This window comes from Pinus tabuliformis, chromosome X (assembly GCF_031772625.1).
Source record: "Pinus tabuliformis cultivar Carrire ecotype Pingquan chromosome X, CPIR1, whole genome shotgun sequence".
NCBI classification, from domain to species: domain Eukaryota; kingdom Viridiplantae; phylum Streptophyta; class Pinopsida; order Pinales; family Pinaceae; genus Pinus; species Pinus tabuliformis.
Window position 1 is genome coordinate 774,565,544 of NC_142308.1, and position 72,089 is coordinate 774,637,632.

The 72,089-nt window shown below is 39.7% G+C and overlaps 1 protein-coding gene and 1 pseudogene across 1 annotated transcript; both read left to right on the top strand.

The window, feature by feature from the left end:
• Positions 1–8,451: 8,451 nt before the first annotated feature.
• Positions 8,452–18,437, top strand: LOC149142173 (CBL-interacting protein kinase 23 pseudogene; annotated as a pseudogene).
• Positions 18,438–18,626: 189 nt separating this feature from the next.
• LOC149142174 (CBL-interacting protein kinase 32-like) lies at positions 18,627–45,828 on the top strand. The gene is made up of 4 exons (XM_089451414.1): positions 18,627–18,760; positions 18,872–18,969; positions 19,628–20,314; positions 45,668–45,828. The coding sequence occupies exons 1-4, from the start codon at positions 18,627–18,629 to the stop codon at positions 45,826–45,828; spliced, it is 1,080 nt and encodes a 359-aa protein (XP_089307540.1).
• The last annotated feature ends 26,261 nt before the right edge of the window (positions 45,829–72,089 follow it).

The window sequence follows — 72,089 nt, forward strand, 5'->3', positions numbered from 1 at the left end:
TTGAAATGATGTATCATGGCATGATGGATCAATTTCTATAATTTGGAAAAGAAATTCTATATTGCATAGCTATTGAAAATGTTTTTGAATAATGAAAATGCAAATCCTTGGACACTCTAATTTCAAGTTATAAATGTTGTTGAACTTGACATGGCATCTGACCATTGATTGAAGCATTGATGTTATTTTTTGAACATCCATCTGTATATATATGATATGCATAGAACCTGAATGAATTCATGAGCGAGTTGCTTCACTCACATAGAGTTTCCACCAAGCATCCTTTGAAATATCTACGTGAGGTGCTCTATTTTTGAGAATGAGATATTTCTCCTATGATATGTGACTACATAGATGTATTTCTAATAAGCACATTTTGATGTTGCTTTAGTATGCGATCTGCCATGATATCTTGGATGAGATGTCCATAGAATGATCGATGTTGACCATGATGTTGCTAGCATGGCTAGATGTGAGGCAAGATTCATAAGCTCCTTAGATATCTATTTGCGCATGATCTGGATATGACATGGGTATATTTTGATGACAAATAATCCCATATATATATAGTTGGGACTAGGATACTCTCATATATTGAGACAATGTAGTTGTTCGAAACAAGATCAGGCTTGTGGTTGGAACCTCTATGAGAGGGAGGATGATTATGGTATCCTTTTGTGATTTATGATTTTTTATGTTCTGACATGATATTTTATTTAATGTTCTGTATGAAAAAGAAAAAACTACCATTAATAAAATATGATACCAGATATGATTATGATGAGAGCAACGCTAATTGGGGACATTGGCCAACTCTTCCCCCCTGTTTGAGCTCCTAGGGTGAGGAATTGAGGGAGAAGGTCTCCTAGAGCTTAGGGAAATTTGTACAATAGGGCATGATCCCTATATGTTACCCATAGGGTTGAGGGTGCTACTCCCCTGTCAGGTCTCTGTATAGTATACCCCAATTGGCATCATACCCACAAGTAGTGCTTGTTGGGAATATTGCTCCTCATCTAGCCAACGCGTTGAGAGTGTACTTTGGGTGTAAAACCCAAGGTTATTATGATGCAAGTGTTCTACCACATGAATATTCAGGGTCATTGATGGGAAGATAAGTAGGCAATAGAATGGGTTGAGATAAACCGATCTGATTCTGGGTTGAGGGTGAGCTCCCTGATGAGATTCTAGGGTTGATATATGCTCCCTTGTGTGATTGGATATCCTATTGCTAAAAATGGGGTCGTAGTGGTAGCTCCCCTATGAGATTCCAGGTTGAGTAGTAGCTCCACGACGTAGTTCCAGGTTGATTTGTGCTCCCTGAAGATATGCTCTCTAATGATGATGTGGTTCGTAGATCTAACTCCCCGCCGATATTTCCAGGTAGTCGTCCGCTGACAGAGAATCCAGGTAGAAACCTACGAATAGAGGGTGGTATATTGATCTCTCCTTCGGTAACAAATTCTTCTTCTTATATATTCGAGAATTTTCAACACATGAGCAGGAATAATCAAGACATAATAAAGAATAAGTAAGAAGTAGATCGAGAGGTACATTGACGATTCGAGATGATGAGATACTTGAAGTTGGACAAGGCATGATGACTACACAACATATATGATCCATGATGATACGTGATGACAGTTGAAGATACCAGAATAGCATATCGATCGATGGACATACATTGTCAAGTGGAATTCTCCCTAGTTGAGAGGGAGTGTTAATTTTTACAACTACGGTAAAAATCCACCTTAGACAACTCAAATGACCAATATGATGATTTCATTATAGTACTCTTTTCAAGAGGACTAAAATTGACCTAAATATCACCCATTTGGGCAAGAGGAATTTGAGTTTTTAATTATTTTATTCATACATGTATTATGGAATGGGTCGACTCTAACCACATGGGTATCTACTTAGGTCGGCCTTAACCCCAAGTGGACCCTCATGAAATCCTATAAATAGAAGATACCTCAAGATCATTTCGACACATTCGATCAAGTTATCTTCCCTTCTATTTTGTCTTGGTTCACATAGGTTTGACGAAAGGATTTTACACAAGGGTTTGAAATCACGGGTGTGAAGTTCGCTCTGAGTTAGGGATTTCTAGATGTTGGCACATAACAGGGAATTTTAGTCCCTAGATGTTGGCATGTAGTGGTCATGACAACATCCAAAGAGACTTGGACATTGGCACAAAGGCTTATGGGAGAGTTTGGGGCTTCAAAGGAAGATTTGGAGGTGTCAGTCCTTGGATGCTCACACAGAGTGGTCCTGAGAGCATCCAGGTTGTCCAAGACACATGCATAGTAACTACATGGGAGCATCCAAGGGTTTAGGGTCAGATCTAGTAAGTTTATCTTTGTACACATGCACAAAATGTTCTGGGAGCATTCGGGCTACCATAGACACTTGCATATCTCGTCATCCCTGCATCCGAGACTCAAAGATGAGATTTTTGTATTCCAAATTTTCTGCTCAGTGACAACAGTATTCAATAGAGTTAGGCACAATGATAGTAGTATACAATAATTGGCTTCAATCCGTGATAGAACATTACAACCATTAATATGAGGGTTTTAATTTCAAGCATGATTAGTTCTGTTTCATGGATATCATAGTTGGTTTTTTATGTAGATAAGGTTATAGATCATTTTACTCTCTTTTGCTGTATCATTTGATGATGATCTAAGAAGAAGAAGATTTTCAAAGGTTTTCCTCATAGTGGGTTTTTCCCTAGTCTCGGCCTAATTCTGGTGTCTCTATGTGTGTGCATGCTTTTATTCTACTATTCCTTTATGTTCTGCTGCATTGATGATGATGATGATGTTCTTTCTATATAATTTCATATGTTGATGAATAATGGTGTAGATATGAATAATGTAATGATGATATGGGGTGAACTTAATGTATTAATGATGAAATTCAATTATCAAAGAAAAGAACAATAGATCCCTATGAAAAATCGAAATGAATATCTCTAATTCTTTTTCAAATTTCAATGTATTAGATGCATGGAATGGTTACACCCTTGATCTCAAATGTTGGAGTGGATATATTGCATCCTCAACCTCTAAATTTAATCAATATATTTATGCCAAGACCTTTGAATTGGATGTTATAGGAAGTATAATGATTATTAATTCAATATATTTCACCTCAAAAACATAAACTTGTGATCTTAAATGATGTGCTATTATATCGTCCTCAAGGTAAAATCATAGATAATGTGGTTTTAGTTGTATGCAAATTATGAAAATTGTGAAAAAAAATTAGACAATAAACATTCCTTGCCTCTAAAAGTTTTTCTTAATTTATGCCATAATACATACTTGATTTGGATTGTCTCATCCTATAATCTACAATTGTGTAGTTGTACACATCTCAAAAAAACCAATATGGAAAGACAACATCAAAATTATATTTTCTCCTAGATCAATGAAAAATGGGGAAGAAATCTTGGTTGAATTGTTGGAGTCTCCTTGATGGATAATGATGAATAATGATATTGTCATCACAATTGAACATCATCTCCAATTTGGGAAGAAATATGGGAAATAATTTTAACAAAAGTGCAATCCTTTATGTTGTAAACATATGTATGATCTGATAACACCTTCAACAGAATCCAATATAAATATTGTCATTAAAAATAGTAATCCTTAAAGAAACCTTTTGGTTTTACAATTTTGGTGTGTTACAAACTCCATCATAACTTTAATCTATTATAATATAACTTTCTATTGACAGTGTTGGACCCACTAACATTCAGGGGATCTCCACGATATGAAGTACCAACTAGAGCTCACACTGTTTGGAGTAGGAGTCCCAACAATGGGTGGTAATGTTATGCCTTGATTGTGACAACACGAAAAGAGAAGTATGATAACTTTGCGTGAGAACAAGTGTGTGACCCTACAGAGAGTAAAGTGTGATGCATGAAGGTTCCAACACATGAAAGGAAATGGAAGTGTTCCCCTTGGAAGCCTGTAATAATACATAGCTTGAAAGGAGCACACGAGAAAAATGACATCACAATCTAAGATGTAGAATTGTCCACAAGTTAAAGTGATGAGTTAATACAACAACACGCATTCAACAAGATTCATACAAATGCAAACAAAATATTTCATGAGAATAAGCGTAAGTTAAATAACATACATTGCAAATACAACAAGAATAGTCCTACTATATTCACAACATATGCACGAAAGCATGCTGACTCTGATTTTATTATTATGAGTGAAAGTTCCATTCATACATACACCATTAAAGACCTCTATCCCCAATAGTGGAATATTAAAATAAATAACACTTTCTCCTCCAAAGAAGTATACTCACTTTACACTACAAAGAAGACAAGGCTCTTCACAATACTCCCAAGCTATTTCTAAGCCTAAGTCTAGCCAAAAGCTTGGCTCCCCAAAATCCTATTACATGAGTTATGAGGTTCTATTTATAACAAGAGACGGTGACTCTTCAACTCCCCTTTGCGACCTTTGGACTTCCCTCATGACTCTTCAACTTCTTTACAAAATGACAAATTACATTACATGATGAATCTTCATATTCCAATATTGGCACTTGGAATTTCACTTACAACATAGTTGCAAAGAATAATACATTTTACTCTTGTACCCATATAAGAAAAAATAGGGTAGAGATAACTTAATAGCCTAACAAGACACAACACTATGATGCTTGAGTTTTGGAGAAGTCTAGCTCAACAACCTCCACTTATTGTTTCTTGGTCACATATTGGTGTTAAGCTTGATATTGTGTGATATTGTCCCCAAACTGCATAATGGTGTCTGGCTAGAAGCATACTCTTTCCTCCATGGAATCTAGGTACACTATCTTGGAACCTATGTCCAGTTCATTTTGAAGCATGAGAAGCATTGTTCTGACTTGGACAGGACCACTGATGAAATTCTACATGTTCTGTCTGTTCAACTCCAAGTGTTCCTTGTTGGCATTCTTTCTCAGTAGCTCCAAGTACTCTTCAATCTCCTGCTAGTCTTGGTTCTTGGATTTGGCTTTGGTGAGTGAAACGATTGATGGGATATGGTTTGTTCTCACCAAGACATCCAAACTACTGAACAACCATACATATGGGGCCTGAATGCTGCTTATGAATGAGGCGAGCTTCTTGTTGTTCTGAATCAACATCCGAACTTTTTCTTTCTCCAGATCTGCTTGTGGCTTCATTTTCTTCACTAAGTTAAGTGGTGCCCCTTTGTATCGCATTGTCCACTCTTTCACATAGGCAATGGTAGCTTGTATGTTCTTGAGAGATTTAACAAACTCTTTTCTCTATAGTTGTAGGTCATGCAAACAAACAACTTCTTTATATACGGTGACAAACCCCTCATAGAGCTTCCACATGGTTTCTACATGGGTTGATACTTCAACAAGTATCACTGCTCTCATCGCCTCCAAGTAAACCTATGTGGAAACTACATTCTATGATGTTGTGCAAATTTGTTCTACCTCTTGCCTAGCAGCCTGCAAGTTCTGTGACAATTTCTCATTCTTGGTCGTCAAATACTGAATGTTTGATCATGTTCCTCCTACATAGGCCAATTTGGCTTCGAAAATGGAAATTGGATGCTTCCTAGTGTTCGACACTATCGCCATTTCTCATTAGGGAAATTTTTAGGTCTAAAATGAGCCTCCTAAGGAAATTATAAAATAATAGTGGAAATAATAAAATAAGATTAGATTACATGATCAAATTTTAAAGGGAAAAAAGAAAAAAGCTATTTTTTCAACTCGTATTTTCAACAAATCACCTTATGGGTTTACTCAAATTTCAAGTGGAAACACTTGTTGGATGAAAAAATTGATTCCTTATCAAAGGAGTACCCATGTTGCATACTTTCGATGGACCCTACTACACAAAAATGAGAAATACATTAAAAATGTGATTGCAATCATGTTGTTTCATGTATTTCTCATTTTTCGTGTAACAGGGCCCATCGAAAGTATGCAAGATGGGTACTCCTTGGATGAGGAAATATGTTTTTCATCCACCAAGTAATCCCACTTTAAATTTGAGTAAAACATGAGGGAGATAAGTTTAAAATACGAGTTGAAAAAGTAGTTTTATTATTTTATTATTTTTTAGTATTTTTACTTTTTTACTCCAAAAATGGTGAATCATCCCCCATGGTTGACATCATCATCTTGAATCCTATTGGTTCTTGTAAAGTTTATTATGGTTGTACATTTTTCTTAGGAGGCCCATTTTAGACCTCAAAATTCCCCTAATGTTAATGAATGCAGGTTGTTATCACTGAAAATGCAGTTGTCAAAAATTTTTAGCTTGGCTTAAAGTCAGGGTATTTTCGCAGCGCCAGAATTCTTTTTAGCAGTTTCGCAGCACTACCTGTTTGAGTGGTTTCGTAGCGTGCTACGAAACTGGGGATTTGTTTGAGTTTTCAGTGAAGGTCCAAATCCTAGCATGCTTATTGTACAGAGTTCTACTTCCCTCCAGGAATGTTGATGAGAGCAGTGGCAGAATGTTTAAGGAGACACCTTATGATGATGCAGCTATTGTAGGATTGCCATCAAATACATTAAGGGAGTTATCTCTGGATTCTGGCTCATGGGTGATTGTGAAAGATGTACATACTAATGTGGGAGAATTGCAGGAGATTTTGTGTTGAATCCTCTAGACAAAGAATCTATTAAATTTTATAAGTCATAGAGTGTTTGATATTTGGGATTGTCTTTTCACAATCTATAACTTCTTTCACAAAGCAGGGTGCCACAATGGATTGAAAGATTTGAAAAATATTTATGATAAAGTTCATGTTCCCGTTTGTTGGGTATTGGTGTTCAAAGTTGGATTAGGTAATAAAGGGGCTGCGCTTGCAAATAGCATTTCCAATTGGCTAAATGTGAGCGCCTTCAAAAATTTCGCATTCATACTCCAAGGTATGCACTTGTGAACAGAGATTACCCCTATTAAGAGTTGAACTACTTTGTGGAACTTTTAAATTACTTCTCCACCATTATCAAAGCGCGTGCTCAGCAAGTTTGTGGCAGTGTTACAGAGAGGCAGCGTTGTGTTTATTACTGCAGGGGATCACATTTTTTTAGACTGGGATACACAGCGCCTCCTTCTTGATATTACTCTCTGAAACAAAAATGTTTTGGAGCTATCGTAATTACCTGGCTTATGCGAAATGCGTTGTAGCCGTTTCTTCAAGGCACATGGGTTTTAAGATGACCGATATAAATGCAAGTGTCATGAATATTATAAAGCATGTTGGTTCAGCATTAATGCGCATATTAAAGATATGAGAGTGCTCTTATGAAATACAATGATTAATGCCATGTGTCAAATGGTCTTTATAAAGGTTTGATTGCCACAAGATCGCCATTGACACCGGGATTGAGATGTGGCACTTCTGATGGCCACCTGCATTAGCAAAATCACCAGAATCACGACAGATGCTACTTATAAGGATGATGTGCTGAGCGATGTTTTTTGTTTAGCTCACCGCGGTTTAGATAATGGCGTTATTCCAAATAAGACACAGAGGTGCGCCTGCCACTGAAAAGATATTTCCATGGATGCTCATCCCTCGGCTATCGAGCAGCATAAGAATTGGATCCGTTTCTGGTGAAACGAATGGGGGGGTGTCTACCATAGGGACTTGAAGCCAGAAAATTTGCTTCTGGATACATATGGAAATCTTAAAGTATCAGATTTTGGCCTAAGTGCACTGTCTCAACAAGTCAGGGATGACGGTTTGCTTCAGGGAGGCAGAGCTAATTAATTATTTTAGATCCCAAGAATGAAGTAATATTCCTGTAGTTGAAGTCGAAGTGCATTTTTAGGGAGTTGAGGTTGAATTGTTGTGCCAATTTTGGAGAGACCGTGTAGGGTCTTCCTAGAAATCATTCGCTCAGCCAAGTTCTGGAATATTTGTCCATATTGCTGCCTTTCAAAGCAAGGTTTCGATCAGCTAATTACACCCTAGAGGAGGACAAATGATTTACTTGCATTTCAAGAATTTGTGCCAAGTCTATCTTCAAAATTTGGAGCTGAACTTGTGGTCGAATTTACTACAACTAGTGGGCCAAAAATCTGTCTTAGGGACTGATATTTTCATGTTGATCTCAGATCTGAAGGTGCCACGAATTTGTCATTTCTGGGTTGAAATTTGCTAGATTAAATACTGTAGTACCTTTGTGTTGATTTCCTGAGTATACCCAAGTGTTGGGAGGTGAAAAACAATTATTAAATCTCTGTTGAACACTGCATGTAATTGCTGATATTATTACTCTGAATGATGACCTCCATATGCAGTCATTTGCTCACTATAGTGGCTGGAAAAAGGGTAGATATACGATGGGGCAACTGCAGACTTGTGGTCATGTGGTGTCATCCTATTTGTTTTAATAGCAGGTTACTTGCCTTTTGATGATCCAAACCTCATGACATTGTATAAAAAGATATATAAAGCAGATTTTACGTGCCCTTCATGGTTTTCTTCTGGTGCAAAGAAATTAAGTACAAGGATTTTGGACCCAAACCCTAAGACACGAATTACAGTACCTGAGATTTTAGACAATGAATGGTTCAAGAAAGGTTATAAGCCACCCAAGTTTAATGAAGATGAAGATGTAAATCTGGATGATGTTGATGCTGTTTTCAATGATTCAGAAGAACATCTTGTTATAGAAAAAAAAAGGAAACAACTCCAGAGGTGATGAATGCATTGAACTTATCTCTATGTCCCAGGGTCTCAATCTTGGCAATCTCTTTGAAATGGACATGGGTATGGTTAAGCGAGAAACGAGGTTTGCATCTAAACGCCCTGCAAATGAGATAGTATCAAAAATTGAGGAAGCTGCAAAGCCTCTTGGATTCAATGTGCAAAAGAGAAATTACAAGATGAAGATGCAAGGTTCAAAGACTGGAAGAAAGGGTCATTTGAATGTAGCTACAGAGGTATTTGAAGTAGCTCCTTCTCTTTTTATGGTTGAAGTCCGCAAGGCTGGAGGTGATACCTTGGAATTTCACAAGTTTTACAAGAACCTTTCGGCAGGCCTAAAAGTATCTCCAGAAAGCAGAGGAATCCGGGCATGCTGTTTGAGTTTGTTTTTAGGAAAAGCTATTGACATTGAAGCCTGGCAGCTAAACAGGATTATTTGCAAATTGTTGTTCATTTGTTGAAATGAGGAAGATCATTAATAAATGTAGCACAGTGTTAGCAGAAAACCAGTGAGGGGGACTGTGTTTTTAAATCACACAGCAGTTTCGTAGCGCGCTACGAAACTGCTGTAGGTGATAATTTAAAGTGCAGAGCAGCTAGTCTAACACGGTGAGCGGGAGTTGAGGAAGAGGAACAGCTGTCTATCAAAGACCACCTCCAGCACATCATAAATCTGGCATTACTCCATACTTGGGGTCATTAAAGGATTTGGGAGCAGGCTGCTATATTTTAGGAGAATGTTGGGAGACAAAGGGCCGACAAACAGGAACAGCTCCCTATATTTCAGGGTGATGGAAAACATATTATGTTAAGGACCAACAAACAACTGCAGACACCTTTCCAGCTCATAAAGTTTCCAGCTCATTTGAAAGGTGTGGTGATATGCGGTGTTTGGGAAGAATTAAAGAACAACAGACTTGTTTTTAAAGTGATGAAGAGTGATGGGAGACAAAAGCCGTGCAAACAGGGCATTTCCCTTAGTTAATTAATGAAGCCATCTACATGACTGGAATCCAAGGCCAGCTCATTCAGTACGTTCTCCTTCAACCATCTCAACTTAACTAAAGGAGGACAGCTGTCACAGCATTCAAGAAAGCATCAAGCATACGAGGAGAAAGGAATTAATGTTTTAGTTTGATTAGGATTGTGTGCAATTACATTTCAGCACTTTGTAATAAATACATTAAATAGCATATAGGAATAGTTAATAGCCACCTTCGAGGCTCCCCTCATGCTGGAGGAGGAAGCTTGAGGTGTTTTAGTTTTGCTTGCCTATATATGGGCCAAGGTTAGATGTAGAAAGGGTTGGATACTTAATAGAAAAAGTGTGTTGTTTTGGGCCACTGTAAGATCTTTTTTTACAGTAATAGTAAAACAGAGTTATTCTCTTCTCAAGATTCTCGAAGGATTGTCATGGTCAAATGAAGTGATGATGTGTTATACCTTATGTTATTTTATGGTTTTGTTGTATGCAATCACTCAGAATTCATACTTATATGCTCTGACTTCCTGTGTATACAGCAAGCTATGTGTGGTGGAATATGTTTGACTTGTAATGCTAAGAGCCTTGATTTCTATGAGATCACTGTGTTTTTCTTGTCTACCTGATATTATAGACTCCATAGCCCAATGAGATATCTTTTGGTGTGTTTCCAACCAGTTATGTTTTCATAAGTAAATAAAGAGTTAGCCATCTAGTGTGTGAAGGATTTTATCAAGAGTTTTGAGAGAGCCCTCTCTGATCAAAGAGGCTAATCTTTGGTCTAAAGATAGGTTGAAATAGTTACATGAGACCATGCTTAGTTGCAGCCCCCTAGTACTGGTTTTGTGATAACATTTTGGTGCGTCTGCCGGGAGCTTAAGATTGGATTTCTGAAGGTAGCAGGAGTTCAAATGATTTTCAAGGCTGCAAAACTACCTTGGCGACTCCATTGTTGAAGAATTCAAGGTTTATACATTCATGGTGATTCCACTGGAGCTATGAAAGACCCAGAAGCTGCCATTATTTGTTCAAAGTATGCATGCATAGATTTCTCAGGACTACATGGTTTCCCAAACCATTTTCCCAAGGATGTTTATTTTCTAAAGAATGGTCCAAAATTTAACGGAGAAGATTTGAGTTTAACCTTGGATCATATCTCAGATTTTTGTCATTTTGCTGAGGTTCTTAGAGTTAAATATGAAGATGTTTGCATAAGGTTATTTTATGATTCTTTCCAAGGGAAATGCAAACAGTGGGTTGAATGCTTGCCTGCCAAGTCCATTAAGTCATTGCCAGACTTTTGGCTTTTGTTCTTGAAGGAATGGATAGATAGGTCAGAGGTGGAAGTAAAGTCTCCTTCAGTTGAAGGTTTTAAACAGTGGAATGATGATCATAATAAAGAAGAAACAAATGAATCTTTTTCTTTGTCCCTGTCCTCATATCTGGAATCTTTTGACTGCAAGTCAGAGGATAAGATGAAATTTTTTGATGAATTTTCCAAAGACATTGAGAAAGAAATTGAAGGTTTAGAAGGACAAATTCAGGCATATAATTTTCATGATCATGATCATTATTCTCAGAAATATTTTATGTCTGAGCGCAAGGAGACTATGCTGGTTCCCCTCTCTTTTACGTTTGAGGAACTGAACACTGTGGTTGAAGATCCGTTTGCACAGCTGGAAAGTGTCGTGGAAGGACAAGCTGATCATGTGTTCTGGGATCCTGTAGCTGATTACATGGAAGAGTTTTACTCTCCGGTGTTTCAGTTTACCTATGAAGATCAGAGACAGTTTCAGTGGCAGCGGTCATTACATTATCACATTGGCTCTGAAATCCGATACAGTCAAAGACACTTTCAGTGGCAGCTGTCATCTCATTATCACACTGGCGCTGAACTTCGGGACAGGCAAAGAAGTCAAATGTCAGATAAAGCTAATGATTGGCTGCATTGGAAGTTTCATATTGATTGAGCTGAAGAAGTTGAAATGGTTAGGGTAAGTAGGTAGGTAAATTGCAAATAAGCTCAAAGTTGGCTGAGCATTTATTTTTCAGTAGCAGTAGTTTCTTTCTCCTACAGTCAGGCTTGTCAAGCAAATTTTTGTTTGTCACAAATGGGTAAGGCACTGGAGCTGCGTGTTCTTAGCGCACCACAAGGGCACACTATCCCTAGTGGAGCCACTGTTATCACTGAAAATGCAGTTGTCAAAAATTTTTAGCTTGGCTTAAAGTCAGGGTATTTTCGCAGCGCCAGAATTCTTTTTAGTAGTTTCGCAGCGCTACCTGTTTGAGTGGTTTCGTAGCGTGCTACGAAACTGGGGATTTGTTTGAGTTTTCAGTGAAGGTCCAAATCCTAGCATGCTTATTGTACAGAGTTCTACTTCCCTCCAGGAATGTTGATGAGAGCAGTGGCAGAATGTTTAAGGAGACACCTTATGATGATGCAGCTATTGTAGGATTGCCATCAAATACATTAAGGGAGTTATCTCTGGATTCTGGCTCATGGGTGATTGTGAAAGATGTACATACTAATGTGGGAGAATTGCAGGAGATTTTGTGTTGAATCCTCTAGACAAAGAATCTATTAAATTTTATAAGTCATAGAGTGTTTGATATTTGGGATTGTCTTTTCACAATCTATAACTTCTTTCACAAAGCAGGGTGCCACAATGGATTGAAAGATTTGAAAAATATTTATGATAAAGTTCATGTTCCCGTTTGTTGGGTATTGGTGTTCAAAGTTGGATTAGGTAATAAAGGGGCTGCGCTTGCAAATAGCATTTCCAATTGGCTAAATGTGAGCGCCTTCAAAAATTTCGCATTCATACTCCAAGGTATGCACTTGTGAACAGAGATTACCCCTATTAAGAGTTGAACTACTTTGTGGAACTTTTAAATTACTTCTCCACCATTATCAAAGCGCGTGCTCAGCAAGTTTGTGGCAGTGTTACAGAGAGGCAGCGTTGTGTTTATTACTGCAGGGGATCACATTTTTTTAGACTGAGATACACAGCGCCTCCTTCTTGATATTACTCTCTGAAACAAAAATGTTTTGGAGCTATCGTAATTACCTGGCTTATGCGAAATGCGTTGTAGCCGTTTCTTCAAGGCACATGGGTTTTAAGATGACCGATATAAATGCAAGTGTCATGAATATTATAAAGCATGTTGGTTCAGCATTAATGCGCATATTAAAAATATGAGAGTGCTCTTATGAAATACAGTGATTAATGCCATGTGTCAAATGGTCTTTATAAAGGTTTGATTGCCACAAGATCGCCATTGACACCGGGATTGAGATGTGGCACTTCTGATGGCCACCTGCATTAGCAAAATCACCAGAATCACGACAGATGCTACTTATAAGGATGATGTGCCGAGCGATGTTTTTTGTTTAGCTCACCGCGGTTTAGATAATGGCGTTATTCCAAATAAGACACAGAGGTGCGCCTGCCACTGAAAAGATATTTCCATGGATGCTCATCCCTCGGCTATCGAGCAGCATAAGAATTGGATCCGTTTCTGGTGAAACGAATGGGGGGGTGTCTACCATAGGGACTTGAAGCCAGAAAATTTGCTTCTGGATACATATGGAAATCTTAAAGTATCAGATTTTGGCCTAAGTGCACTGTCTCAACAAGTCAGGGATGACGGTTTGCTTCAGGGAGGCAGAGCTAATTAATTATTTTAGATCCCAAGAATGAAGTAATATTCCTGTAGTTGAAGTCGAAGTGCATTTTTAGGGAGTTGAGGTTGAATTGTTGTGCCAATTTTGGAGAGACCGTGTAGGGTCTTCCTAGAAATCATTCGCTCAGCCAAGTTCTAGAATATTTGTCCATATTGCTGCCTTTCAAAGCAAGGTTTCGATCAGCTAATTACACCCTAGAGGAGGACAAATGATTACTTGCATTTCAAGAATTTGTGCCAAGTCTATCTTCAAAATTTGGAGCTGAACTTGTGGTCGAATTTACTACAACTAGTGGGCCAAAAATCTGTCTTAGGGACTGATATTTTCATGTTGATCTCAGATCTGAAGGTGCCACGAATTTGTCATTTCTGGGTTGAAATTTGCTAGATTAAATACTGTAGTACCTTTGTGTTGATTTCCTGAGTATACCCAAGTGTTGGGAGGTGAAAAACAATTATTAAATCTCTGTTGAACACTGCATGTAATTGCTGATATTATTACTCTGAATGATGACCTCCATATGCAGTCATTTGCTCACTATAGTGGCTGGAAAAAGGGTAGATATACGATGGGGCAACTGCAGACTTGTGGTCATGTGGTGTCATCCTATTTGTTTTAATAGCAAGTTACTTGCCTTTTGATGATCCAAACCTCATGACATTGTATAAAAAGATATATAAAGCAGATTTTACGTGCCCTTCATGGTTTTCTTCTGGTGCAAAGAAATTAAGTACAAGGATTTTGGACCCAAACCCTAAGACACGAATTACAGTACCTGAGATTTTAGACAATGAATGGTTCAAGAAAGGTTATAAGCCACCCAAGTTTAATGAAGATGAAGATGTAAATCTGGATGATGTTGATGCTGTTTTCAATGATTCAGAAGAACATCTTGTTACAGAAAAAAAAGGAAACAACTCCAGAGGTGATGAATGCATTGAACTTATCTCTATGTCCCAGGGTCTCAATCTTGGCAATCTCTTTGAAATGGACATGGGTATGGTTAAGCGAGAAACGAGGTTTGCATCTAAACGCCCTGCAAATGAGATAGTATCAAAAATTGAGGAAGCTGCAAAGCCTCTTGGATTCAATGTGCAAAAGAGAAATTACAAGATGAAGATGCAAGGTTCAAAGACTGGAAGAAAGGGTCATTTGAATGTAGCTACAGAGGTATTTGAAGTAGCTCCTTCTCTTTTTATGGTTGAAGTCCGCAAGGCTGGAGGTGATACCTTGGAATTTCACAAGTTTTACAAGAACCTTTCGGCAGGCCTAAAAGTATCTCCAGAAAGCAGAGGAATCCGGGCATGCTGTTTGAGTTTGTTTTTAGGAAAAGCTATTGACATTGAAGCCTGGCAGCTAAACAGGATTATTTGCAAATTGTTGTTCATTTGTTGGAATGAGGAAGATCATTAATAAATGTAGCACAGTGTTAGCAGAAAACCAGTGAGGGGGACTGTGTTTTTAAATCACACAGCAGTTTCGTAGCGCGCTACGAAACTGCTGTAGGTGATAATTTAAAGTGCAGAGCAGCTAGTCTAACACGGTGAGCGGGAGTTGAGGAAGAGGAACAGCTGTCTATCAAAGACCACCTCCAGCACATCATAAATCTGGCATTACTCCATACTTGGGGTCATTAAAGGATTTGGGAGCAGGCTGCTATATTTTAGGAGAATGTTGGGAGACAAAGGGCCGACAAACAGGAACAGCTCCCTATATTTCAGGGTGATGGAAAACATATTATGTTAAGGACCAACAAACAACTGCAGACACCTTTCCAGCTCATAAAGTTTCCAGCTCATTTGAAAGGTGTGGTGATATGCGGTGTTTGGGAAGAATTAAAGAACAACAGACTTGTTTTTAAAGTGATGAAGAGTGATGGGAGACAAAAGCCGTGCAAACAGGGCATTTCCCTTAGTTAATTAATGAAGCCATCTACATGACTGGAATCCAAGGCCAGCTCATTCAGTACGTTCTCCTTCAACCATCTCAACTTAACTAAAGGAGGACAGCTGTCACAGCATTCAAGAAAGCATCAAGCATACGAGGAGAAAGGAATTAATGTTTTAGTTTGATTAGGATTGTGTGCAATTACATTTCAGCACTTTGTAATAAATACATTAAATAGCATATAGGAATAGTTAATAGCCACCTTCGAGGCTCCCCTCATGCTGGAGGAGGAAGCTCGAGGTGTTTTAGTTTTGCTTGCCTATATATGGGCCAAGGTTAGATGTAGAAAGGGTTGGATACTTAATAGAAAAAGTGTGTTGTTTTGGGCCACTGTAAGATCTTTTTTTACAGTAATAGTAAAACAGAGTTATTCTCTTCTCAAGATTCTCGAAGGATTGTCATGGTCAAATGAAGTGATGATGTGTTATACCTTATGTTATTTTATGGTTTTGTTGTATGCAATCACTCAGAATTCATACTTATATGCTCTGACTTCCTGTGTATACAGCAAGCTATGTGTGGTGGAATATGTTTGACTTGTAATGCTAAGAGCCTTGATTTCTATGAGATCACTGTGTTTTTCTTGTCTACCTGATATTATAGACTCCATAGCCCAATGAGATATCTTTTGGTGTGTTTCCAACCAGTTATGTTTTCATAAGTAAATAAAGGGTTAGCCATCTAGTGTGTGAAGGATTTTATCAAGAGTTTTGAGAGAGCCCTCTCTGATCAAAGAGGCTAATCTTTGGTCTAAAGATAGGTTGAAATAGTTACATGAGACCATGCTTAGTTGCAGCCCCCTAGTACTGGTTTTGTGATAACATTTTGGTGCGTCTGCCGGGAGCTTAAGATTGGATTTCTGAAGGTAGCAGGAGTTCAAATGATTTTCAAGGCTGCAAAACTACCTTGGCGACTCCATTGTTGAAGAATTCAAGGTTTATACATTCATGGTGATTCCACTGGAGCTATGAAAGACCCAGAAGCTGCCATTATTTGTTCAAAGTATGCATGCATAGATTTCTCAGGACTACATGGTTTCCCAAACCATTTTCCCAAGGATGTTTATTTTCTAAAGAATGGTCCAAAATTTAACGGAGAAGATTTGAGTTTAACCTTGGATCATATCTCAGATTTTAGTCATTTTGCTGAGGTTCTTAGAGTTAAATATGAAGATGTTTGCATAAGGTTATTTTATGATTCTTTCCAAGGGAAATGCAAACAGTGGGTTGAATGCTTGCCTGCCAAGTCCATTAAGTCATTGCCAGACTTTTGGCTTTTGTTCTTGAAGGAATGGATAGATAGGTCAGAGGTGGAAGTAAAGTCTCCTTCAGTTGAAGGTTTTAAACAGTGGAATGATGATCATAATAAAGAAGAAACAAATGAATCTTTTTCTTTATCCCTGTCCTCATATCTGGAATCTTTTGACTGCAAGTCAGAGGATAAGATGAAATTTTTTGATGAATTTTCCAAAGACATTGAGAAAGAAATTGAAGGTTTAGAAGGACAAATTCAGGCATATAATTTTCATGATCATGATCATTATTCTCAGAAATATTTTATGGCTGAGCGCAAGGAGACTATGCTGGTTCCCCTCTCTTTTACGTTTGAGGAACTGAACACTGTGGTTGAAGATCAGTTTGCACAGCTGGAAAGTGTCGTGGAAGGACAAGCTGATCATGTGTTCTGGGATCCTGTAGCTGATTACATGGAAGAGTTTTACTCTCCGGTGTTTCAGTTTACCTATGAAGATCAGAGACAGTTTCAGTGGCAGCGGTCATTACATTATCACATTGGCTCTGAAATCTGATACAGTCAAAGACACTTTCAGTGGCAGCTGTCATCTCATTATCACACTGGCGCTGAACTTCGGGACAGGCAAAGAAGTCAAATGTCAGATAAAGCTAATGATTGGCTGCATTGGAAGTTTCATATTGATTGAGCTGAAGAAGTTGAAATGGTTAGGGTAAGTAGGTAGGTAAATTGCAAATAAGCTCAAAGTTGGCTGAGCATTTATTTTTCAGTAGCAGTAGTTTCTTTCTCCTACAGTCAGGCTTGTCAAGCAAATTTTTGTTTGTCACAAATGGGTAAGGCACTGGAGCTGCGTGTTCTTAGCGCACCACAAGGGCACACTATCCCTAGTGGAGCCACTGTTATCACTGAAAATGCAGTTGTCAAAAATTTTTAGCTTGGCTTAAAGTCAGGGTATTTTCGCAGCGCCAGAATTCTTTTTAGCAGTTTCGCAGCGCTACCTGTTTGAGTGGTTTCGTAGCGTGCTACGAAACTGGGGATTTGTTTGAGTTTTCAGTGAAGGTCCAAATCCTAGCATGCTTATTGTACAGAGTTCTACTTCCCTCCAGGAATGTTGATGAGAGCAGTGGCAGAATGTTTAAGGAGACACCTTATGATGATGCAGCTATTGTAGGATTGCCATCAAATACATTAAGGGAGTTATCTCTGGATTCTGGCTCATGGGTGATTGTGAAAGATGTACATACTAATGTGGGAGAATTGCAGGAGATTTTGTGTTGAATCCTCTAGACAAAGAATCTATTAAATTTTATAAGTCATAGAGTGTTTGATATTTGGGATTGTCTTTTCACAATCTATAACTTCTTTCACAAAGCAGGGTGCCACAATGGATTGAAAGATTTGAAAAATATTTATGATAAAGTTCATGTTCCCGTTTGTTGGGTATTGGTGTTCAAAGTTGGATTAGGTAATAAAGGGGCTGCGCTTGCAAATAGCATTTCCAATTGGCTAAATGTGAGCGCCTTCAAAAATTTCGCATTCATACTCCAAGGTATGCACTTGTGAACAGAGATTACCCCTATTAAGAGTTGAACTACTTTGTGGAACTTTTAAATTACTTCTCCACCATTATCAAAGCGCGTGCTCAGCAAGTTTGTGGCAGTGTTACAGAGAGGCAGCGTTGTGTTTATTACTGCAGGGGATCACATTTTTTTAGACTGGGATACACAGCGCCTCCTTCTTGATATTACTCTCTGAAACAAAAATGTTTTGGAGCTATCGTAATTACCTGGCTTATGCGAAATGCGTTGCAGCCGTTTCTTCAAGGCACATGGGTTTTTAAGATGACCGATATAAATGCAAGTGTCATGAATATTATAAAGCATGTTGGTTCATCATTAATGCGCATATTAAAGATATGAAAGTGCTCTTATGAAATACAGTGATTAATGCCATGTGTCAAATGGTCTTTATAAAGGTTTGATTGCCACAAGATCGCCATTGACACCGGGATTGAGATGTGGCACTTCTGATGGCCACCTGCATTAGCAAAATCACCAGAATCACAACGACAGATGCTACTTATAAGGATGATGTGCTGAGCGATGTTTTTCGTTTAGCTCACCGCGGTTTAGATAATGGCGTTATTCCAAATAAGACACAGAGGTGCGCCTGCCACTGAAAAGATATTTCCATGGATGCTCATCCCTCGGCTATCGAGCAGCATAAGAATTGGATCCGTTTCTGGTGAAACGAATGGGGGGGTGTCTACCATAGGGACTTGAAGCCAGAAAATTTGCTTCTGGATACATATGGAAATCTTAAAGTATCAGATTTTGGCCTAAGTGCACTGTCTCAACAAGTCAGGGATGACGGTTTGCTTCAGGGAGGCAGAGCTAATTAATTATTTTAGATCCCAAGAATGAAGTAATATTCCTGTAGTTGAAGTCGAAGTGCATTTTTAGGGAGTTGAGGTTGAATTGTTGTGCCAATTTTGGAGAGACCGTGTAGGGTCTTCCTAGAAATCATTCGCTCAGCCAAGTTCTGGAATATTTGTCCATATTGCTGCCTTTCAAAGCAAGGTTTCGATCAGCTAATTACACCCTAGAGGAGGACAAATGATTTACTTGCATTTCAAGAATTTGTGCCAAGTCTATCTTCAAAATTTGGAGCTGAACTTGTGGTCGAATTTACTACAACTAGTGGGCCAAAAATCTGTCTTAGGGACTGATATTTTCATGTTGATCTCAGATCTGAAGGTGCCACGAATTTGTCATTTCTGGGTTGAAATTTGCTAGATTAAATACTGTAGTACCTTTGTGTTGATTTCCTGAGTATACCCAAGTGTTGGGAGGTGAAAAACAATTATTAAATCTCTGTTGAACACTGCATGTAATTGCTGATATTATTACTCTGAATGATGACCTCCATATGCAGTCATTTGCTCACTATAGTGGCTGGAAAAAGGGTAGATATACGATGGGGCAACTGCAGACTTGTGGTCATGTGGTGTCATCCTATTTGTTTTAATAGCAGGTTACTTGCCTTTTGATGATCCAAACCTCATGACATTGTATAAAAAGATATATAAAGCAGATTTTACGTGCCCTTCATGGTTTTCTTCTGGTGCAAAGAAATTAAGTACAAGGATTTTGGACCCAAACCCTAAGACACGAATTACAGTACCTGAGATTTTAGACAATGAATGGTTCAAGAAAGGTTATAAGCCACCCAAGTTTAATGAAGATGAAGATGTAAATCTGGATGATGTTGATGCTGTTTTCAATGATTCAGAAGAACATCTTGTTACAGAAAAAAAAGGAAACAACTCCAGAGGTGATGAATGCATTGAACTTATCTCTATGTCCCAGGGTCTCAATCTTGGCAATCTCTTTGAAATGGACATGGGTATGGTTAAGCGAGAAACGAGGTTTGCATCTAAACGCCCTGCAAATGAGATAGTATCAAAAATTGAGGAAGCTGCAAAGCCTCTTGGATTCAATGTGCAAAAGAGAAATTACAAGATGAAGATGCAAGGTTCAAAGACTGGAAGAAAGGGTCATTTGAATGTAGCTACAGAGGTATTTGAAGTAGCTCCTTCTCTTTTTATGGTTGAAGTCCGCAAGGCTGGAGGTGATACCTTGGAATTTCACAAGTTTTACAAGAACCTTTCGGCAGGCCTAAAAGTATCTCCAGAAAGCAGAGGAATCCGGGCATGCTGTTTGAGTTTGTTTTTAGGAAAAGCTATTGACATTGAAGCCTGGCAGCTAAACAGGATTATTTGCAAATTGTTGTTCATTTGTTGGAATGAGGAAGATCATTAATAAATGTAGCACAGTGTTAGCAGAAAACCAGTGAGGGGGACTGTGTTTTTAAATCACACAGCAGTTTCGTAGCGCGCTACGAAACTGCTGTAGGTGATAATTTAAAGTGCAGAGCAGCTAGTCTAACACGGTGAGCGGGAGTTGAGGAAGAGGAACAGCTGTCTATCAAAGACCACCTCCAGCACATCATAAATCTGGCATTACTCCATACTTGGGGTCATTAAAGGATTTGGGAGCAGGCTGCTATATTTTAGGAGAATGTTGGGAGACAAAGGGCCGACAAACAGGAACAGCTCCCTATATTTCAGGGTGATGGAAAACATATTATGTTAAGGACCAACAAACAACTACAGACACCTTTCCAGCTCATAAAGTTTCCAGCTCATTTGAAAGGTGTGGTGATATGCGGTGTTTGGGAAGAATTAAAGAACAACAGACTTGTTTTTAAAGTGATGAAGAGTGATGGGAGACAAAAGCCGTGCAAACAGGGCATTTCCCTTAGTTAATTAATGAAGCCATCTACATGACTGGAATCCAAGGCCAGCTCATTCAGTACGTTCTCCTTCAACCATCTCAACTTAACTAAAGGAGGACAGCTGTCACAGCATTCAAGAAAGCATCAAGCATACGAGGAGAAAGGAATTAATGTTTTAGTTTGATTAGGATTGTGTGCAATTACATTTCAGCACTTTGTAATAAATACATTAAATAGCATATAGGAATAGTTAATAGCCACCTTCGAGGCTCCCCTCATGCTGGAGGAGGAAGCTCGAGGTGTTTTAGTTTTGCTTGCCTATATATGGGCCAAGGTTAGATGTAGAAAGGGTTGGATACTTAATAGAAAAAGTGTGTTGTTTTGGGCCACTGTAAGATCTTTTTTTACAGTAATAGTAAAACAGAGTTATTCTCTTCTCAAGATTCTCGAAGGATTGTCATGGTCAAATGAAGTGATGATGTGTTATACCTTATGTTATTTTATGGTTTTGTTGTATGCAATCACTCAGAATTCATACTTATATGCTCTGACTTCCTGTGTATACAGCAAGCTATGTGTGGTGGAATATGTTTGACTTGTAATGCTAAGAGCCTTGATTTCTATGAGATCACTGTGTTTTTCTTGTCTACCTGATATTATAGACTCCATAGCCCAATGAGATATCTTTTGGTGTGTTTCCAACCAGTTATGTTTTCATAAGTAAATAAAGAGTTAGCCATCTAGTGTGTGAAGGATTTTATCAAGAGTTTTGAGAGAGCCCTCTCTGATCAAAGAGGCTAATCTTTGGTCTAAAGATAGGTTGAAATAGTTACATGAGACCATGCTTAGTTGCAGCCCCCTAGTACTGGTTTTGTGATAACACAGGTGATGCGTGATCATCCAGAAAGTTCTTTCTCTATTCTTATACAATACTCCTTTAGAACTCATAAAATGATAGATTGTACACATCCATTACTAGATAATCATCAAGGGGAACAACACCCCCTTGCTCGCTCAGAGCTGGCTCTGCTACTGGAGGTGGTGGATACTGTGGGATGACATGTGGTGTGCTCAACATCAAATAAACATCTTCATTTTATATCTCCTATTCCATCTCCATTTCTTTCACTTCAATCAATTACTGAATCTGCTGAACAAGCTCCCGACCCTGCATTTGTTCACCTTCCTCCTCAGCTGTTGGTTAGTCTTGTTCTTGCTCTTCAACTTGTGTCAACGCTTTTTCCACTGTGATTTCACCTGGCCTCTGTTCTTATTCCTCCTTCTGCTTATCTTCTCGTTCTCTCCTCCAGCTTCAATTCCGCTTCCTGCAACCTCTACTTTTCTCTCTTCCTCCACTCTACTTTCTACATCCTTTGCTTCCTCTTCACTTCTGTTGCCAAAGATTCTTTCATGAGAATAGGATCTGCTTTCATCTTGCCTATGAACTCCCTGCTAAGTTGACTAACTCATGAAGTATGGATGCATTATAATAGTGCCTCCATGGATCCTCCTCTAGCTGATGAAATTCGACATTGCTCCACGAAAAGTAAACTCTCGCATAGTGGTCCTTATAAATACTGCAGGGATCATATGGATTAAAGTCCCAAGTGCTGAATTAAAACCTCACTACCTCCTTTTCCTCAGAATCCATGACTTTAAAGTTCTTTATCTCATATAATCCAATCTGAAAAGGAAGAGTGGGCCATGGTGCATTCTTCTTCATGTGCAACGCTACTAACAACCCTCTGGCGAGATGACACGGTAGTTATTTAATGACAAGTTCGTCAATGGCATACCTTGGTAAAACATGCAGAGGCTTCTCTCCACCAAATGCTCTAATGAAGGTGCCACCTGGTGATGCATACCAATCTGCGATGTCTATTATCACCTCCATTGCTTCTTGTGACATGCAAGGTGGATCTTGTTCAAAGATAAGCTTGTAAAACATGATGATGAAGTGGTCAAGTAGTCGTGTCATTACTCCTCAATAAATGCATTCTGAAAGCAACTTGCAATAGATGTGCATGACAATTTCTCATGGTGTCCATGTCCAGTTCATGCCAGGGAACTGTTGTTGTGCACATATTGCATCCAGTAAGTATGCAGACATATAAAACCTTGCTCACTCACCCTCGGGAGGATTCTGAGCCTGTGTTACATGGGCCTTCAACTACCGAGCCAATAGATATGACCAATTGAACAACTTCACATCATTCATCACTTGGTCCAATAATATTTCCCACCCTTCAAGAAAGGTTTATGTGTTATCTTGACCATGGATCCTGCAAGAAAAGATAACAAAGAGCTGGTAAGCCTTCCCAACGATCTTTGTCTAATACACATGGGTGGGTGTTTGTCGAAACTTCATAGGCTCCTTCACCCAACATTTGACAATGTCTCTCATGTTCACATAGTTGTGGGTGGCATAAGAGAGTGAATCCATGTGATCTATTAGCTCGGGAAAGTGATACATTTGCTAAAAGTCTTATTCTCGGAAGGTTGCAAGCTTCTACACACTAGCACTACTCAATGTCATGGTCTTCTCATCAATGTGTGAGACAATCCAACTGATGACATCTGCACATGGGAAATAAGGATACATGCATGCAACCTTGTATAGCCCTAACTACTGGATGCTGATATAAACCTATTTATCCTCTAAGTTTACCTCAAATTCCTTTGCAAAAGCATCTTTAATCTCCTTCCATGTAATTTATCATCCCTTTTCTATAAACATATGAGTATCTACATATGTTGGAAAATAAACTGATGTTTGCTCAGCTGCATCCCCAGTACTACTCTTAGTGGTTTCCTTTGAGGTAGCTCTCTTAGGTGCCATGGTAACAGTGCCTACTAGAGAGGTGCTAAATACATGTTATACCTATGGGGAAGAAAGGACACTCATGGCAAACAAATGCCAGTCTTAAGAAAATCCACTATAAGGAAAGTTCAAGTAGCAAACTGGACATAATATGCAAAGGATTGAGCAATTTTCACTAGCAAGAGGGACTGGCTACTTGTGGGAACTGTTCACTGCGTAGTCCCAGTAGCCAAGGTCAAAACTTAGGGCTTGAAACTGCACAATGAGCAGTTTAGCCTAGGAAGAGGCCTAGGAGAGACTGCGCATTTCACATTCTCAGTGGCTAATATGACAGGCTGGCTCCTGGAACTATGTAGTGCACAGTTGTAGATAGCTTGGATTGAGCACTATCTAATTCCATATGCCAAGCTTGTGGCTTGAGCCTTAGGATTAGGTAGTGCTAGCCGGACAAAGTGAAAAACGATCAAAGGGAAGTGTGGATATGCCAAGGGAAGTGTGGAAAATAAGAATGTCTGAGAGATAGTGTGAAGCTCAGTGCAAATCTAACTAAGTGAAATTAAATGCATGTGAATTAAGTGCAGCAATTAATCAAACAAAAGGAAAATAAAGTATGTGAGAAGAGTCTCTACAATGATGACCATTGGTGTGAAATCAATCTAAAACTTAAAACAACACTTCTACAAGTTAAAATTTCAACAACCATGAAGAGAAACAAGTGAAGCAACATTCACACAAACTTAATGACAAAAAGTGAAAGAAAGAGCAGCAAAAGACAACAAAAGAAAAACTCACTTGGAAAAGCGATGATGATCACACCGAAGGTTCCTTCATATCCTCGGGAATGCTAGAGCTCCAAGATCGAGTGTGAAAATGAGCTATAGAAGCATTGATTAAATAGTTTTGGGTGAATTAGGGTTTATGATGCACATGTGTAAAATTAAGGAAAAAGCAACACTTGGTGAAAGTTTTTAAAAATAGTGCAAGTGCCTCCTTCGAGATACTGAAATAAATCCATATTTTTAGGGATGATTTTTTACTTTTTTGTTTTTGGGGGGAAACTTGTCATACACACTGTCAGGAAAGACTACACAGTTCTGGGGAACTAGGCAACTTTCCAACTCGGTGCACTACGCATTTTATGAGATTAGTGATGGTTGAGTAGTTTAAGCCTCAATGCTGGGCTGCCTCCCATGGCTATGAAATTTCTGAGCTCAAGGCTGAATGCCAGTCAGGATTGCGCAATTCCTATCATCAAGGCTTCTTGCCCTCAAGGATTGTAGAGTTTATGGAGGCAAGCCCAGAACTGCTGTGAGACCAAGTTGGGAGATCAGCTTGTGACTTAGAAGAAGCAGCTAAGTGAGAAAATTGAATCAAAAATTAAAAGATAAGTCTTAGTCGAAGCATGAATACCTAGATCAGTGCAAGATGAGCTCCTATAGATAAGAAGGGAGCCTCTAAAATCAAAGCATAGGCGAAATTTTGGACGGTGGTTGTAGCCGCTACAACACTGGGGACGCACTGGTAGAAATCCAGCTCTCTATATGGATCTGTTAACGGTGTTGGACCCACCAACATGTCAAGGGGATCTCCCCGGTAAGAATTCCCAATTAGACCTCAAACCGTTTGGTGTAGGAATGCCAGCAGTGGGTCGTAAGGTAATGCCTTGCCCACGATGTCGCACAGAGGCAAGTAGAATAACTCTTTTAGCAACAAGGGTGTGACTAATGTAGTGAGTCAAGGAAGGTGTATGAGAGGTTCCAACACTTCGAAGGGGGAAGGAGGTGAAGGTGAGTTCCAGGTTGAAAGGGATCAGTCCCAACTCACTTAAGAACACACAACATAAAGGACATGCACAACTTTCGATAGAGAAGTCCACTTGGATGCAACAATCACATCATACAAGGTAAGATAACATGTACAACACTCACAGATCAGTCTGAGATGAGTGCGATGGTTTTTATGGCAAGGTTCAAGTGAAAGATCCGTCTGATGTCCGGAAGAGCAGTCGCCACGAACAGTGACAACATAAACAACATATTCAACGCATTAACAACAAGATTCATATAATTGCATGTGAATCAGTTCATACACAATTACGTAATTTAAACAACATATATCATTAAAGCAACCAGAGTAGTCCAACTACAATAAAAACATATGCATGAAAATGTGTTGGCTCTTATTTTATAAAGAAGTGTAAGTGACAATCATACAATACATCCATGTAAACCTGCTAGCCCCAATAGTGGAATGTTACAACCACCTCTGCTTGCTCCTCCAAAGAGATGTACTAGCTTCGTGCAGTGGAGAAGCTAAGGTGCATTACAATACTGTCCAAGCCTTCTTGAGGATAGTCTTAGTAGAAGCTTGGCTAACCAAAAGCCTATGCAATGAGTTATGAGGGACTACTTATAGCAAAGGTTGGGGTGACCCTTGACATTCCCCTTTTTGACCATTCAACTATCCTCATGACTCTTCACCTACTCTATGACTGTTACATCCACTATTGACACTTGACCTACACTTGGCATGAATCAACATTATAATACACATGTACTCATGTGAGACAACATGGCTTGAGCAAGCCTTGCAAAACATCACTGACACTCGGTCCACTATGGTGAGACCAACTCTTTGACATGCTTGTGATGGTGAAGGTGGTGAGGTGATGCCAAGCTTGGTCATCCGTGATGGTGTGCATTCACCTCATGGTGACATCTTACTGAAGCGAACTCTTGCCTCCATTGCAACCAGTGCATTGGTTCGTCCCCTTCATCCAACTCATCTACTAACATGTGCATGATCTTCTCAGGTACGGCTAAGCCAACAACACACTGATGCATAGTGTCTATGTCGATCTTCAAGGGTGTGTTGTTGGTCATGCACATCAACTTGCCGAAGTACATGTTCAGCTCCAGTTGGACTTACTTCTTGTCTTTGCCTTGGTGAGTGTGCTGAATGGGTAGGGTTGCATGCGTGCGCACAATGACATGCATGCTGCTGAATCCCTTGCATGTGATCAACAATACTGCTCACCATGTCTACTCCATGTTAGCTGCTAGGATGGATCTTTAACTTGTACAGGTGCAATTTCATCCGTGAGCACATGTTGCGCCCACTGTTGCTCTTAATTCTGCTGCAACTCATTCGTTAGTTTTTGTAGCTTCATGTTCTTCCTTGAGTTGCTGCTTTGGCACATGCAACTCCTTCTTCATTCTACTCTCTGTATCCGCCTGACCTTCATGTCGCTCTGTCACCTCATAACCTAAGTCTCCAAAGTTGCCTTCATTATCAGCGGATCTGCTTGACCTTACAACTTTGTTCCGCCTCTGTGTTGTCAACAACCTTCCTATTGCATTCGATATGTTGCCTTCATCTATTGTTCATGATGCTTCTTACTGTGATGTTATTGCTTGATGTCCTTGTTTACGAACAACTTGATGTCTTCGTGAGTAGGCAATCTCATAGACACTTGATTGATTGCATCCCCAAGCATGCTCTGAATGGTGTCTTTGTCTCTGCTCTCCTAGAAATCATTGTACCTATACTGCTGAGAGGAAGATGAACACCTGCTATACCTGGAGACATGGCAACACTCATAGCAAGCAATTTGTCAGTCAAAAACCAAAATGAACATGAGAACTGTCTTGCAACACACCTGGATAAATGATCATGAAGGTTGCGCAATTGGTTGGAAGGTCGGGAAACTGATTGCCAAGACTACTCAAGGCACAATCTGGCTACCAGGAGACTGAATGCCTGTTGGAACTACACAATGCATAGTCCAGTCTAGCTGCTGACTATTAGGATTGCGTAATGCACAATTCCAACTGGGAAGGACTACTGGCCTAGGGACAAATTTACACAATTTCTTGGGCCAAGCAGCCACTGTCCTCCAGAAATGCACAAAACAGCCTTGGAGGCCAGTGCTAGGTGGGAATGCACAAATATGGATAGGAAGGTGAGCCTTCCTTCCCCAAATTACGCAATGTAGCCTTGGTAGAGGCAAAGTCCAGGCCAAGATTGGCGCAAATCGCCGATGGGCAACTGAAAGCAACTAAGAAAGTAAATGCATGGCGACATTAAGTGATAGCAGAAGTGATTGATAGTGCATGAAAAACATGAATGAAAGATTCAACAAATAGATCAACATGCATGTGGGTGAGGCAGTTCGTCGGTTGGGCGAACATCCATGAAAAATAGTTTCATGCATGCGAAAAAAATGAGATAGCAACGACAACTAAAATAGAGCTAGGATGAGCTATTATATATGTAAATGACAACAGGTGTTCAAAGAAATCAAGCAAACAGTACTCCCACAAGTGAAAACACAAAAAGTGATAGAAATGCAACACAAGGCATGGGAAGTGGGCTTACCCCAAAAAAGTCGAGTTGAAACATGGTGAATGCTCCTAGATGTGATGTGGGATGTCATAGTTGCAAGGTTGATGTGAGGAATGAGCTCTACAACATCCGGTTGATGAGTTTTGATAACATCAAGGTTGTGACGCGCATGCCACGAATCTAGGGGAAGCGACACTTGGTGGGAGGTTTCAGAATTTCTCCTTGCATCTAATCTCCAACTCCAAACATAGATCCTTTAAACAATGGATGCCTTTGCATGTTGCCTTGGGAGAAGTAGCCCATGCACGCAGGTCTTTTTTGCTTAGTCCTGGAGGGAAACAGTCAACTCAGTTGCACATGCAAGAGACTGCTCGACTACTGGAGATAAATGTGCATTTCTGGCTAGGAGATGGGCTAGTGGCCTAGGATATTTGCGCAATTTTTGGACGGAGCAGCTGACTGTTGCCTAGATTTGTGCAAATTCTAGGTTGAATAGCCTACTTTTGGAAAAATTTGCACAAATCCTGCTGGGAGGGTTGGCTGGCAATACTACGCAATCCTGGAGCCCAGTAGCTTGTCAGAGAGGATTCCACAATTCCTGGAGGAAAGGTTGGTTTCCCTACAAAAATGTGTAATTTTCAAGGGGAAGTTGCTCAGCCTGTAGCTGGACCAAGTTTGGGTGAGCTACTTGTGAGGGGAATGGATCAACTATGATCGACAGGCTGCCATTGCATGAGGAAAACACTTGAAACTCAAGTGCTTGACGAAGCAAGACAAAATTATGTGTAAGGTTTGTAGGGAGTATCTAAAATAGGCTAAGGAAAAATTTTGGAGAGTGGTTGTAACTATTGCAACACTTGGTGATACACTAGTAGAACTCCATATCTCTCAATGGACCTTGTTTGTGAAAAGAAAGTCTAACACCTCTGGACATATTGCTCAGTTTTCAGCTCATCTTGGTTTCACACTAACTTGATTGTAAGATGTAGCATCTACCAAACCCTTGGTCAATTGACACACATTCCAAGCCAATGCAACATAGTTGTTTCGATTGGGATTGAGGGGTATCTAGGTGCACTAGCAGTATAGTCATCAAAGTCTTAGTTTCATCTCTAGTGTTGCTCCACTGCCAGCAAGCCTAGACAGTACCCTGGTGGAGTCACATAGGAACACAAGCATGGCTCCGCTGCCAGTGAGCCTGTTCAGTACCCTGGAAGAGTTACTTGCATCACCTCCTCATGTAGGAATCCTTTCTCTTCTTTTTCCTTATTCATTTTTAATTTTGAATTTTTGACTATTCATTTTTGACTATGCATAGCACTTATTCATTTCAGAGGTGGAAGAGGGATCCAGAATTATTGAGAGCAGAAGAGGTTGTTCCAAAAGAGAAGTAGTTTATTTTATCTCTAACGTGCTTGTTAAGGTTTTCCCCCTCACCTTACTCTACTTGACTGAGCTGACAAGGGTTAACCCAAAAAAAATCGACAAGAGAAGGTTACACTAGTTAGTGCGCAAGTGTCATGTTTACACCAAGGTTCACTTCGAACAGTACGTATTTTCCTTCGACGTATCATGGACTAAAAGTAACAAGCTCATCATATAGAGGCAAGATGACAGATAAAAAAGTAGTGATAGTTGTATAAGCCCTCTTTTACTTCACCTAGCTCACTTCAAGAGTCATACATGGTTCATGCAAAGCTAACCTATGAACAAAACAAGTGAACAAACAAAATTCTAACCTATGGACGAAAGCAAGAGAAGAAGTGTAGAAATTTTGAATAGTTTAACACATATTCACAGAGATTATCCTGATCATACAATTATAAGCGGAACATGTATAATACATAATCTCCTCTACGTTGATCATCAATTTACAGAAGCATAAACATTCACAGGCACACATAGAAGCATCAATCAAACTCATTAACACAGTATGTATCCCGGGGAAAGCATCTCGCTTAAAACCCCACACTATCTGTATATTATATTGATTGAATCATGTAACATTACAAAGTACAATGCTTATCACAAGCAATCCAGTACCATCTCCACCTGTTACACACAATACAGCTCAGATCTGATCTCCAAATCTATTCCACTGCTTGCTTGCCTCTCCAGCTCAATACCTGCTCAAGAACTGATGAGAATGGCTTACCAAACTCGTATTTGACCTGCAAATAATCACTCGCACTCTGTTGGACATGAGCACAGGCTACAATTCTTGATATTGGCCAATTCATTGGCATACTCAATCCCTCTGATAGTGCAAATCATCATGCACAGCTATAGTCACAACTGATAGCAATCTGATCCTCTAACACATGTCCCTGCTGAACTGAACATGCACTGACATGCAACTTAGTTAATTGATGTATTCTACAGTTGCATTATGAGTTAATAACTTGTGAATTAACTAATAACTAATTCACCCAACTCATCTCTAGTCTATTGATCAGTTAGACTAAATACAACTATTTTAACAAAGTTAAACTGAACACAACTCCATCAACTGCACCTCCAGTCCACTAAACTCAACTCACTTGAGTTCTAACTGAAGTCCTACATGCAAATATCAGTCATCCCATAGGTAACCACGTATTTCCCTCTGGGATATGCATGTACCACATCCGTAGCTCATCCTGAAGTGCTCCAAGAGAATAAGATCAAGTTTATAGTCCAAATATTATTATGAGACAATAATATTTGACTTTTCTATATTTGACAGCCAGTCTAAAAATAGACTTTGATCACTCACACTGTGGTCACCCACACTGTAATCACTCATACTGTGATCACCCACACTGTGATCATCCACACTGTGATCACTCATACTGTGGTCACCCACACTGTGGTCACCCACACTGTGATCAAAAATAGAACTTGCGCCATAATTTTCCTGCGGGCCCACTTAGTGAAGGCGACTCTTTTCACTAAGCTCCATCATCTTGTTGCATTCTCAACAATCATTTCTTGTTGCACACTTTTCAACACTCCCTCTCAACAAGAAAGGCTTCCTCTCAAACCCGATCCTGAAACTCTGGAATGTTCTCCATGCAACACATCTGGCTGGTCCACTTGCTCTGTCATCAAAGTCTCTGACTGCTATTGCCTCTATCGACTGAAGACTCTGCATCTTTGTGCTCTTCAATATCTGACTACTCTAGCCTCTGTCACTTTGATCTCTGACTGCATCCGTGCTGCTGCTGGTTCTATCTCCCAGCATTGCATCCGCACTGCACCTCCCAACTGACCTCCCTGTTGGGCTAGAAACATCCTCTGATGCTGAAGCTCTACCTGTTGCTGACAAGTGCTCCCTCTCTGACATCTGCGATACTGCAACATCTCCATGCATCTCGCACCATTGCACACCTCTCTTTGCCACCTAGCACTGTGCAAAACACTTGTGCCTCTCGTATTGCTCCAGCCTGCTAGCTATGCGCTGTCCTGGGATTCCCTGCACTGTCGCTCTCTCTACCACTCCATCCGCATTTGTCTCTACCCAATCAATCAGTTCCTGCTACTACACATTGGGGCTCCTGTAGCAAGGTCTCATCCAAGAGGTTGGGTACCTCAAGGATCTTGCCCCTCCTCCTTGGGACGATCAATCCACATCACCCCACCTCCTACCTAGAGGTATGGCTGCATGAGATCCCTCAGCCCACCTGGCTCGAAGTTTACCCCTACTGGAGGTCTCTAGATGAGTAGATGTCTCTACTCGATCTCCTCTCAGCTTCCCCTATTGTGGCTCCTCCACAACCTCCTGAAGCTGCTTCACCAATCGTGGCTCCTCCACAATCGTCTGAGACTTCTTCTGGCTCTGCATGTTGAGAGGTAATATACGCTCCCTCTCAACCACCAAGTCTCCATCAGTTGCCTCGTTGCTCAAGGCTTTGCATGCATCTTGAACCTCAATAGCATACAGGTTCTTGACCCGTGAACCAATCTGCTTCACCTGTCTAGTGATGATGTTTCTAAGGAAAACCTTTCCCTTACTGAAGACTACATCATAGCCTCTGTCTTCCAGCATCGCGATCGACACCAAGTTTCTCTTCAGTCCTGGTACATACTTGACATCGGTCAAGGTAAGGCGAGCTCCATGCTCCCTCTGAAAAATAACCATGCCTACACTTGAGACACTATACTTCTCATCATTACCCATCCCTATGAGTATCTGGAGATCTTTCTCCTCCAAAGTACTGAACAAAATTTTGTCACTAGTCATGTGGAAAGAAGCTCCACTGTCAAGAAACCAACCATTTCCCATCATGGATGAAACCAAGCATTGAAAGAGTGTGAAATCCAACTCAAACTGTGAAGCAAGTGCCTCACCTTCAAATCCTTCCCCGAATCCCTTCTTAGACTTCTTCTTTGGGCAATTAGTAGCATAATGACCCAACTCATGACAACAAAAGCATCTCACCTTCGCCTTGTCAACCTTCTTCCCATCATTGGAAGAATTGGATTCGGAAAGAGAAACCTTCCCCTTCCCCTTCTTCGCCTTACTCGCTAAGGCACAGTTCTCCTCATACTGCATGGATGAAGAACCGTCTCTGGTGCTCCGCCTGATCTCCTCTTGCACAAGATCCGACCAAGTCTCTCCCATCCTGGCAGTTTCTCCCTTCCATTCACTGAGTCCTGGTAGCTATGCCAACTCTTAGGAAGGTCAAGGAGTGCTAGACTCACCATCCTCATCCGACAGTCACCCCCACACTTCCCAGCTCATCCCGGCATTGGGTGAACTTCGTGAGATACTGGGGCATACTGTCTCCATTCCCACACTGAATGTTTCTGAGTTTATCTCTTTCTTTGGAATTAAATTCGAATTCCACCAGCTCAAAACTCAAGCACTTCCGACCTAAAATTCGTGAGAACAAAGTATTTATTGTACAGAGATTGATTGTTTGGGCATTCACCGGATATATCACCTTCCAAAAGACGGATGAATCCAGAGGCTACCTGGTCCGATTACAGACTCTGCCTGAAGAAATAAAATGTAAGCACTTTCTGAATAATATATCCGATGATCAATCCTCGCTTGATATCCTGTAAAAATCTCTTCTACAAATCAAGCAGCTCTGATACCATGTAGAAATTTTGAATAATTTAACACATATTCACAGAGATTATCCCGATCATACAATTATAAGCGGAACATGTATAATACATAATCTCCTCTACATTGATCACCAATTTACAGAAGCATAAACATTCACAGGCACACATAGAAGCATCAATCAAACTCATTAACACAGTATGTATCCCGGGGAAAGCATCTCGCTAAGAACCCCACACTATCTGTATATTATATTGATTGAATCATGTAACATTACAAAGTAAAATGCTTATCACAAGCAATCAAGTACCAGCTCCACCTGTTACACACAATACAACTCAGATCTGATCTCCAAATCTATTCCACTGCTTGCCTGCCTCTCCAGCTCAATACCTGCTCAAGAACTGATGAGAATGGCTTACCAAACTCGTATTTGACCTACAAATAATCACTCACACTCTGTTGGACGTGAGCACAGGCTACAATTCTTGATATTTGCCAATTCATTGGCATAATCAATCCCTCTGATTGTGCAAATCATCATGCACAGCTATAGCCACAACTGATAGTAATCTGATCCTCTAACACCTGTCCCTACTGAACTGAACATGCACTGACATGAAACTTAGTTAACTGATGTATTCTATAGTTGCATTATGAGTTAATAACTTGTGAATTAATTAATAACTAATTCACCCAACTCATCTCTAGTCTATTGATCAGTTAGACTAAATACAACTAGTTTAACAAAGTTAAACTAAACACAACTCCATCAACTGCACCTCCAGTCCACTAAACTCAACTCACTTGAGTTCTAATTGAAGTCCTGCATGCAAATATTAGTCATCCCATAGGTAACCACGTATTTCCCTCTGGGATCTACATGTACCACATCCGTAGCTCATCCTGAAGTGCTCCAAGAGAATAAGATCAAGTTTATAGTCCAAATATTATTATGAGACAATAATATTTGACTTTTCTATTTTTGACAGCCAATCTAAAAATAGACTTTGATCACTCACACTGTGATCACTCACACTGTGGTCACCCACACTGTGATCACTCATACTGTGATCACCCACACTGTGATCATCCACACTGTGATCACTCATACTGTGGCCACCCACACTGTGGTCACCCACACTGTGATCAAAAATAGAACTTGCGCCATAATTTGCCTGCGGGCCCACTTAGTGAAGGCGACTCTTTTCACTAAGCTCCATCATCTTGTTGCATTCTCAACAAGCATTTCTTGTTGCACACTTTTCAACAAGAAGAAAAAATGAAATCAAAGCAAGTAAACAAACAAGTAAGCAAACAAACAAGCAAATAAAGCACGTAAGCAAACAAGCATGCAAGCAAGAAACTGAAAGAAATCACTACTCCTACTCCTACACTAATGGTACATGGGCCTGATCAAGTGAAATGATACTTCCAATGTAGCCACTGGCCCATTGGTAGACCCATGTTGGTCAAGGCTTGATCCGTGAGCAACCTAGTTGGGCGAACCATCAAGCAAGAAATATATAACAATGAAGACAACCACACTTCATGATTTAAAGTGACCATGGGACATAAGTGAGTGCATGTGAATGACGGGCAGTCTGTAGACTTATCATTGTGCTATGTGACACTACGTGCAACTTTGAAGAATAAGCACACTATTAACTATGACATGCAAGAAAATGAAAGAAACAAATATAACTTGCGTCACGCACAAGTGCTTGCAATGTAAGACTCCTCCAATGCATGAGCAATGGGATCGTGTAGTTCAAGTGGAGGAAGTAAAATATGAGTGTTAGATTGATATTGAGTGCATACAATGAGTGATGAGGAGCCTTGAGTGTTTGAACAATTTCCTTATCAAAAGTGAAACCAACCTCAAGACAGTGAGGGCATGACATAACCATTAGCTTGGGCTAAAGTGCCTCGACGGTCTGTGGGGTTTCAACTTCGTTGACAGATGGATCTTCGTAGACCAGTGGCTCAAAAGTATTAACAATGACTGAACCAACATCATGATCAGATGATGAGGTGAAGAGATCATGACAACCAAGATCATAAAATTCAGGATGTTGGTCGGCATCCTCAAGGTTTGATGAATCACACAGAGGGGTAGATGAGGAGGAAGGATGTTCACCCTCTGCATTTCTGGAAAAAATAGATGAAATATCAAATGGATTTCCAATGAGTGATTGGTCCTCTCCTTTGTTGTATGATGGGCTAACATACGGTGTGTCCTGCCAAATATCAACAATGGGTGCATTAGTGGATGAAGACACACATGTGAAATCATGGATGGAAGGTTCACCAACGATGTTAGGAAAGAACGAAGGGGGCTCAGACGGAAGGGAGTTATCCTTCACCGAGTGTTGATGCTCAAGCTACCACTCATACTCTTCATGAATGATAGTGCATGTTGGTTGTGCAACACCAACTCTGTCAGTGGGTTGTTCCTCGTTCACAACAAGTGAAGGGTCTGAAATGGATGAACACAAGACATCATTATCCAAAGGAACACTGTGTGCGAAGATGGTGGTCATAGAAAAGAATGCATATGAGGACTCAAAGAACTCACAACCAAATTTGCACAAAAATTGAGTGAAGTGATGTTGGGAGGGTGTGAAGGATGAACATGTGTGTGAGCATGATCCTCAACATCACTAGGCAGTGGTGGAGTTGTTGAATAAGAGGAAGGCAGACAATCAGTTGAGTCAGTGCCCGCTTCCACATGAGATTGCACAGTTCCATCAACAAAGAATGTTGTGCGAGGCTTGATATCAAACTTTCTCTTGGGATGAGTAGATTTCTTAAGGTAGTACTTGAACCTGTCCCAAAGATAAGAAAATTTCATCTAGCTCCTCAGAGCTTGAAACTACAAGTCATAGAAGCGCTGCCAAAAATCAATAACGGATTCATGTGGAACCCTCCGTTGCTATAACAGTTTCCGGTTAATATGGTCTGGATCAAATTGAGAGAATTTGTGTTCAATAAGATCACAGAAGTGCTCAAATGAGTGCACAGTTTTAGCTGGTAGGCTGAGCACCCAACAAAATGGAGATTCGCGAAGTGTATATGCAAGCAGCAAACCAGCCTGTTCGTCAGAAAACTCATCTTCTTCATAAATCATGGAAAGAAAGTTACACAAGTTCTTAGGCAAGGCCACTTCGCCTTCACCATCATACGTGTGAGTGGACAAGAGATCAAAAATATTCCTCGAGATGGAGATATATTCATGATTCGAAAAAAACCTCGGGGGAAGAAGAATGCAAGACTCCATGGAAGATATGCAAAGGTTTAAAATTGGATGAGAGGACACAGCTTGTCATTAGGCCCTCCTTCTAGTGCCAGAAATGTTGACGGTGCTCAACCCACCAACATGTCAAGGGGATCTCCCCAGTAAGAAGTCCCAATTAGACCTCAGACTGTTTGGTATAGGAGTTCCAGCAATGGGTCGTAAGGTAATGCCTTGACCGCGATGTTGCACATAGGCAAGTAGAATAACTTTGTCAGCAGAAAGGGTGTAACTGATGCAATGAGTCAAGGAAGGTGTATGAGAGGTTCCAACACTTTGAATGGGGGAGGAGGTGAAGGTGAGTTCCAGGTTGAAAGGGATTAGTCCCAACTGAGCTAGGAACACACAACCCAAAGGATATGTACAGCTTCTAGTGAAGTAGTCCACTCAGATGCAGAAGTCACATCATACAAGGTAAGATAACACGTACAACACTCACTAATTAGTACGAGACGAGTGTGACGGTTGTTATAGAAAGGTTCAAGTGAAAGGTCTGCCTGATGTCTGGCAGAGAAGTCGACACGGATGGTGACAGCATTAACAACATATTCAACACATTAACAATAAGATTCATATAATTGCATGTGAATTAGTTCATACACAAGTACATAAGTTAAACAACATATTATCATTAAAGCAAACGAAGTGGTCCAACTACAATAACAACATATGCATGAAAATGTGTTGGCTCTTATTATATAAAGAAGTGTAAGTCACAATCATACAATACATCCATGTAAACTTGCTAGCCCCAACAATGGAATGTTATAGGCACATCCTCCTACTCCTCCAAAGAGATGTACTAGCTCCGTGCAGTGGAGAATCCAAGGCACATTACAATACTATCCAAGCCTTCTTCAAGATAGTCTTAGTAGAAGCTTGGTTGACCAAAAGCCTATACAATGAATTATGAGGAATTATTTATAGCAAAGGGTGGGGTTACCCTTGACATTCCCCTTTGTGACCAATCAACTACCCTCGTGACTCTTCACCTACTCTATGACTATTACCTCTACTATTGACACTTGACCTACACTTGACATGACTCAACATTACAATGCACATGTACTCATGTGAGACAACATGACTTAAGCAAGCCTTGAAAAACATCACTGACACTCAGTCTGTTGTGGTGAGACCAACCCTTTGAAATGATTTTGATGGTGAAGGTGGTGATTTTATGCCAAGCTTGGTCATCCATGATGGTGTGCATGCACCTCATGGTGACATCTTGCTGAAGTGAACTCTTGCCTCCATTGCTACCAGTGCATTGGATCACCCCTTTCATCCAACTCATCTACTAACATGCACGTGGTCTTCTTGGGTATGGCTGAACCAGCAACACACTGATGCATAGTGTCTATGTCGATATTCAAGGGTGTGCTGGTGGTCATGCACATCAACTTGTCCAAGTACATGTTCAAGTCTAGTTGGACTTGCTTCTTGTCTTCGCCTTGGTGAGTTTGTTGAATGGGTTGGGTTGTATATGCTTGCACACAATGACATGCATGTTGCTGAATCCCTTGCATGTGATCAACAAAATTTCTTATCATGTCTACTCCGTGTTACCTTCTGGGATGTATCTTTAACTTGTACGGGCGCAGTTTCATCTATGAGTGCACGTTGCGCCCACTGTTGTTCTTGATCCTACTGTAACTCATTCCTTGGTGAGTTTGTTGAATGGGTTGGGTTGTATGCTTGCACACAATGACATGCATGTTGCTGAATCCCTTGCATGTGATCAAAAAAATTTCTTATCATGTCTGCTCCGTGTTACCTTTTGGGATGTATCTTTAACTTGTACGGGCACAATTTCATCCATGAGTGCAAGTTGCGCCCACTGTTGTTCTTGATCCTACTGTAACTCATTCGTTTGTCTGTGTAGCTTCATGTTCTTCCTTGAGTTGTTGCTTCGGCACATGCAACTCCTTCTTCATTTCATTCTCTGTATCCACATGACCTTCATTTCGTGTTGTCACCACATAACCTGAGTCTCCAAAGTTACCTTCATTATCAGTTGATCTGCTTGATCTTGCAACTTGTTCTGCCTCTGTGTTGTCAACAACCTTCCTCTTGCATTCACTATGTTCCCTGCATTCAATATGTTGCCTTTAGATGTTGTTCATGATGTTGTTTGTTGTGATGCTTCTACTTGATGTCCTTGCCTATGAACAACTTGATGTCTTTGTGAGTAGGCAAGCTCATAGACACTTAATCGACTGGATCCCCAAGCGTGCTCTTAACGGTGTCTTCATCTCTGCTCTCCTGGAAACCATTGTACCTATACTACTGAGAGACAAACGAAAACCTGCGATACCTGGAGACATGGCAACACTCATAGTAAGCAATCTGTTAGTGGAAAACCAAAATGAACATGAGAAATGACTTACAACATACCTGGGTAAATGATCATGAAGGTTGCGCAATTTCGGCCGGGAGGTTGGGAGACTGACTGCCAAGACTGCCCAATGCACAATCTGGGATGATGGGAGACTAGCTGACTACTGGAACTATACAATGCATAGTCCAGTCTGGTTATTAACTATTGGGATTGCGTAATGCGCAATTCCAGCTAGGAAGGATTGTTGGCCTAGGGATAAATTTGCGCAACTTCCTTGGCCAAGCAGCCACTGTCCACCAAAAATGTGCAAGACTGCCCTGGAGGCCAATGCTAGATAGGAATGTGAAAATCTGGAGAGGAAGGTGAGCCTTCCTTCCCCAGATTGCACAATACAACCTTGGTGGAGGCAGAGTCCAAGTCAAGGTTGGCCCGACTCGCTGATAGGCAACTGAAAGCAACTAAGACAGTAAATTCATGGTGAGATTAAGTGATAGCAGAAGTGATTGATAGTGCATGCAAAACATGAATGCAAGATTCAATAAATAGATCAACATGCATGTGGGTGAGGCAGTTCACCGATTGGGTGAACGTCCGTGCAAAACAGTTTCATGCATGCGACAGCAGTGAGATAGCAACAAAAATTGAAACAGAGCTAGGATGAGCTAGTATATATGTAAATGACATCAAGTGTTCAAAAATATCAAGCAAACAATACTCCCACAAGAGACAACACAAAAAGTGACAGAAATGTAACACAAGGTGTGGGAAGTGGGCTTACCCTAAAACAGCTGAGCTGAAACATGTCGAAAGATCCTAGATGTGATGTGGGATGTCAGAGCTTCAAGTTTGATGTGAGGAATGAGCTCTGCAGCATTTGGTTGATGAATTTTGATAACATTGAGGTTGTGACGTGCATGCCACAAATCTAGGGGAAGTGACACTTGGTGGGAGGTTTCGAAATTTCTCCTTGCATGTAACCTCCAAATGCTAAACATAGATCCTTGAAACAAGGGATGCCTTTGCATGTTGCCTTGGGAGAAGCAGTTCATGCATACAAGTCTTTTTTGCTCAGTCCCGGAGGGAACCAATCAACTCAGTTGCACATGCAAGAGACTTCTTGACTACTGGAGAGAAATGCACATTTCTGGCTGGGAGTTGGGCTGGCTTCCTAGGAGATTTACACAATTTCTGGGTAGAGCAGCTGATTGCTGCTCAGATTTCCACAAATTCTGGGTTGAACAACCTGTTGCTGGGAAAATTTGTGCAAATCTTACTGGGAGGGTTGTCTAGTAGGATTTCATAATCTTAGAGCTGAGCGGACTGCCAGAGAGGATTACGCAATTCTTGGAGGGAAGGTTGGTTTCCCTCCAAAAATGTGCAATTTTCAAAGTGAAGCTACTCAGCCTATAGCTGGACCAAGTCTGGGTGAGCAGTCTATGAGGCAAATGGATCAACTGTGATCAACAGGCTACCTTCGTGCAAGGAAAACACTTGAAGCTTGAGCGCTTGACAAAGAAAGACAAAGTGTTGTGTAAGGTTGGTAGGGAGGCTCCAAAATAGGCTAAGGACAAATTTTGGAGGGTGGTTGTAGCTGCTACAACAGGATCTTGTCTTATGAAAAATAGGTCTAACACTTATAGAAGTATTGTTCAGTTCTTTGATTATCACGACTTCTTCACTTATCTTGAGTTAAATATATATTCCCTACCACTCTCTTTATCAACAAAACACATACCAATCCAAGTCAGACTGAGTTGTTTTGATTGGGGATGGGGAGTATATAGATGCATAAGTAAAATAGATTGTCAGAGTCTTAGTTTTCATCTCTGGTGTTGCTCCGTTGCCAGCAGGCCTGGAGAGTACCCCGACAAAGTCACTTCAGGAACACAAGAATTTCCCTGCTACTAGCAAGCCTCGACAATACCCTGCCAGTGTTACTTGCTTCATCTCTCTGCGTGGGAATCCTTTCTCTTATTTCACCCTTTATTTAATTTTTCATTTTTTCATTTTTTATTTGTTCAAAGAACTATGCATATGCACTTATTTATTTCATAGGGAGGTAGAGGGAACCCAACTTATTGAGAGAAGAAGAGGTTTTCCCTTCAGAGAAGGATATTTATATATACCTCTAACATATTTTTTAAGGTTTCCCCCTCTCCTTACTTTACCCGACTTAGTTGACAAGGATTAACAAAAAATAGAAGACCCATTAGAGTAGGCGGTACTAGTTAAAAGTGTAAGCGTCGTTATTTCACTATGACTCTCTCTGAAAGGAATGTATTTTTCCATAGGAGTATCATAGACTAAAATAAATGCAAGATAAATAGATAACCAAACATTGATAACAATAAAACTTCCTCTTGGATTTCACTGAGTTTTTCTCAAAACCCAAACACATTCTCATGTAGAAACTAACCTATAACCGAAAAGGAAGAAAATGAAAGGAAAGAAGCAGAGTGGAACCAAAACAAAGTAAATAAAATCAAGGAAACAACAAATAAAAGAAAAACTACTCCTACTCCTAGCCTAAATAGAGCATAGGCCAAACTTATGTAAATTTATACTTCTAATACAGCCACTGGCACATTGGCTAGCTTATGTAGGTGAGGGAGTGCATGTCAAGAAAGATATACAAGAATACCAACAAATAAAAAATCTAAGGCAATACAAAAAAAAATGTTCAAAGTTCGAATAAACCCACATAAAAGTAAAACTGAAAAGCGCATGAAAGGAACTTTGTGGATGAACCATGGTGTTTAAACACACTGTGAATCAAAGACATGTAGGCACAAATGTTCAAACTTGAAAAACAAACAAACATGAAGAAAGAAGAAAAATTTTGTTTTGCAGTAGTCCTTGCTACGTACGACTCCTCCAATGTCTAAGCGATGGGATCGTGCGATATAGATGAAGGATGTGAAAATTTTAAAATAGATTTATTTTCAATGTCTACAATAGAGTGATGAGGAGCCTAGAAAGATTCAACACATTTCTTATCGGAAGAGGAACCGACCTCAAGACCGCGAGAACTTGACATAACCATTAGCTTGGGCTGATGTGCCTTAACAACTTGGGGAGGTTCCAATTCATCAGAAGATGGATCATCGAAGAATGATAGCTTAGAAAGATCAATAGTGGATGAATCAAAATCGTGATTAAGTGAATCAATGAAAAGAAAATGACAACCACGATCAGAAAGTTAAAGATCTCAAATAGTGGCATCCTCATGATCTAACGAATCATAAATAGGGGATAATGGAGAACGAGAAATTTCACCCTCCATGTTCCCAAAAAGATAAGATGAGAGATTGGGAGGATCCAATAGAAAATATTTTTCCTCTCTATACTCAAATGAAAAAATGGCATTCCACATGTTCTGTGAATGTTGGAAAGTAGTAACATCAACAAGAACTAAACTTTCATAAGATTGAACAGGAATCAAAGAATCATGGAAAATGTGAGCATAATGTGGAAGAGGTGTTGATAGAAGGAGGTCATCCTTTAGCGTAGATTCTTGTTCAGACTCGCACACATATTCATCACAAATGATATCGCAAGTTGGATATTCAACACCAACTCCATCTAGAAATTTATCCTCGTGTACATCACAAGAGAAATTAGAAAGCAGTGAACACAACACATCACAATCAAAAGGATCAGATAGACCAAAGGATGGAAGACGAGGAGGTATCATTTCATCACAAACATCACAGTCACAATCCAAATCTGCACTGAAATTATAAGTATGTGAGGTAGGAGAAGATGGTGGTAGATGAAGAGATGAATTCTGAACTTCTCCCACCTCGACCCAAGGAACTAGAGTTGTTTGATGAGAAGGGGACGGAGGGTCACTTGGAAGAGAAACCTTGTCTGTCTCAGATTTAGAAGCTCTAATACCGAGGTATGTTGGGAGAGGTTCAAATGATTCTAACTCATGTGGATTTCTCAGAGATGTGAAAAAGATATAGAAATTTTTCTACCAAGAAATACCAATCAACTTCATCTTCAGGAAATTCAAAGCAGTAATGGATGAAATGATTGTGAAAATCCTGAATGGATTCATTAGTTTCTTTTAGCAAATTTTAAAAAAAATTATTAGGAGCTTTACGATCATAGAAATCAAAAGCACGACACGACTCTATGAAAACTTGTTCAAAAGAGTGAATGGAGTCATTAGGAAATGTGTTACACTAGTCTCGTACGTGCCCTTTGAATATGAGAATGAACAACCTACAACCAACATCGTCACAGTGGATGTTGTGCTTTGTGTAGAAATCAAGAAACTGTGTGGTGTGATGAAATAAGGTTGTTTCACCCTCACCATTGAACTTCAGATTGGACAAGTCATCAATAATTCTCACCAACACTTTTAGATTTGTGTGTCTAGAAAAACATGTTGGGGCTATGATTGTGGAAGAAGTCATTAAATATGTGAAAAAATTCAAACAGACTTCAAAGGCTCATCTTGTCATCTAGTCCTCCTTCTAGCGCCACAAATGTTGATGGTGTTGGACCTGCCAACATTTAGGGGATCTCCCTAATATGATGTCCCAACTAGACCTCACACCATTTGGAGTAGGATCCCAATAATGGGTGGTAATGTTATGACTTGATAGTGAAAATGCACAGAGGGAAGTATGATAACTTGGGTGAGAGAAAGTGTGTGACCCCACAGAGAGTCAAGTGTGATGCATGAAGGTTCCAACACACGAAGGGAAAAGGAAGTGTGCCCCTTGGAAGCCTGTAATAGTACACAACTTGAAAGGAACACACGAGCATAATGACATCACAAGCTAAGATGTGGAACAGTCCACAAGTTAAATTGATGATGTAATACAACAACACACATTCACAAGATTCATACATGCAAACGAAATAGTTCATAATCATAAGTGTAAGTTAAATAACATACATTGCAAATACACCAAGAATAACCCTACTATATTCACAACATATGCATGAAAGAACATTGCCTTTGGTTTTAATATTATAAGTGAAAGTTCCATTCATACATACACCATTGACAACAACTAGCCCCAATAGTGGAACATTTATAGTCAAGAACACCTGCTCCTCCAAAGAAGTATACTTACTCTACACTATGAAGAAGCCAAGGCTCTTCACAATACTCCCAAGCTCTTTCTATTCCTAAGCGTAACCAAAATCTTGTCTCCCCAAAAGTATGTTACATGATTTATGAGGTTCTATTTATAACAAGAGGGTGACTCTTGAACTCCCCTTTGTGACCTTTGGACTACCCTCATGACTCTTTAACTTCTTTACAAAATGACAGATTACATTACATGATGATTGTTCAAATTCTAATATTGGCACTTGGAATTTCACTTACAACATAATTACAAATAATATTACACTTTACACTTGTACCCATATAAGAAAAAATAGGGTAGAGACAACTTGACAGCCTAACAAGACACAACACTATGATGCTTGAGTTTTGGAGAAGTCTAGCTCAGCAACCTCCACTTGCTGCTTCTCGGTTTCAAACTGCATAATGGTGTCTGGATGGAAACAAAATATGGCCTCCATGGCATCCGCGTACACTGTCTTGGAACTTATTTCCATTTCATTCTGAAGCATGAGCGACATTGTTCTGACTTGGATAGGACCACCGATGAAATTCTGCATGTTTTATCTGTTCAGCTCCAAGTCTTCTATGGTGGCATTCTGCCTTAGCTTCTCTAAGTACTCTTCGATCTACTCCTAGACTTGGTCCTTGGATTTGGCATTGGTGAGTGAACTGACTGATGGGATGTAGTGCGTTCTCACCAAGACATCCAAACTACAAAACAACCGTACATATGAGGTTTGAATGTTGTTGATGAATGAGGCAAGCTACTTGTTGTTCTGAATCAACATCTGAACCATCACTTTCTCCAGCTCTACCTATGGCTTCATTTTTTTCACTAAATCAAGCAGTGCCCCTTTGTATCTCATTGTCCACTCTTGCACACAGGAAATGGCAGCTTGTATGTTCTTGAGAGATTTAACAAACTCTTTGCTCTACTGTTGTAGGTCATGCAAATAGACAACTGCTTTATGTACGGTGACAAACCCATCATATAGCTTCCGTATGGTTTCTCCAAGTGTTTATGCTTCAAAATGTATCACTACTGTCATCTCCTCCAAGAAAAACTGTGTGGAAACTACATTTTACATTGTTGCGCGGAGTTGTCCTACCTGTTGCCTAGCATCCTGTAAGTTCTGTGCCAATTGCTCATTCTCGATCGTCAAATACTGAATGTTTAATATTTTTTCTCCTGCATAGGCCAAGTTGGCTTCAATAGTGGCATTTGGATGCTTCCTGGTGTTTTACACTATCACTCTTTCTCTAATGAATGCAGGTGATGTGTGATCATCTGGAAAGTTCTTACTCTGTGCTTGTACAATCCTCCTTTGGAACTCATCAAATGATAGATTGTACACATCCATTACCGAATCATCATCAAGGGAAACAACACCCCCTTGCTTGCTTGGGGATAGCTCTGATGTTGCAGGTGGTGGAGGCTGTGGGATCACCTTTGGTGTTCTCTGCGTCAGATAAACATCTTCATTCTGTGACTCGTGTTCCATCTCCATGTCTGCCACTTCAATCAATTACTCAATCTGTTAAGCAAGCTCCTGATCCTACATTTATTCACCTTCCTCCTCAACTGTTGGTTGGTCTTCTCCCTACTCTTCAACATGTATCGGTGTCATTTCCTCTATCATTACACCTTGCCCCTATTCTTCTTCCTACTTCTGCTACTCTTCTCATTCTCTCCTCCATTTTCAGTTCTGCTTCCTACAACCTCTGTTTTTCTCTCTTCCTCCACTTTTCTCTCTACATCCTTTTCTTCCTCTTCGTTTTTGCTACCAAAGTTGCTTTCATGAGAATATTATCTTCTTCCATCTTGCAGCTTTTTCTCCCTCTCGACTATCAACAATCTTCCTCTTTCCCTTATCCTACATGGGATTGATTCCTTTTGCTATTGTTTCTTCCAGAGTTGCTATCGTCTGTGGAGCAGCTTGTGAATTCCCTGCTAAGCTGATCAACTCATGGATTCTGGAGGCATTGTAACAGTGTCTCCATGGATCCTCCTCTGGCCAATGAAATTCCCCACTGATCCATAGAAATAAACTCTCGCGCAATGGTCCTTACAAATATTGCGGGGATCATATAGATTAAATTATCAAGTGCCGAATTCAAAACTCACTATCTCCTTTGCCTCGACATCCGTGACCTTCAAGTTCTTTATCTCATATAATCCAATCTGCAAAGGAAGAGTGGGTCATGGTGCTTTCTTCTTCCTATGCAATGCTTCTAACAACCTTGTGGTGAGATGCTACAATAATTCTTGCATAACAAGTTTGTTAGTGGCATACCTTGGTAAAACATGCGGAGGCTTCTCTCTGCCAAATACTCTAATGAAGGTGCCACCTGGTGAGGCATACCAATCTGCAATGTCTGATATCACCTCCATTACTTATCGTGACATGCAAGGTGGATCTTCTTTAAAGACAGGCTTGTACAACAAGATGATGAAGTGGTCAGTTAGTCATGCCATTACTCCTCGATAACTACATTCTGAAAGCAACTTGCAATAGATGTGCACAACAATTTCTCATGGTGTCCATGTCCAGTTCATGCCAAGGAACTGCTTTTGTGAACATATTGCATCTAGTAAGTATAAAAACATATAGAACCTTGCTCTCTCACCCTCAAGAGGATTCTGAGCATGTGCTACATTGGCCTTCAATGGTCGAGCCAACCAATCTGACTAGTTGAACGACTTCCCATCATTCACCACTTGGTCCAGTAAGACTATCCACCCTTCAGGAAAGGTTTTTGTGCTCTCTTGACCATGGATCCTGCAAGCAAAGATAACCAAGAGCTGGTAAGCCTTTCCAAGGGACTTTGTCTTGTACACATGGGTGGGTGTCTATCAAAACTTCGATGGATCCTTCACCCAACCTTTGAAAATTTCTCTCGTGTTCACATAGTTATGGGTTGCATAGAAGAGTGTATCCATGCGCTATACTCGCTAGGAAAGTGATACATTTGCTGGAAATATTCTACCCGCTGGTGCTTCTCAATGTCATGGTCTTCTCATCAATGTGTGAGATAATCCCGCTACTGACATCCGCACATGGGAAAGTTGGATACTTGCATGCAACCTTGTATAGCCCTAACTTCCAGATGTTTAGATAAACCTCTCAATCCTTTAAGTCTACCTCAAATTCCATTGCAAAAGCATATTTAATCTGCTGCCATGTCAGTGATGATCCCTTTTCTATAAACAATTGAGTATCTACATACACTGTCAAATCAACTGATGTTTGCTCAACTTCTTCCCCATTATTGCTCTCAGTGGTTTCCTTTGAAGTAGCTCGCTTAGGTGCCATGGTAACAGTGACTGTTGAAGAGGTGTTCAGCAAATGCTATACTTGTGGGGTAGAAAGGAAACTCATGGAAAGAAAATGTTAGTCTTAAGAAAATGCACTTACAAGGAAATTTCAAGCAGAAAACTAGGTATCATATGGGGAGGAATACACAATTTTCACTAGCAACAAAGACTGACTTACTGTGGGAACTGTGCACTACGCAGTCCCAATAGCCAAGGTCGAAGATTGGGGCTTGAAACAACGTAATGCACAGGTCATCTTGGGTAGAGACCTGGGAGAGACTATGCATTCCACATTCTCAGTGGACAAGATGAGAGGTTGGATCCTGGAGCTACGTAGTGCATAGTTATATCCATATTGGACTATGCACTGCGTAATTCCATAGGAAAAACTTATGGCTTGAGGCTTAGGATTACGTAGTGCCAGATGGACAAATGGAAAACCAGCCAAAGGGAAGTGTGGATCTGCCCAATGGAAGCGTGGAAAATGAGTAGATGTGAAAGAAAATGTGAATATGAGTGCAAATATGACTAAGTGAAATTAAATGCATGTGAATCAAGTGCAACAATTAATCAAATGGAAGGAAAACGAAGTATGTGGCAAGAGTCGCCGCAACAACAACCATTGGTGTAAAAACAAGAAATCTAATGCGACACTTGGGAAAGGAAATCTATAACTTAAAACAAAACTTCTATAAGTTAAAACACAAACCATGAAGAGAAACAAGTGAAATAACATTCACACAAGCCAAATGACAAAAAGCAACAGAAAAAGCGGCAAAAGACGACAAAAGAAAAACTCATCCGGAAAAACAACGACAATCGCACCGAAGGTTCCTTGATCTCCTTGGGAATTCTAGATCTCCAAGATCGAGTGTGAAAATGAGCTCTAGAAGTATCAATTAAATATTTTTGGGTGAATTAGGGTTTATGACACACATACCTAAAATTAAGGAAAAAGAAACACTTGGCGGAAGTTTCTAAAAATAATGCAAGTGCCTCCTTTGGGATACTAAAATAGATCCCTATTTTTTAGGGATTCTTTTTTTCTTTTTTTTGCTTTCTTTGGGAAACTTTCCATGCACACCGCTTGGAAATACTACGCAATTTTGGGGAACTGGACAACTTTCTGGCTCAGTGCACTGCACAGTTTCTGAGTTTAGTGAGGGTTCCCCAGTTTTTGGGCTACCTCCCATGACTGTATAGTTTCTAAGCTCAAAGCTTACTTCTATTCAAGACTGCGCAATTCCTATCACAAAGGCTTCTTTCCCTCAAGGATTGTGTAGTTTCTCGAGGAAAGCCCAAAAATGCAATGAGACCAAGTTGGGAGATCAACTCATGACTTAGAAGAATGAGCTAAGTGAGCAAACAAAAGAAAAAATGAAAAGATAAGTCTCAGTCAAAGGATGAATACCTGGATCAGTGTAAGATTAGCTCCTGTGGATAAGAAGGGAGGCTCCAAAATTGAAGCATAAATAAAATTTTGGAGGGTGGTTGTAGCCTCTGCAACACTTTCCAAGTGGATAATCTTTAAATATGGCAACTTTTTCCTCATCCAAGGGACACCTTTCACATAGTAGCAACATTAATTATAGCCCTACTCAAAATAAAATTGACAACAATCTACTCCACTTATAACCTTTTGCTAAGATTTGATACCAAAAATGATGTAGCCTTGAGCTACATACATAAAAAAAGGATGTATCCTAGAGCTACATACACATAAACACACCATTATAAAGAAAATAAAGGGACATCAAGAAATTTATTTCAAAGTACCCCCCCCAGAAGGGGAATAATATTAATTAATCATTCCCAACCATTTTCCTGGTACAATTGGTCTATTTATATAAGAATAGGTAATTATTAATATTAGACCTTCTACTGAAACAATATGCATAGTCATCTCCATAACTCTCCACAAAATCTCCTAAAACATCTCCCTAAATCTTTCTATGGATATCTCAAGAGACCTTCATCCCAAATATCTCTCATTTCTCTCTATCTCTCATTCCTAAGAAAACTTCTAGAACCAGTCTACAATATTACATTTTCACCATATTATTCATTAAACTTTACAAGGAGGGATGTTCCCTCTTTCATGAGAAATCTTCATTAAGCCAATCCTTTCTCTCTTCTAGGTTCCATAACTTCATCATTATTGATCTTCACATTTGGTATTCTTCATTCTCAACCTTCTCCATATTCCATATTGTACCTGCAAACATAAACATAAGTTGAATTTCCATATAAAAAAGTCATCGTCCACTATAAAACATGGGTTTCTAATCATTGTATCTGTTGATTCTCTAAGAAACTCTTTCTGGTACATGTTTCATCAACCATTCTATCCTTTAAACTCTACATACCTTTACCTATTGGCCCCTTGGATGAACACCACCAACATTATCATCCTCAGTCTCCTGGGTTTTTAGCTTACTGATAACCTTCTTGTTAATGCTCTTGCATCATGATTCAAAAGTTTTTGGAAAGATACAATGTAGAATAATATACTTGGAAAATGATCATAACTATTTAAGATCATTATTTTTCATATATGTTAAGCCCTTGTTGACAGTGTTGGACCTGCCAACATGTCAAGGGGATCTCCCTTGTAAGAAGTCCCAATTAGACCTCAAATTGTTTGGTGTAGGAGTCCCAACAGTGGGTCATAAGGTAATGCCTTGACTGCGGTGTCGCACAAAGGCAAGTAGAATAACTCTGTTAGCAGTAAGGGTGTGACTGATGTAATGATTCAAGGAAGGCGTATGAGAGGTTCCACCACTTTGAAAGGGGAAGGAGGTGAAGGTGAGTTCCAGGTTGAAAGGGATCAGTCCCAACTCGGCTAGGAACACACAACACTAAGGACATGTACAGCTTCCGGTGGAGAAGTCCACTCGGATGCGACAGTCACATCATACAAGGTAAGATAACATGTACAACACTCATGGATGAGTTCGAGATGAGTGTGATGGTTGTTATAGCAAGGTTCAAGTGAAAGGTTTATTTGATGTCCGGTAGAATAGTCGACACGGACGGTGACAACATTAACAACATATACAACACATTAGCAACAAGATTCATATAATTGCATGTGAATCAGTTCATACAAAAGTATGTAAGTTAAACAACACATATCATTAAAGCAACAGGAACAGTCCAATTACAATAACAATATATGCATCACGATGTGTTGGCTCTTAGTATATAAAGAAGTGTAAGTCACAATCATACAATACATCCATGTAAACCTGCTAGCCCCAACAGTGGAACATTACAGCCACATCTGCCTGCTCCTCCAAAGAGATGTACTAGCTCCATGCAGTGGAGAAGCCAAGGCGTGTTACAATACTTTCCAAGCCTTCTTCAAAATAGTCTTAGTAGAAGCTTGGCTGACCAAAAGCCCTTACAATGAGTTATGAGAGACTATTTATAGAAAATGGTGGGGTGACCCTTGACATTCCCCTTTGTGATAGTTCAACTACCCTCATGACTCTTCACCTACTCTATGACTATTACATCTAGCAATTGACACTTGACATGACTCAACATTACAATGCACATGTACTCATGTGAGACAACATGGCTTGAGCAAGCCTTGTAAGACATCACTGACACTCGATCCATCGTGATGAGACCAACTCTTTGACATGCTTGTGATGGTGAAGGTGGTGAGCTGATGCCAAGCTTGCTTGTCCGTGATGGTGTGTATGCACCTCATGGTGACATCTTACTGAAGTCAACTCTTTCCTCTGTTGCAACCAATGCATTGGTTCAGCCCTTCATCCAACTTGTCTGCTAACATGTGCATGGTCTTCTTGCGTGTGGCTAAACCAGAAACACATTGATGCATGGTGTCCATCCTAATCTTCAAGTGTGTACTGGTGTTCAAGCCTATAAACCTTCCAAAGTACATGTTCAGCTCCAGTTGGACTTGCTTCTTGTCTTTGCCTTGGTAAGTGTGTTGAATGGGTTGGATTGCATGTGCACACTCAACGACATACATGCTTCTGAATCCATTGCACGTGATCAACAACATTGCTCACCATATCTGCTCTGTGTCAGTTGTTGGGATGGATCCTTAACTTGTACAAGTGCAGTTTCATCCATGAGTGCATGTTGCACCCAATTCTGTTCTTGTTCCTGCTGCAACTTGTTCATCTATCTGTGCAGCTTCATGTTCTTCCTGATTTGTTGCTTCAGCACATGCAACTCCTTCTTTGTTCCATCTTCTGCCTTCGCATGATCTTCATGTCATGCCGTCACTTCATAGTCGGAGTCTCCAAAGTTGCTTTCATCATCAATGGACCTGCTTGAGCTTGCAACCTTGTTCTACCACCATGTTGTTAACAACCCTCCTCTTGCATTCGTTGCATTTGGTATGATTTCTTCAGCTGTTTTTCATGATGTTGCTCACTATGATGTTGCTACTATCATATCTTGATGTCCTTGTCTATGAAAAAATCGATGTCTTCGTGGGTAGTCAAGTCCATGGACACTTGATCGATTTCATCCCCCGGCATTCTCTGAATGGTGTCTTTGTCTCTGGTCTCCTAGAAAGCATAGCACATGTAGTGCAGAGAGGCGGATGAGCACCTGTGATACCCGGAGACATGGAAACACTCATGGCAAGAAATATGTCAATTAAAAACCAAAATGAACATGAGAACTGACTTGTGACATACTTGGATGAATGATCATTAGGGTTGTGAAATTTCGACATGGAGACCGACTGCCAAGACTGCACAAGGCATAGTCCGGGTTGCTGGTAGACTGACTGACTACTAGAACTGTACAACGCACAATCCAGTCTAGCTGCTAACTGCTGGGATTGTGCAATACGCAATTCCAGCTGGGAAGGACTGCTTGCCCAGGGACAGATTTGCGCAATTTTTTGGGCCGAGCAGCCACTATCCTCTAGAAATGCACAAAACAGTCTTGGAGGGTAGTGCTAGGCAGGAATGCACAAATCTGGAGAGGAAGGTGAGCCCTCCTTTCCCAGATTGCACAATGCAGCCATGGTGAAGGGAGAGCCCGGACCAAGGTTGGCCTGACTCGCCGACGGGAAAATAAAACAAAGTAAGTCAGTGAGTGCATGGCAACACTAAGTGATAGCAGAAGTGATTGACAATGCATGCGAAACATGAATGAAATATTCAACAAATGAATCAACATGCATGTGGGTGAGGTAGTTCGCTGGTTGGGCGAACGTCTGTGCAAAACAGTTTCATGCATGCGATAGCAGTGAGGTAGCAATGAAAACTGAAATAGATCTAAAACAAGCTAGTATACATGTAAATGACAGCAAGCACACAAATAAATCAAGAAAATATTACTCATACAAGCAAAAACCCAAAAAGTGACAGAAATGCAACAGAAGGCATGGGAAGCAGGCTTACCCCAAAACATCTTAGTTGAATGTGCCGACTGCTCCTAGATGTGATGTGGGATGTCAAAGCTGCAAGGTTGATGTGAGGAATGAGCTCTGCAACATCTGGTTGATGATTTTTGATAACATCGAGGTTGTGATGTGCATGCCACGAATCTAGGGGAAGCAACACTTCATGGGAGGTTTTGGAATTGCTCCTTGCATGTAATATCCAACTGCTAAACATAGATCCCTGAAACGAGGGATGTCTTTGCATGTTGCCTTGGGAGAAGCATCCCATGCATGCAAGTCTGTTTTGCTCTATCCTGGAGAGAACTGGTTAACTCAGTTGCACATGCAAGAGACTGCTCGACTGCTAGAGAAAAATGTGCATTTCTCGTTGGGAGATGAGCTAGCTTCCCAGGAGATTTGCGCAATTTCTGGGTAGAGTAGCTGACTGCTGCCTAGATTTATGCAAATCTTGGGCTGAAAAGCCTGCTGCTGGGAAAAATTGCGCAAATCCTACTGGGAGGGTTGGCTGGCAAGACTGCGCAATCCTGGAGCCCAGCAGGCTACCAAAGAGGATTGCGCAATTTTTAGAGGGAAGGTTGGTTTCCCTCTATAAATGCGCAATTTTCAAGGGGAAGTCGCTCAGCCTGTAGCTGGACCAAGTCCGGGTGAGCAACCTATGAAGGGAAAATATCAAACTATGATCAACAGGCTACCTTTGAGCAAGAAAGACACTGAAGCTTGAGGGCTTGACGAAGCAAGGAAAGCTGTTGTGAAGGTTGGTAGGGAGGCTCCAAAAAATGCTAAGGCAAAATTTTGGAGGATGGTTGTAGCCGCTAAAACACTTGGTGACGCACTAGTCGAACTCGAGCTCTCTGAATGGACCTTGTTTGTGAAAATAAAGTTTAACATGTTTGGAAGTATTGTTCATCTCTCAGATCGTCTTGGCTTTGCACTAGTTTGATTGTAAGATGTAGCATCTCCTAGACTCTTGGTCGATTGACACACATTCCAAGCGAAGGCAACATAGTTGTTTCAATTGGGGTTGAGGGGTATATAGGTGCATAAGCAGTAGAATCATCAAAGCCTTAATTTCATCTTTGGTGTTGCTCCACTGCCAGCAGGCCTGGACATTACCCTGGTGGAGTCACATAGGAACACAAGCATGGCTCTGCTACCAGCGAACCTGGTCAGTACCCCGGCGGAGTTACTTGCATCACCTCCCTGCATAGGAAGCTTTTCTCTTCTTTCACCTTATTCATTTTGAATTTTGAATTTTTTTACTTCTCATTTTTTTTCATTTTTCACTGTGCATAGCACTTATTCATTTCAGAGGTTGAAGAGGAATCCTGACTTATTGAGAGAAAAAGAGGTTGTTCGAGTAGAGAAGTAGTTTATTGTATCTCTGACGTGCCTGTTAAGGTTTTCCCCCTCACCTCACTATACTTGATTGAGCTAACAAGGGTTAACCCAAAAACAATTGACTAGAGAAGGTGACACTAGTTAGCACGCAAGCGTTGTGTCTTCACCAAGGTTCATTTTGAACAGTACGTATTTTCCTTTGACATATCATGGACTAAGTAACAAGCTCGTCATATAGAGGTAAAATGACAGATAACCAAGTAGTGATAACATTACAAGCCCTCTTACACTTTACCCAACTCGTTTCATGAGTCACACATGGTTTCATGCAAACTAACCTATTAACGAAACAAGCAAACGAACTAACAATCAACAAAGTAAAGCAAGAGCAGAAGCAAAAATGAAAGTGAAGCAAGTATGAAAACAAACAAGCAAACAAAGCATGTAAGCAAACAAGCATGCAAGAAAACAACTGAAGCAAACACTACTCCTACTCCTACACTAATCAGTGCATGGGCCTGATCACGTGAAGTGATACTTCCAATGCAGCCACTGGCACATTGGTAGACCCATGTTGGTGAAGGCTTTATCCGCGAGCAACCCAGTTGTCTGGACCAGTAACCAAGAAATATATAACAATGAAGACAAACATACTTTGTGTTTCAAATTGTCTATGGGACATAAGTGATTGCATGTGCATGGCGAGCAATCTGTGGAATTATCGTGGTGTTGTATGACACTATGTGCAACTTTAAAACATGAGCACACTCTTGACTAAGACATGCAAGTAAATGAAAGAAAAAAATATAAATTGCGTCACGCATGAGTGCTCGCAATGTAAGACTCCTCCAATGCATGAGTAATGGGATCATGCAGTTCGAGTGGAGGAAGTGTGATTTGTGTGTGAGATGGATCTTCAATGCATATAGATGAGTGATGAGGAACCTTGGGTGATTGAACAATTTACTGATTGGGAGTGAAACCAAACTTAGGATAGCGAGGGCCTGACATAACCATCAGCTCGGGCTGGAGTGCCTCGATGGTCTGTGGGGTTTCAACTTCATTGACATATGGATCTTCGTAGACCAGTGGCTTAGACTAATTAACAATGAGTGAATCAACATCGTGATCAAATGATGAGATGAAGAGATCACGACAACCAAGATCAGAAAATTCAGGATGTTGGTTGGCATCCTCATGATTTGATGAATCGCATAGAGGGGTGGATGATAAGGAAGGATGTTCACCCTTTGCGTTTCTGGAAATAGAAGATGAAGGATCAAGTGGATTTTCAGTGAATGATTGGTCCTCTCCGTTGTTCGATGATGGGCTAACATACAGTGTGTCCTGGGAAAGATCAACAATGGGTGCACTCATAGATGAAGACACACATGAAAAATCATGGATGGCAGGTTCACCAACAGTGTTAGGAAAAAACTAAGGGGGATTAGATGGAAGTGAGTCATCCTTCACCGAGAGTTAATTCTCAAGCTCCCACTCATACTCTTCATGAATGGTAGTGCATGTTGGTTTTGCAACACCAACTCCGTCAGTGGGTTGTTCCTCATTCACAACAAGTGAAGAGTCCAGACTGGATGAAGACAAGACAATATCATTCGGAGGAACACTCGGGTGTGAAGACGGAGGTCATAGAAAAGAAATCCTATGAGAACTCAAAGGACTCACAACCAAATCTACGCGAAAATTGAGTGGAGTGATGTTGGGAGAGTGTGAAGTTTGAACAAGTGTACAAGAATGATCCTCATCATCACTGGGCAATGGTGGAGCTGCTGAATGAGAGGTAGGCAGATAGTTAGTTGAGACAGTGCCCACTCCCACATGAGATTGCATGGCTCCATCAATGAAGAAGGTTGAGCGAGGCTTGATATCAAACTTTCTCTTGGGACAGGCAGATTTCTTAAGACAATACTCGAACTGGTCCCAATGATAAGAAAACTTCATCTAGCTCCTCGGAGCTTGAAATTGCAAGTCACGGAAGCACTGCCAAAAATCAATAATAGACTCATGCGAAGCCCTCCATTGTTGTAACAATTTCCAGTCAAGATGGTCTGGATCAAAATGACCAAACATGACTTCAGCAAGATCATAGAAGTTCTCACATAAGTGCACAGTGTCAGGCGGTAGGCTGAGCACCCAACGAAATGGAGATTCACAAAGTGTGTATGAAAGTAGCAAACCAGTCTGTTCATCAGTAAACTCATCTTCCTCATAAATCATGGAAAGAAAGTTATGTAAGTGCTTAGGCAAGGTCACTTCACCTTCATCATCATACATGTGAGTGGAAAAGAGATGAAAAAGATTCCTCGCAATGGATACATCTTCACTATTCAAAAAACACCTCGAGGGAAGATGAATGCAAGATTCCATGGAAGATATACAAAGGTTCAAAACTAGATGAGAGGATACAACTTGTCATCAGGCCCTCCTTCTAGCGCCAGAAATGTTGACGGTGTTGGACCTGCCAACATGAGGTAAGAAGTCCCAATTAGACCTCAAATCGTTTGGTGTAGGAGTCCCAGTAGTGGATTGTAAGGTAATTCCTTGACCGCGGTGTCGCACAGAGGCAAGTAGAATAACTCTGTCAGTAGTAATGGTGTGACTGATGCAGTGAGTCAAGGAAGGTGTATGAGAGGTTCCAACACTTTGAAAGGGGAAGGAGATGAAGGTGAGTTCCAATTCGAAAGGGATCAATCCCAATTCATCTAGGAACACACAACACAAAGGACATGCACAACTTCTGGTGGAGCAATCCACTCGGATGTGGCATTCACATGGATGGTGACAAAATTAACAACATATGCAACACATTAGCAACAAGATTCATATAATTGCATGTGAATCAATTCATACACAAGTACGTAAGTTAAACAACGCATGTCATTAAAGAAACTGGAGCAGTCCAACAACAATAACAACATATAGATGAAAATGTGTTGCCTCTTATTATATAAAGAAGTGTAAGTCACAATCATACAATACATCCATGTAAACTTGCTAGCCCCAATAGTGGAATGTTATAGCCACATCCACCTACTCCTCCAAAGAGATGTACTAGCTCTATGAAGTGGAAAAGCCAAGGTGCATTACAATACTATCCAAACCTTATTCAAAATAGTCTTAGTAGAAGATTGGCTGAACAAAATCCCTTACAAAGAGTTATGAGGGAATATTTATAGCAAAGGATGGGGTGACCTTTGACATTCCCCTTTGTGACAGCTCAACTACCCTCATGACTCTTCACCTACTCTATGACTGTTACATCCAGCCATTGACATTTGACATGACTCAACGTTACAATGCACATGTACTCATGTGAGACAACATGGATTGAGAAAGCCTTGCAAGACATCACTGACACTTGGTCCATTGTGATGACACCAACGCTTTGACACGCTTGTGATAGTGAAGGTGGTGAGCTGATACCAATCTTGGTCAACTATGATGGTGTGTATGCACCTCATGGTGACATCTTGCTGAAGCAAACTCGTGCCTATGTTGCAACTGGTGCATTGGTTCAGCCCCTTCATCTAACTCATCTACTAACATGTGCATGGTCTTCTTGGGTGTGGCTGAACTGGTAACACACTGATGCATGGTGTGTTTGTTGATCTTCAAGTGTGTACTGGTGGTCATGTGCATCAACTTGTCGAAGTACATGTTCAACTCCTATTCGACTTGCTTCTTGTCTTTGATTTGGTGAGTGTGTTGAATGGGTTGGATTTCATGGGTGCGCTCAACGACATGCTAGATTTCATGCGCGTGCTCAACGACATGCATGATGCCAAATTAGATCAATAACACTACTCACCATGTATGCTTTGTGCCAGCTGCTGGGATGGATCCTTAACTTGTATGGGCACAGTTTCATCCATGAGTGCATGTTGTACCCACTGTTGTTCTTGTTTCCTGCTACAACTCATGTGATTGTCTATGCAGCTTCATGTTCTTCCTGAGTTGCTGCTTCAGCACATGCAACTCCTTCTTTGTTCCATCTTCTACCTTTGTGCGATCTTCATGTCACGCTGTCACTTCATAGCTAGAGTCTCCAAAGTTTCTTTCATCATCAATGGACCTGCTTGAGCTTGCAACCTTGTTTTGCCTCAATGTTGTTAACAACCATCCTCTTCCATTCATTGCATTTGGTATGTTGTCTTCAGCTATTGTTCATGATGTTGCTCGTTGTGATGTTGTTGCTATCATATCTTGATGTCCTTGTCTATGAACAAATTGATGTCTTCATGGGTAGTCAAGTCCATGGACACTTGATCGACTGCATCCCCATGCATGCTCTGAACGATGTCTTCATCTCTGCTCTCCTGGAAACCATTGCACTTCTAATGCTGAGAGGCAGATGAGCACCTGTGATACCTGGAGAAATGGAAACACTCATGGCAAGCAATCTGTCAGCTGAAAACCAAAATGAACATGAGAACTGACTTGTTACATACCTGGGTGAATGATCATGAAATTTACGCAGTTTCAGTCAGAAGGTCGGGAGACCGACTGCCAAGACTACACAAGGCACAGTTTAGGCTACTAGGAGACCAACTGACTGTTAGAACTGCACAATGCACAGTCCATTCTGGCTGTTGACTGCTGGGATTGCGTAATGTGCAATTCCAGCTAGGAAGGACTGCTAGCCCAAGGACAGATTTGCGCAATTTTTTGGGCCAAGTAGCCACTACCCTCTAGAAATGTGAAAAATAGTCCTGGAGGGTAGCGCTAGGCAGGAAAACAAAAATTTGGAGAGGAAGGCGAGCCTTCCTTTACCATATTGCGCAATGCAACCTTGGTGAAGGGAGAGCTCGAGCCAAGGTTGGCCCAACTCGCTGACAAGCAACTGAAAGCAAGTAAGTCAGTGAATGCATGGCGACACTAAGTGATAGTAGAAGTGATCAACATTGCATGCGAAACATGAATGAAAGATTCAACAAACAGATCAACATGCATGTGGGTGAGGCAGTTCGTCAGTTGGGTGAATGTCCGTGCAAAACATTTTCATGCATGCGACATTAGTGAGATAACAACGAAAACTGAAACAGAGATAGAACAAGTTAGTATACATGTAAACGATAGCAAGTGCTCATAGAAATCAAGAAACAATACTCATACAAGATAAAACCCAAAAATCGATAGAAATGCAACAGAAGGCATGGGAAGCGGACTTACCCCAAAACAGCTGAGTTGAATGTGCTAACTTCTCCTAGATGTGATGTGGGATGTTAGAGCTACAAGGTTAATGTGAGGAATTAGCTCTGTAGTGTCTGGTTGATGAGTTTTGATAACATCAAGGTTGTGATTCGCATGCCACAAATCTAGGGGAAGCGACACTTAGTGGGAGGTTTCGAAATTGTTCCTTGCATGTAACCTCCAACTACTAAACATAGATCCCTGAAACAAATGGATGCCTTTGCATGTTTCCTTGGGAGAAGTAACTCATGTCCCAGAGGGGACCGGTCAACTAAGCTGCACATGCAAGAGACAACTCAACTGCTGGAGAAAAATGCACATTTCTGGCTGGGAGTTGGGCCGGCTGCCCAGGAGATCTGTGCAATTTCTAGGCAGAGCAGATTAATGTTGCCCAGATTTCTGCAAATCCTGGGCTGAAAAGCCTGCTTCTAGGAAAATTTGCGCAAATCCTATTGGGAGGGTTGGCTGGCAGGACTGTGCAATCCTGGAGCCCAGCAGGCTACCAAAGAGGATTACGTAATTTCTGGAGGGAAGGCTGGTTTCCCTCCATAAATGCACAATTTTCAAGGGGAAGTTTCTCAGCTTGTAGTTAGACCAAGTCTATGTGAGCAACCTATGAAGGGAAAATATCAAGCTATGATCGACACGGTGCCTTTGAGCAAGAAAGACACTGAAGCTTGAGGACTTGATGAAGAAAGGCAAGCTGCTGTGAAGGATGGTAGGGAGGCTCCAAAACAGGTTAAGGAAAAATTTTGGAGGGTGGTTGTAGCCGCTACAACAGCCCTATATAAGCCCCATGTTAACCCTAACACCCCTTGATAAGCCCTATATATTGAGTGATTACATTTCTATTGTTATATTGCGACAACCCTTTCATTACCCCAAATTTTGCAATGTAAATAAGAACATATGATGTTGGGGTGCTAACATTGACGTTGTGATGTCAAAATCTATTATATGATGCAATGTTTATTTTTATTAATAAAAATTCTATAGATGAAGAAAGGGGATAACCAAGAGATTATGATGTACGGGGGAGGTGGAAAACTCGACTTGAGAGGCAAATACATACCTTATATTAGTAATCCCCTTAACGTGATGGTTGGGAAGATGAAGGGTTAAGGTGTGTTTATAAAAATGAAAGAGAAAAATAATTGAGTAGATTTTTCATTTTTGCCTTTTTGTTTTCAACCTTACTCCTTTATTCTTCTCATACACTCATTTTCTTTCTCTCTCACTCAAAAATTCGAATTGACAAGAAAATTGTTGACAACTTGTGTAATAGGAATTAAATGTGTTGTAGTGATCTTTTCCTTGAAATGGATAGCTTTGATAATTGGGAGTTTCCCTACTTGTGTGTGGCATAGAGAGCATTGAAGAAGGGCTGGCCAAGGGACCATAAAGATCATAGAAGGACTCCCTTGTGTTGTGCAAACCTGCATTTCCATTTTCGAATGTCAATGGACTTGGTCAAGGAATGGAAAGGCTGAAAACTAATATTATTTTATTTGTGTGGAGGACAATGGCTTTCACTTTTTGTGTTAAATATGGTTTGAAAATTGTACTAAGTCCATGAGTTTAATTTTTCCCTCAAGGTATCAAGTTTTGGCTTGTGGGTGGCCAGTTATGAGAAAGACTACATCATAGCTGAACCTATGGTCCGATTGAGAGTGACTCACCCTTCTTCTATTCCAAATTGCAAAATATTTGACTCAAGATAAGTATCTCTTATGAATTATTATTTTATTGCTATTTTTAACAAGTTTATATGTACATGCATCTACCTTTCAACAAATTTATTATCGTTGTAGTTCTTATACTATTTGGATGTAGTTTTTTATATGTATTAAATTTTATAACAACACCAATTGAGGAAGATAAAATTCCTAAATGCATATTTAAATATGTCATGTTGGAATTTCTGTTAGAAATTTTCTTCTAGGAGTTTCTAGTAGCTGAAACTTGGACCATATTGAGGGGAAATCTCATTGATCATCTGATCCAACTTTCAAATCTTTGATTATGATGTTTTAGGAGATATGGCCAAAGGAATTTGAGCTCCCTCGATGCTCCTAAAATCATGCATCAATTAGGTCATGTTGCCATTTCTACTATAAATTTTCATGTGGGAGGTTCCATAGGTTGAAACTTGGACCATTGTGAGGGGAACTCCCACTAATAATTTTCTTTAGGTTTTAGAATGTGGAATACTATAATTTAGGAGATATGCGCTGAGGAAGTTTCTATATTAGTTTGTATGCAAAGTGTTTCAAGAAATTCCTAAATGGTTTAATGATTCATTTCATACAAACTGATTATTGAAATGGCCCAATGAAAATTTTATTTTTAGATGGGAAACATATTTTTTATGTTAGTATTGTTCTATGATAGTACTATTGTAGTTGATCTATGCCTATTTTCATGCAAATCATTTGAAGTGTTGGAAATGTAGCTCAAAAATTTGGCTAAGTATTGGCTAGGTTTAGTCTGTCAGGAAAGGATAGAAAATAATTGTACAGGTTGTGCTCAAGCTTGAGCAAGCATATTGTATTCATCCAGATTCTTTGATTAATGCAATACAGATAGGAAGGGGTTTTGAGAAGTTGGTTTCCCTATATAAATATCTGTGTATGTGCATTAAATCATGATGCATGATTTTTATGTGTTCTCGATCATTAATTTGCTTCTGCAGATGAGTAAAGTAGATTTGAGTCTTATGTTTTAGTACATTACATGAGTAGTTTTGAATTTACATTCATTAGGGGAATTTTGAGGTCTAAAATGGGCCTCCTAAGAAAAATGTACGAGAAAAATAAACTTTATAAGAACCAATAGGATTCAAGATGATGATGTCAACCATGGGGGATGATTCACCATTTTTGGAGTAAAAAAGTAAAATATTAAAAAATAATAAAATAATAAAACTAATTTTTCAACTCATATTTTCAACTTATCTCCCTGTTGTGGCCTCAGAATTCTATTGCCAAAACTTGGGGGATAACCACCTAGTCCAGACCTTAAGACAACTCCTTTTCCATTTAAAGTGATGGCTCCAACTGGGGATAATGGGACCAGTTTCCCAGTGTGGGTTTTAATATGAGAGTGGGTGATTCATGATTAGTTTGCAATAGGATAATGATAATCTAAGTGACCCATTCTATAATGCAATTTCTCTAACTAACTTGTTCTAATATAAACCCGGGTGTTCCTGTGAGGTATGTGATCTACAAAGATGTATGTTTATCATGTGATAATGAAGATTGAACACAACTAAACAGAGATGATAACGTAAAAGATAATTTCTTTGACTAAATAGTAAGTCAAAAGAATTTATAAAATATATCGCATATATGATGAGTTATATATGAAAATCACAACTTCAGTTAGGCATCATATAAAAGTGCAATTAACGCTTAACAGAAACAATAAATCTCACATATAATTCATGAAAGTAAAGTTTTTCCACTAATTAAATGTAAACATAATCAATCATACATGATAATAGTACCATACGTTTGAAGTCCTGCTCATTTAACAAATGACTAGACCAACTTCTTTCTTAAATCAAATTGTCTCCCAAGAATACAAAAGTGCATCAACAAAGGAAAGTAGTCTGATATCTAAAAGAAACGATCATGTTCCATAATTTCACCAAAGCAGTCACAAACTTACAATAGTTCATTCTTTGCAAATGTTTTTGATAAAATTCTAGACCCTTCTCTAAATGCATGAGAAGGGTATAAATACTATTCTAACTAAATGTAAAAAAATAGATTATACAAAATTTGAGGAGGTTTCAAACAACCTTCCTCCTAACTAGGTAACTACTCTAGAAATAAACAGAGGCTAAATAAACAAAACTAAGAGGATGACTTGTTGTCTTCCACCTTGTCCTTTAAATCGCAAATATCTGTCATGGTTGAATTTGAGGAGGTGCCCTGAAATGAGTCTTGAGCTATCCTATGAAGATCGCATTGGTGAGCGGTGGCAGCATCCTTTGAGTCATGTGGAAGGAACAGTTGAGAGTCATAATATGGCTATGTGGCTTAACAAGATACTCTTAATATGACTCCCAGTTGGTCATGGTCATCTTTGTAATTGCCTCTCATTGACTCCCTGCCTTTTCTTGCCAGTCTTGATACAGAGCAGTTAAATTGGGCATTTCTTTCATATTGCCTTCTTTAATGATATTGGTAGTGAACAGGATGTGATTCACTACTTTGATGATATTCTTTGATACTCCAGATGCCCTTGCGACTGCTAGCTCAACCTGTTTAATTCTGGCATCCTAATCTGTGAAGAGAATGTCTTTATGGGATTCTTCAATCTCAGGTAGATTGGATTTCCCTCTATCTTATGTTTCCTACCATTCAATGAACTCAAATATTCTGGTGTTTAAATTGTTAAACTTCGTTCTCTGGTCAAATTCCTTATCTATCAGTTGGTCGCTAGTAATCAAATAAGGAGTAATTTGTGACATCTTCTGGCAGAAATACTCTTGATGTTTCACTAGAAGGGAATTTAATTCTGAGGCCTCTTTGATGAACTACTCAGTAGTGGGAACATCCTTGTATCATTCCATGGATTGTTGCATTTCCTGATGTTTCATATTTTTGGCCTATATATCGGCTTCACAACTTATTTTCAGAACCTCCATATCTTGTTGTAATTGCGCTAGTTGCTTCACCACCTGCCTATTTGCGCTTGCTTTCTCTGCCTCGAGCTCTTGTTCGAGCTACGCAATTCTCTCCTCTTTCTCCCTTAGTAAATTAGAAACCTTAGTAGACTTTTCCATAGTGGCCGATGCGTATGCTATGAACTGTGATAGTCTAGTCAAATTCTAGGCCTGATTGAAAGGAATGTCCTTCCAAACAACGTCCATCGGCTCGTTTCCAGGTGGGAATTCAGGTGTATCTACCCTTATCCTTTTTATCTACCTTATAACTACAACCTTGTGGAGAGGGCTATAGAACACATCAAGTCGAGGCATTTCAGTTACTTTTAGAATAATTTCTGATGTGGGCAGAGCAGGGATAATTTCAGTATGTTAGGATGTTGTTTCTTGTTCCTCCATAGTTGTAGATTGTTTTATGACATATTTGGGCTTGGTATCCTTATGAACATGCAGATGAGTTTTGCATTCCTTTGTTTCTTGGGTATTTGAGGCTTTGGGAGTGCCTTGCAATTTATGATTAAACTGGTCCCACTCCTGCTCCAAACTACTCCTTTAGCATCTAAAACGATATCTGTAGTTAGGGTTCTCATCACTTTCTTCTTAGTTGACTTCCTACTGGACTCAGCTATGTTGTCGACGTCTTGGGGTTTCCCTGTGTCTGGTGCCTTCTCAGTGTTTACCTTAAAGTCTACTTGAGAGCTAGGACCTCCACTATCAACAATGACACTTGGAGTAGACTTATCCTCAGGCTTTAATAGATGCATAGGAATCACCTGGAGCCTCTCATATCTAAATTCCTGAAATCTTTGAAAATATTCAGGTTTCAGATTTTCCTTTGCCCATTCTAAGCCTTGTTCGAAGGATACGGTTGACTGTAAAAAATCCTAAAAATAATTATAGTCATGATTGTATGGCTTGAGATTTACTCTAGTAGTGACATTATATGCCACTTTGTTTGGATCAAATTTCCTCTTAGGCAATGTATGAAGCCTGAGGGCTTCCATATGTGCTGATTCCTTAGTAGCATGAACAAAATTGGCTAAAGCAAAAGAACCACATTTGACAAGGAAAATGGGCCATAATGACTTCTTGTCATCTTTGAGAAATTTAGTCAGGCCCTTTCCCACAGTCTGGTAGGCAATCTCTCTTGCTAATAACTTATCAGAAACATATAAAGGAAGAATGTGTGGATTAGTTGTGCTACCAAAAACCCTAATGTAGGTGAACCACTCTTCAATAAAATACTTGCCGATAGTAAGCAGGTCTGTTGCGGCTTCTTGGGAAAACCTAAGGGCTTTCTTATTGAAAATTATTTGATGTAGGGGCAACACAACATCATGGAATATCTTATAGAAGTGAGGTATGTAATGTGATTCCCATATTTGTTTATGACTGAGATGGATTGGGTAAGGATCTTGTAAGGTCCATTTCCAACCCATGGTTGGAAATGTTGTGCAAAAACAGATAGCATCCATAATGTAAGCACTAAAATAGAAGGGAGGGAGGCTATCTGAAAAGGAGGCTTTCTTCTGTCTATTTTTGGTAATGGTGGTGGCTAGGTTGTTAGATAGGATGGAAGGCCAATTCATGATATGGGAATTAACACAGGCATCAATCAGAGGAATCCATTCTATTGAAAACTTAGTATTATTGGGTAGCCCATACAATCTACATAACATGGTTGTTGCATAGTTGTAGGGGTTTTCCAAAGAGGCTATAGCATACATACCCGACTTTTCATACTTGAATTTGTTGTCCAACATCGTCCAGCCCTGAATTAGCTTGAAGGGGTCTGGGTTCCTCATTGCGAAGTTAGACACAAATGTGTTGTCGTAGATATCCTGTGGATCAAATATGTGGTACATCTTCTTCAAATCCTCTGCTCTGAATGAACCTATGAGCTCCATCCTTGAATTATTGAACTGCCTATCTTCAATGATAAGTTTTTCGATCACCCATCTGATCATATCTGTATAGGGAAGGATTTTAGCTCTTGCTCCTATCCTATGAAGGAAATAATAGGAAGCATCTCTGCGTTTATGTTTTGAAGGCCTTTTTGAGTCAACTTTTGATCTCGTAACAATGATTTCAGGACGCCCGTCCTCCAGCCTATTGTAAATCACTTCCTAAGATGTTGTGCCTCCGACAACATCACAAACTGTATCAACGAAGATAAGAGTCATCTATGTAAACTTAGCTTCAAAAATGGTTTGTTTTCTCTATTTTTGCATCACCTTTCTTAGTGACATGTCTTTTGTTGCTTTCATGAAATAGAAAAGCTATATCAGTGCAGACAATATCTAGTAATTAAGATTGAAAGCTTCTCTGAAAAGACTTTGGATCGTGAGAAAGGTTTTAATGAGATACTCGATTATAACTACCCGTAACCTGGAAAATGTTTATCATTCCTTGGGCCTCTAAATATTTATTAACTTGTCAACTCGTTTGTTTTCGTATTTAAAACATAATTATTCCACACGTTTTACTGCTCTTAATCGCGCATCGTGGTCTTTAAAGGGTACAGTGTAGCTCTACCGATGTATCAAGAGAAATGCAATTGCGTATATTGCAATATCGCATTTCGTAAATCGATTGTGGTTGTTCTAATGGCATGGTTAAGTTTCTTGTAAATTGTGCGAAGTGCAAAATGTGATTGTGAAATGACAATGTGATGTTTATCGCAAAGGGATACTTAATCACATATCGCAATTTTTCGAAGGTGTTTTGACATATTCATGTGGAAAAGTGTGATTTGCGATTTACGATATGGATTTCATCCTTAGTTAGTTTTGCAAGGTTTTGCTAGGTATTTTCTTAGAGTTAGGTATTATTATCCTAAGCTTAAAAATCTAAAAGGGTCCCCGTTTATAACTTTAACCATAGCGATTGTTATTTATAAATGTGGGGGAGGGGGGGGGGGGGGGGGTTGTTTCGTAGTACAACAATTGGTGATTCAATTGGGAGAACTAGTTATCTCTGAGTAGTTTTATGAAATTTCTAAAAACATTCAAAGTAGTTGGAGTTATAAGAATAATGATTACATGAGTTATAAGGTAAACAATATTTTTCTGGGATCATCATTACTTGCTCAACTTATTTACTTAATTACTTTACCCTTGTAATGATAGAAGTATAAACATTCACATCAGCCAATAAAGTTTAAAGTAATATAGTAGGTGTCTTTTGCAGATTAGTTTTTTGGTGTTTACTCATTTATCACATATAGAGCCTCTGCTGCTAGCATGTGTTCATAGCCTCGACAGGATTATCTTTTAACCAACAATGATTCATTATCCGATCTGTATGAATTTTCAAATTTCAAAATGATATTCACTTGGATTGAATCTCACTTGGACCTGGTCCTTTTCCCCCTTTTGAATGTAATCTTTTTTCTTTTTTGATTTCTTAAAAGACATTGTCTAGGCGTGGTAACCTACTAGTGACAATGCCATTCACTGGTTGTAACTAAACTGAACAAGTTGGCTCTTGATGAGACACCTTGCCTTCTAATCGAGGAGATCATTAGCTATTACCCTGTTTGATACACAGTATTGGTAATATCAGTTTTAAATACTTCCTTATGAACATGGTAAACAAGCTCGTAATGAGACTTTTTATCTTTTAAGTTTATATATTTTAGAATTACACTCTGAAAAAGGAAAATTTTAACAGATGGGGTGGATCATTGGCTCTTTTGAGAGTTTTGGGTGATAATGATAGAGTTTTTTAAGATACTTATCTACAGAAAGTCCTTACTAGGTTAAAGATTCTTTTCTTGACTGATAACAAAACCTTCATATTCTATAAAGATAAGAGTTTGTTCGTAAAATAAATATTTTGAGCAAGGTCAACTTTTTCCAAAGAAATCAAGTTTAATTTAGTACTCAAATTTCCTAATTATTCCTTTTAACTCTTACTTTCTTTTAAAAGCAAAAAAACAGAAATGTTATCAAAGATTTTATTTTGAAAAGCCAAAAATAAATACTAGTTAACCATTATTTTCCTAGAAAGCAATATGTTACAAAATTGGAAGAGGTTATTTCCTAGGAGAAGTATTTTTTTCAAAATTTTCCCATTGACGAGCAAATAATCCTTCTAACCTAACAAATCTTGTACAAGAAACGTTGATTGTCCAATTTTTTCAATGCTCTGAAAAGGGCCAAGTCATAGTCTTTGGAATTTGGTGTGTCTACCCTTTTCCTTGTGTGCTTTGTCCCATTTCAGAACCAAGTCACCTACTTCAAGAGTTTTTTGACTGGCAGAAGTTGTGTCAAAAGAAGATTTGACTAATTGTTGATGATGGAAGTGGGTTGCTTTAGCCTTTTCTCTTTCTTCTTCAAGCTTGAGAATTTGAAATTGTCTAGTCTGGAGAGAAGATGAAGGGTTTTCATCGATAAATTATACTAAGGAAAGAGATGGGATTGCTACGTTTGTGGGAAGAACAACTTCTTTTAAATAAACTAAAGCGAAAGGAGAAGAACCAATGGAGGCTTTCTGAGTAATCTTGTCTGCCCATAGAGCAAATGTTAATGCTTTGTGCCAATTCCCACGATTTTGATCAATAGTCCTTTTGATAATTCTTATGAGTTTCTTGTTTGTTGATTCTGCTAATCCATTACCTTGAGAATAATAATTGGTTGAATATTTCAACTTGAAACCTCTCTTAAGAGAAAATTCTACCATTGTATTTCCATAAAAGTAAGATGCATTGTCAAACATTAAAGTTGAGGGTAAGACAAACCTGGTAATTATGTACTGATCAATGAAGTTTTTAATATTTTATGTATTAGCTATCTTTAATGGGATAGCTTCTACCCACTAAGTAAAGTAATCAGTAGTTGTAAGGATGTACCTACGTTGTTTGGAAGAGTTAGGAACAATCTCACCAATTATGTCTAATCCCCATTGTTCGAATGATTGTTGGATGTTAAATGGTTGTAAAGGGAATGTTGGTTTTCTTTCTCTTCTAGCTATGGTTTGACAAGTTTTGCACTTCCTTTCATATTCATGTGCATATTTAAATATAGTTGGCTAATAATACCCTACATGTAGGATTTTGTGAGCAGTGGTATTTCCTCCAAAATGTCCTCCAGCTGGTCCGTCATGTAATTCCTGCACAACCTTTTCGGCTTTAGGTTTCTCTAGGCATCTCAGCAATACTGAATCATAATTCTTTCTAAAGAGTACATCATTGACTAGTTCATACTGATTTGATTTCAATTTTAAAGCTCGCTTTGTTTTGTAATTAAGATGCATAGGAGCATATCCGTTTTTTAGATAAAATTTTAAATCAGCATATTGTGATTGCGTATCATTGAGGCTTACCTATGAAATTTGCACTTCATTACCTTAATCTTCTTCTGGTGGTAACTGGGAATCTCCTATTAACATCTTGTAAAAACCTTGGCCTTTGACAATTTTAGCTAGTCAGATTTCTACATAATATTCTTGGACTGCAGTTACCCAGTTAGCTCTTTTCTCCCCTACTACTCTTTGGATCGATAGTTGTCTTACTGTAGGGTAGGGTACAGCTATCTTTGTATGGGTTTTAAGAAGAAAAGTTCTGAAATATTTCAAAGTTTTAAAAACAGAAATTCTTGTTTCTCTACAGCTGAATAATTTAATTCGATGCCTTGCAAGTTAGAACTAAAAAAGGAGATGGGTGTCTCGATATTTTCATCGTTCAGTTATGTCAAAACTACTGCATATGATGTATCAGATGAAAAATTATATAATGAAAAAGGTTTGAGAAATTTGGGGTTGTCAATGAGGGAGCATTAATAATGGATTTTTTAATCAACTCAAATGACTCTCTTCCATCCTTATTCCATCTGAAAACTGCATTTTTTCTTATCATTGCTTGAAGGGGTAAAACAATTTGTGAAAAATTTGGGACAAATCTTTTTACAAAATTTATTTGGCCCAGAAATGATTGCATGTTTTCTTTGTTATGTGGGAGGGGAATTTTTTCAATCTCTTGGACTCTATCAAGATCAATGTAAATTCATTTCTTGGATACTATAAACCCAAGGAGATTGCCTTCTAGTAAAGTGAAATAGGATTTTTTGGGATTTAAGGAAATGCCATACTTCTTGCATCTTTCAAATATGTGTTTGAGGTCACTCAAATGATTTTTACTATCCTTGGAATAGACTGTGGTATCATCCAAGTAAATAACCACCAATTTATTGATTAGACCTCTGAAGGCAATGTCCATAGCACGTTGAAATGTGGCACCTGCATTAATGAGTCCGAAAGGCATCTTTTGATAGGCATATGTTCCCCACTTGGTCCTGAATGTTGTCTTTAATTTGTCATCGTTACACAGTAATTTGTCACCGACCCCGCATTCCCTGATCCTGGACATTGTCAGTCTGTGTTATTGACATTTTCTTTGTGTCATGTTGCAAAATATGTGTCAGTGTCTTCCTTATCATATCAGGAAGAATACCTCAATTCATTACTCTTGGAGTAGACCCTTTTTAACCTTTGTTTTTGGGTCGTCACAGGTTATGATTTATTCCACCCGCGAAGATGGCCAAGATTGAACTAAGCCTAGCGATGTCGTCGCTCTGTCCCTGTGTTTCACTCGCAATGAACTACTTTTATCAAGTTTGTTTTAACAAAATTGTCAATAGGTGGTCCTAGGGTTGGTTCTTGGATCAGATGAGCTCGGATCTCTCCTTTGGGATGGTTGTTCCACCTTTTGTGCAACCTCCCAAAGGGATAAGCTCTTCCTCCCATCTTTTATGGAGGCTCCTCCTCCTATAAATATCTCCTTCATGGCTGAGATCAGCTAGTGCAGTTGGTTTGGAGAGAGTTTGAGTGGAGTTTGGAAGTAGCGTCTAATGTAACTTAGCCTAGGATAGTTTTGTGTGGATTTGGCTTGATTGTATGAGTGTTGTAGCATCATAATTTTACCTTTTGAGTAGGAGAGAGAGTTATTCATCCTCTTGGGAGACAATTCATGAGTGAATGCTTGTGGAGACATGCTAACAGGACCCTTCAAGGATACCTACAACGTTAAGGCATGGTTGTAAGTTTTACTTCAGTTCATATTAATACAAATCAATGGTTTGTTTCCTATATCTTATGTCAAATTGCATATTGATAGCTTGAAGTTCCTTGACCCTTTAAGTAGATCATTTTTGTTGTATTCTATTATGTTTGTTGTTGTTCTCTGTATGTTGTTTCAAATAAAAAAGTGATTAGAACGAGAGATGGAGCAACACAACAAGAATTTCATCAATCGAGGATTTGAAGGTAGGCCCCACTCTAGGGCTAGAGAGGTTGCCTCTGTCACAACAAGAACAATATCAAAGAAAATTCCCTTAGATAGTTAATGTCATGAAGGTCTACCTTCAAATCCTCATCTGATGAAATTCTCGTTGTGTTGCTCGAGCTCTCATTCTAATCACTTTTGTATCTGAAACAACATACAGAGAACAACAACAAACATAATAGAATACAACAAAAATGATCTACTTAAAGGTTCAAGGAACTTCAAGCTATCAATATGCAATTTGATATAAGATATAGGAAATAAATCGTTGATTTGTATTAATATGAACTGAAGTAAAACCTACAACCATGCCTTGACATTGTAGGTCTCCTTGAAGGGTCCTGTTAGCATGTCTCCACAAGCATTCACTCATAAATTGTCTCCCAAGAGGATGAATAACTCCGTCTCCTACCCAAAAGGCAGAATTATGATGCTAGAACACTCATACAATCAAGCCAAATCCACACAAAACTATCCTAGGCTAACTTACATTAGAAGCTACTTCCAAACTCCACTCAAACTCTCTCCAAACCAACTGCACTAGCTGATCTCAGCCATGAAGGAGATATTTATAGGAGGAGGAGCCTCCATAAAAGATGGGAGGAGGAGCTTATCCCTTTGGGAGGTTGCACAAAAGGTGGAACAACCATCCCAAAGGAGAGATCCGAGCTCATCTGATCCAACAACCAACCCTAGGACCACCTATTGACAATTTTGTTAAAACAAACTTGATAAAAGTAGTTCATTGCGAGTGAAACACAGGGACAGAGCGACGACATCGCTAGGCTTAGTTCAATATTGGCCATCTTCGCGGGTGGAATAACTAATGACCCCCGACGACCCAAAAAAAAAGGTTAAAAAGGGTCTGCTCTAGGAGTAATGAACTGAGTTATTCTTCCTGATATGATAAGGAAGACACTGACACATATTTTTCAATATGACACAAAGCAGATGTCAATAATACGAACCAGAAGTGTCCGAGATCAGGGAATGTGAGGTTGGTGACAAATTATTGTTTAACAGTCATCTA

What these genes read in the sequence shown, in the direction of transcription:
- LOC149142174 (XM_089451414.1), top strand. Translation starts at nt 18,627, where the DNA reads ATGGCCACCTGCATTAGCAAAATCACCAGAATCACAACGACAGATGCT. An exon ending in ATTCCAAATAAGACACAGAG is followed by an intron (nt 18,761 to 18,871) that starts GTGCGCCTGCCA and finishes TGTCTACCATAG; the next exon opens with GGACTTGAAGCCAGAAAATT. An exon ending in TCAACAAGTCAGGGATGACG is followed by an intron (nt 18,970 to 19,627) that starts GTTTGCTTCAGG and finishes TTGTTTTAATAG; the next exon opens with CAGGTTACTTGCCTTTTGAT.